Raw genomic sequence first — 71,905 nt, 5'->3', positions numbered from 1 at the left:
AAAAAAAAAAAAGGAAAGAAAAAGAAAAGGAATGGATTCTGTTAAATGAAGCAAGAACTGGATACAAGTGACGTGGATCCTTTTAGATGAAGTGGAAGCTGAAGAGAAGTGAATTATTCCACTTCACGGAGGGAGAAGATTTTCGAGTTTTCAAAGCAGCTCAGGAGGAAAGGAAATGATAGGAGGGTGCGGAAGGTGTGGGGCGGTAAGATGGAGGGGGTGGGGTGGAAAGGATGTCGGCAAGGACCTTGCTCTGTTCCAAGCAGAGCTCCCCATCGTGAATAAAGTCTCCTTTACCCATGAGATAGGTGCTGGTAAATGTTTATTAAATAAATGAATAGATGAACAAACCAACCAAATGATGAACACTTCACAAATGCACATCAAGAAAGATAACTTGAGGGTTAGGCAAATTTCCAGGTGATAAACCTTGAAGGTGTCATTTTCAATAAGTGAGCAAGGGTGGAAACCCATGCAAATGCTATTCCCAAATGTAGATAAATCTTCCTACAGCTGCACCCTAATCCCTTATGCCTCAATAATATGAAGATAGAATGAGAGCAATGGAACTGAAACTGACACCAGGTCCCTCTGCATAGACAGCCACCAGCCGCTGACTTTACTTTGCAGATGGGTTTCTACCTAGAGTGACTACTCTGGAAACTGCGAGTCCCCAGGCGGGAGCAGAGGGGAGGGGCTTGATGCTTAAGGGACGCACCACTGCAGAAGGATAGATGTGTTTCAGGACAGAAATTTATGAAATTCATTCATTCGTTCAACCACAGCAGTGTATAAGATGTTTGTAACCCACACACTCGTGGTGCGTGCAGGCGGTGGGGAAGATGACAAGCAATTATAAGAATAAATGTAAACATTTAAGAATTTACTTTGTAGAAAGAAATGATAAAGGTCTGAAGAAGAATGGAGACAATGTCTGCATTCAGGGGCACCAGCAAGTTTCCTTGAGGGAAACGGACAGGCCCACATTGTGGCTTTATGGGCCCTAGGCACTGCCACCTTCTGGGTCTCTTCCTCCATTAAAAAAAAAAAAATGCACACACACACACACACACACACACACACACACACACGTACATGCATAGAAATTTTTTATGACTATATTGGTATGTTGGTATAAAAATTGATATAATTCAGAACGGATTGATAATTACATATTCATTTATCATATCCATTTTGTTCTTATTTTAAAATACATTAAAATGAAATCTTTTTTCTCCACAAGTTTATGGTGGACTATTTGACAAATATAATTTTATATATTTGAAGTATACAACGTGATTATTTGATATAAATGGTGGAATGGCTACCAAGGTCAAGGTAACTGGCTCATGGGTCACCTCACATAGTTAACTCATTTTTTTTTTTTTTTTTGGTGGTGGTAAGAATGCTTAAGATCTAATCTCAGTAACTTTCAGGAAACAATCCTGTATGATTGACTACAGTCACCACGGTGTACATGAGATCCTTAGAGCTTAAGCTTCTTATAACTGAAAGTTTATACCCTTCGACCTACATCCATCCATTCCACGCCCCCCCACCCAGCCCCTGATAACCATTCTATTGTTTCTAGAAAATTGGTTCATTTTCTTTTGGTCTTTCTGCATCTGGCTTATTTCACTCAGGGTAACGCCATCCAGGTCCCTCAAGGAGGGGTTTGATTTGATGGAGCTGAATCCCACTCCATGATTTAGCCACTGTGTAACCCTGGCTGTGCTATAGGATCCCTGAGAGATCTGGTCTGAGTATTGACCGGCTCGCGGAGCACACGGGGAGAGGAAGGGCGAGAGCTGTAGCAGGAACCCTTCCCAGTTGCCCTCCCGGGCACCGCTCCTCCCCCAGCCCCTTTCCAGCCCCCTCAGAGAGGAGGGGCAGCTGGTCCCTGAGAATCAGGGCCCGCCCTGGAGCTGAGGGGGCCCTGTGCCTCCCAGGTCAGCCCACAGGACACGCGCATCCTGGCTTGAGCCCGTGAGTACCTGCTCCTCTTTCTGCCCACAGGAGGCAGCAAGGGTGCATGTACTTGGGGGCCGGGCTTTCATTTTCTCTGCGATTCAGCCCCAGCTCATGCTGGTCCAAGATTCAGATTTGCAAGTGGGAAATTCTCCAGTTTCTGATGGGGAAGAGGCTTATGAAGGCCTCCCACCTAAGCTGTGTGTTTCAGCCCAGGTTTTGCCAGAAAGCTCTGCTCTCGGGGAGGTGGGTCTTGGGAGCTGTTGGTATCAGACCGCTGCGCGGTTAATTAAGCGCTTCTTGCTTCCAGCTCAGTTCTTGCTGCATGCACACTGCTCTCTTGCTTTAGAACCCTGCGGCGGGGAAGGTGACAGCAGGGCTGGACTGAAGTGTTCCCGGACCTCTGCCCTGAAGCCACCTGGGGGCCAACAGATCATCTCTCACCTCGGGCAGGAACTGCTTCGCTATCGCTACCAGCCTCGTCTGCATCCTCCTCACCTGGACCTCCCTTTGTAGACTGATCTGTCTTAACCACCACCGTCTACACAGGGTCCAGAGCAGAGTAGGTTCTCCAGATGCTGGAGGATGGGCAAGACTCAGGTAGAACTACTCTAGTGAGGGGTGGGGACAAATAGGACCCTGTCCTGGAATGTGACCCCACTGGACTGTTGCAGGGGAGGGGATGGCCTTACACATCATTAAGGAAGGAGGACTCTGAGCTGTGACATCTGTGTATTGGATGGGATTGTGTCTCGGAGCCGGGGTGGACCTGGGCTTCCCTTTGTCTTCCAGGATGAAGTCAGACCCCTTTGTTTCATTATCAAACTGCAGCTCTTGGCGTCTTTTCTGTTCATTGTGAGTTTAATGGACTGAGGGACCCGGGGAGGTCCAGTGAGCCCCAGCGACTCCCGCACGTACTGTAGCTTTATGAAGGAGGACAAGGAGGAAATGGATAAAAGAAGGAAGGATTGGAGCATTTCTGGACTTTGGGCCCTCATTCTCGCTCCTTGGAGGATTCTGAGATCAGTGAGGCTTGATCCACGCTATTGTAACAGTTGTCATTCATTATGGAGACTTCCGTTTGGCTGGGATGGTTGTGACAAGCTCAGGAATGATGAGACTAGATTGGATGTGCTCCATTTTGCTCCTTGGGTGGGTGGCTCTCAGGGCTGAGAGCAGAGACCAGTAAGACTTGAACTTCTTTTGGAGACTCACAAAGTCTCACTCCTTGGCTCCGGTTGACCTTGAACTAAGAACCCGTATATCCAGTCCTACCCAAATATCCACCTGCTCTTTGAACTTACTATGTGCAGACCTGAATGTCCATCATCCCACCCCCATCATCTTCTCATGGGTTGATGGAATCACCATGTCTGTGGTTGCTCAATTTAGTAACTGGGGAATCTCTGATAGAGATTCTTCTTCCTCATCTTCTGAGGCAGTGGCGATGTTCTGCGTCCCTGCTCCTCCTGGGCACACAGCTTAGATACAGGCTCCCCTGCAACTGGGTATAGTCATGTGACTGACTTCTAGCCAATCGGATGTGATCAGAGTGATGTCATCACTTTCAAGCGTGTCCCAGGGGAACCCTTTCTCATTTTTCCCATTCACCTGCTGGAATAGAAGGACTCTGAGAGCCTTGGAGATGGTGGGAGGGTCTGGGTCCCTGCATGAATGTTATTTCTTAAATACTCTCCAAGTATAATCTGACCCCAAGGCTTTAATTAAGGTAGAGATAAACATTCTTGAATATGTTCTCTCCTTGGGATCCTTTCTAGCACGAGCTCACCTCAGGCGCCAACCCTGCTCACCAAAGTGTTTTACCAGCCACCTGTCTTCCGTCTCCATTCTCTCTCCAAGTCCACCCTGCACCCTGCCTCTGAATTTGATTCTCCTGTGCCCCTCCGCCCCAACTATTAAAACCCTTCGAGGACTCTCTGGCAGGCAGGACAAGGTCCAGACTCCAGGCTGGCTCCAAATGCTTTACACAGTGCAGACCCATCGACCTCTCCAGCATCGTCTCCAAGGACAGTCCTCGAGGCTCCGTCACACTCAATTACCTCCTGCCTCCGCGTCTAGAATGCCTTTTCCTTCTTGTCACCTAGACAAGTATGCATATTTTAAAAACCTGTTTAGAAATCGCTTTTCTCTGATGTCCCAAAATAGAAATAATCACTTACTTTTCCTGCCACTTGTCTCCTTGTCTTAGGACAAGTCCCCCATGCCATATCGTTTTCTGTGCAGGCTTCTCCTCCGTAGACAATGTGCTTCATTTGTATATCCCAGGTGCCCAGCTTGCTGCCTGACATTAGCAGCACTCAGTAGAAATTTGCAAGTGAATGAATAGATGCGTGGGAAACAGAGATTCCAGCCTGGGTTGCCTCCTCGGCTCAGTTTTGGCCAAGCCTGGACATCTCTGTGACACTCACAGGATGAGCGGAACAGACATTCAGTGGCTGGAGATAGCCGCCCAGTCATTTGAGCTAACAACGAAACAGGGTGGGATGCTGGTACGCTGCCGAGGAAGTGTGCCTTCCAAGGTGTGCTCTTGAGCTCCGTTGTCCTGTAGCTGCTCTTGGGTCTGAATTCTTCTCCCCTTCCCCGAAGTTCATCTAAAGAAAGAATTCGAGGTTCATCCTTTCTGCTGGGATCATATATGGATCATGGTTTCCCAATCAGACAACACTGAACCTATCTTTTCCGGGCTGACAGACTCAAATGTCCACAGAGGCCTCATAGTAACCAGAATGACTGAAGAGGGTCTAGTGTAAGGTAGTAGGGAATGGTGGGGACTGGGGCAAACTGGAGAGGGCAGTATACCCCATTCAAATAGGGGAAGCCACCTCTTAGCTCTCTAGCTAATGGCTGCTGTGAAGAAATACAGGCGCTGTATTATTAGACTTTCTGATTTCTTCCTTCATTTTGGGGGGGGGTAATTAGGTTTTTATTATTTATTAATTAATGTATTATTTATTATTATTTTTTTAACGGAGATACTGGGGATTGAACCCAGGACCTCGTGCATGCTAAGCATATGCTCGACCACTGAGCTATATCCTCCCCGCCAGACTTCCTGATTTTTTTGGCTGGAAGCTCAAGAGAGCAATTATTTGAGGGGGGTCAAATACCATACTTCGTCAAATTTAAAACATCATCTATTTTAAGTTGCACTGTCATTTTATATACCACTGAGAAAATGCAATTGGCTAGTTATGCTATGACCCAGGGCTTTCTTATCACTTCAAGATTAATTTTATGCATACAGAAAGAGCCATTTTAAACTTATTTAGATGCAAAACCTTTATGCCACATCAAGCTTGTGCATATCTGGAAAGGAAATCTCATGCAAAATTAATCAGTTTAAAGTTCCCCTGAAACATCTTCCCGCTTAAAATCTGACTGCTTTGCGTTGCTTCTCCAGCAGCGTGGTTGAAATCTGCGTCTTTCCCACACTGTATCATCCTCTGTGCCTGCTCTGCTGTTGCCTCCAGGATCTTTTGCAAGCTGCTAATACCCATTCTGCAAGCCTTGATAAGCAGACACAGACACTGACGAGTTATGGCTTATGCCTTGCCAGCGGCATCTTTAAGATGCATCTTGATTTCAGGGATGCTAAAATGAGAAAACAGGGAAAAAAAAAAAAAACCCAAAGAAATACAGTAACTCCAATTAAAAAACAAACAAGCAGAGGCAGTACTGACATTGCGTGGAAAGAAATAACACATCTCTGGGCCAAACTGGCCAGCAGCTGGTCCTTTGGATGCCCTGATTAGCCTTAGAAAGTCTGTGGGTTCTTAATAAAATGGTATCCTGCCTTCATCCAAGGGTTTCTCCAGCCATTATGATTCCCTCTTCAAGGGCAGGCCCCCTGGACTTTCAAGTAGCATCCAAAGATGGCTCGCTGGCAAGGGCAAAGAGCCTACTCTAGGTTGGGGCAAGACAGCCCATCGGGAAGATGGGAAGGTTTGGAATCAGAAACAGCTGCGTCTGTGACCTGGCCCTGCCGCTTACTGGCAAGGCGATCTTAGACCACTGCTTCCTCACGTAGGAAATAGGAGGAATAAGCGTACGTTCCTTTTAGGTTTATTGTGAGGATTAAATGAAGTCTTGCACGGCAAGCATCTGACATTTACCAGATGCTCAGTAAATGTTAGCCTTGCTCTTCAAACCCAGAAACTAACACAACGTTGTAAATCAACTACACTCCACTAATAAAGCTTTTTTTGTTTGTTTGTTTTTTAAAAAGAATATTTGGCTGAGTAGAGGAGATCCTGGGAGTCAGGATCACATGCGATGGGTCTCGTTTCTTGTCTTCGGCTGCCATGTGCCTCTCTGCCAGGCGTAGGAAACTGAACCCCGTCTCCCCTGATGGTCACGGAATACGCTTTCTCTTTACATCCAAGGGCAGTGTTTCCTTGATATGACAAACCTTGCTCCTGGGGTTACTTTGAGGTCCTTGTCCAGGACAGGGGGTGAAGAACCCATTGGAGACAAAGTATCAGGCAGTGCCAGGTAGCACTGGCTGACACAGGAGGACACCTTGACATCTAAGAAGATTCCTCTGTCCCTCTAGAGACCTGGCCTCACTCTGGGGATGCAGGGGGCTTTGTCCCTGTTCCTGAAGTCCCCTGGCAATCTTCACCCCAATTATAAACCAAGCACCCCATCAGGCGGTAGAATCCCAATGAATGAAACAGGAAGAAATCTGCTCTGTTCAGAGAGGAAGTGGCTCTGTTCTTGGACGAGACCGAACGGGAGTTTGTCTTCTTAACCACAGAAATCTAATTATCTTCTCCCCAGAAAGTGCACGTACAGAGAACACTTTCTCTAATTAATTGGTTCTCCTGCCTGTGCTGGGCCTTTCAAGGGGCCTGAGACGAGGGTTCTGCCTGGGAGGCAGATCAGGGATGTGAGGCTAAGGCCGACCAAGGCCTTGCATCAGCTGCGCTCAGCGAAGCAGTAATCCCAGGTCAGCTTTGCCGGGATGGCCTCCTGCTCTCTGCTCTAAAACATGAGTTGCCAGAAGAAACAACCAAACAACCCAATCTAAAAATGGGCAGAAGACCTAAACAAGCAAGTCTCCAAGGAAGACATACAAGTGATCAATAGGCACATGAAAAAATGCTCAGTATCACTAATTATCAGAGAAATGCAAATCAAAACTACAACGAGGTATCACCTCACACCAGTCAGAATGGCCATCATTCAAAAGTCCACAAATGACAAATGCTGGAGAGGCTGTGGAGAAAAGGGAAACCTCCTTCACTGCTGGTGGGAATGCAGTTTGGTGCAGCCGCTGTGGAAAACAGTATGGAGATTCCTCAAAAGACTAGGAATAGACTTACCATATGACCCAGGAATCCCGCTCCTGGGCATCTATCCAGAAGGAACCCAACTTCAGGATGACACCTGCACCCCAATGTTCATAGCAGCACTATTTACAACAGCCAAGACATGGAGACAGCCTAAACGTCCATCAACGGATGACTGGATAAAGAAGGTGTGGTATATTTATACAATGGAATACTACTCAGCCATAAAAACCGACAACATAACGCCATTTGCAGCAACATGGATGCTCCTGGAGAATGTCATTCTAAGTGAAGTAAGCCAGAAAGAGAAAGAAAAATACCATATGAGATCGCTCATATGTGGAATCTAAAACAAAACAACAAAACAAAACAAAACAAAACACACACACAAACAAAACATAAATATAGAACAGAAATAGACTCATAGACATAGAATACAAACTTGTGGTTGCCAAGGGGGTCGGGGGTAGGAAGGGACAGACTGGGATTTCAAAATTGTAGATACTGACAGGCATACATAGAATAGATAAACAAGATTATACTGTATAGCACAGGGAAATATACACAAGATCTTATGGTAGCTCACAGAGAAAGGAATGTATATATGATCATGTATAACTGCAAAATTGTGCCCTACACTGGAATTTGACACAACATTGTAAAATGGTTATAAATCAGTAAAAAATGTTAAAAAAAAAAACCCATAAAACACGAGTTGCCAGCCTTTGGGGGCAGAGGCCCTGTCTTCCCCTCTTCCCTGACTTTATCCTGAGACCTGGGAAAACGTCTCCACTCTGGAGGTCACAGGCTGGTGGTCAAGGTTAAGTTACTGGCTTGTTACCATTGCCCAGCTCGGAAGTACACTTATCTGTCCCTTCCGCTCCTGCAAGCCCCTCCCCTTAGCCCCTCACCTCTGATTTCAGCCCCTGGATTCCGGAGGTGGGAGATGCCTTGGCAACAATTTCTAGTTACCTCTGCTCCTGGAGGAAGCAGCGCATTCAGAACCTCCAAGCCTCATGTGAGCAGGGCCGGAAGGACTCTGGGGAGACAGGGCTGAGCCCTGTGTTGGCGGGCTTCCTGCTAAGAACCAGGAACCCAGCTGGTCCTGGTCCCCGAGGGCCACACTTAATGGCCAATGAATTGGCTTGATCTCCCATAACACACTTTGGGGACTTTTTCTGAGAACTCGCATGGGGACATCTTACGTTCTCCTGATGTCCCTTATGCCATTCCTGCTCCCAGCAGAAGTGACCTCCCCCCCATTAGCCTCTCTGCCCGAGGCTGCGGCCCCTCCTCCTCCCCCCAGCCCTCTAATCCTGACTGCGCTGTGTTCACAGGCTTGTTCTGAAGGCTTGGGCCAGGGCAGGCTGTCATAAAGGAGGACCTTGGAAGAAGACTAGGAACCAGCTCATCCAGTCACCACTCTTGGACCTTCCTCCTGACTGCCTACTTCGAATCTCTCCTGGGGCCATTTTCTCCCTAAAACCCAGCCTGCCCCCACGTGGCTGGAAACGTCTCTCTCTCTCTCTCTCTCTCTCTCTCTCTCTGGGTTCCTCTTCCCTACCTCCTGGCTGCCCAGGGCAGGCTCTGCGTTCTGATGCAGAAAAAAACGGACGTAGGAGATGAGGAGGGCCGTGTCCCAGGCTTCGGTTGCGCCCCTGGGATGTGCCCCCCCAAGTGTGGGTCCTTGGCTTCGCGCAGTAAAGAATTCAAGTGCGAGCCACCGTTGAGAAAAGGTAAATTTATTTAGAGAGATACACACTGCATAGAGTGTAAGGCAAGAGAAAGGCAAGGAAAGAGGTGTGGGGGTTGGGCGCTCAGGTTAAAGTAAAAGGAGGTACACACTCCATAGACAGAGTGCGGGCAATCTCCAAAGAGGAAGGAGCAGAAAAAAGGGGCCGCTAGGCTCGGTGTTGCCAGGTTTTATGGGCTCAGTAGCTTCACATGCCTACAAGTGGGACCATCCCAAGTGCCCTGGGGAAGGGGCTGGGATTCCCAGGAATTGGGGCCCCGCCCATTCTTTGGCCTTTTGAGGTTAGCCTTGGGGCTGCCATGGCGCCTGCGGGCATGTTATTTATCACGCTGCTACAATGAGCATAGAATGAAGCTCAAGGTCTACCAGAAGTCAGACCTCTTAATCCTCAAGACCAGCTGGGAGGTGAATCTTCCACCATTTTGCTGTTAAACTGCTGTCATTCCTTGAGTGGCTGTGCCCTGCCCCCTTCCCTCCTGTCTCAGTTCCTGTGACTCGATTATGCAGAGAAACACAGCCTTTCTCCACCTCAGACAAGGCTCTGGGCTGCTTTGACTTCAACTCCAAAATAAAAGTCATTGGCCCTGGGCCTTGGCCTGTAAATTGTGGGAACCGGAAGTCACTTGGAAAGCGTGTTTGCGTTTTATTTCTACCAGTTCAAATTCTTAGACAGGCTCCTCCTTCACCAATCAGACAGAATCCCCCCCAGGGAAGCTGATGGGGCACCACTCCCCCCCCTCCCCCGGAAGTGGGGCTGGGCCGGGTGTAGTGGCCTGAGGCCTGGGGCAGCCCCCCCCCGGGGGGGGGCAGGGTGCCAGGCAGAGGTAGGGGCTTGAGTACAAGCCACAGGGCAGAAGCTGGAGGAGAGAAAGAAGATACAAGGTCAAAGATGGCAGAGCCTAGAGAAAAACATCCCAGAACAGGAGCGAGCAGGTAGCTGGGTTTTGCCCCTGAGACAAGCAGAGCAGATCAGAACAGTGGATTACATTTGAACACGGGAGAGGTTCACCTGGGGGACAAGGTGAGGACAGACAAAGGATCAAAGACAAGCCATGTGAAGGCAGAGGGTCTGGAGAAATACGCTTCACAGGAAGGACTGTGTGTGGCTCCACACTGACTCAGCTGTTTGCTGGCCTGGAAAAAATGAATAAAGAGAAAATCCACAGCCGGGCTTTAAAAGCAGTATCAAAATTGAAATCCATTGAAGTCAGGGGCCTTCAGACGCCAGGCAGGTAGGCGGTGCACGACCTGACAGCCCCTGGGAAGGCAACACTGTATCTAACAACCTTCAAAGTCAAAATACTTAAAAACAGTGAGTCATGCAAATAAACACATGGGATTGCAAATTGGAGTCACCGGGCCACAAATACAACCCCAGTTTAAAAGTGCATTTAGTACACGGCGTAGATGACAGCTGTGAGCTGTTTGCTTCATAGGAAATCATCGCTCTGAGCCTCAGAGATTCCGGCTGCAAAGTCATTTTGCTGCAGGGGAGTGCCCGGCTCTGTATTAAACAGGCGGATCCATTCTGATACGCAATTTCTGATTTAAGAATTAATTGTTCAGGAGGATCTATCAGTGTGTGTGTTGATTTGTATTCAAGTAACAATCACCACCACCGAGTTTTCTGCATCCTCCCCTACCCACCTGTCGTTGCCCCGGCAGCCAGCAGCACATTTATGGATATCGACTCAAAGCTGGATCCTAGTGGGGTGGGGGAGGGAGATACTAACTCATCCCCACTTCTCAGAGTGGGCAGCTGCCGTGATGGGGACTAGTGGAATGAGGAGACGGGAGTTTGAATCCCGGATCTGGTACTTACCCTTGGTGTGATGGGCTGATGGGGCACCGGTTGCTTCACCTCTTTGAACCTGGTTTTCTCACCTGTACCGTGTGGGAGCAGTAATGCCAGCTCCCCAGGCTATATAGGCATCAAATATCAGATAAGATAAAGGACCGTCGGTGGCATGCGAAGGTCACAGCTTTGGCTTTCAACGTAAAGGCAAATGAAACATGCTTGAAACTGGTCTCAGACGCTAAGTTCCAACCAGAAGTAACATATTTAAAAGGGCTTCAGTTAAGTCACAGAATCCTGATGTTTAGTTGCTTGGGACAAAAGATGACATGTATCTAGTTGTCTGTATCTTGGAACTAGGCAGGTCATGGGACATGAGTGGCTGATAAACTGAGCAGGGCAGGGAGCCCGTTTGCCTCCCGATGCCCCCCACCCCTCATATCTGTTTCCTCCTATTGCCCACTCAGGATATCAAGCTGTAGCTACAGCATCCACCTAGGACCAGGGCGTAATGAGGAGAATAGATGCTACATGCAAGTTTTTAATGACATCACACCAGCTTTGCACACCCACCCCCCCCTTTTTTTATTTGTGAAAGGGGACTGTACGTCTCTCTTTAAAGCCATTTTTTGCTTTTCTGTTATAGCAGCTGATCATCATACTCACTGGTAGTCTGAAGGTGTGTGGTTTCTGCCCCCAACATCCATTCACTCTTCTTGTAACCACCCTGCAGTTTCCCTCTATGGGGTCACTTCCCACTCGACTTTCAGTCCATATGTTTCTGGTGGCATTGACTGGCACAGGACTAAGTAACCAAAATGCCGTTTCCGCTGGCAATGGTGACTGATTGATTGATTCAGGTGTGAGCATGGATCCTAAAGCTTGCAATCAGAATGGACTCTGGAATTTGCTGAGAAGACTGCTCACTGAGGCTCACGTATTTCGGCTGGCTTTGAACTGGAACACACGAGCCCTGGGAGCTCAAATTAATCCTTTGTGACCATAGCTGGAGAGCCTGCAGAGCAAGAAGCCACACTGCAGGAAACAGGGCTGATAAACGAAAAGAGAAGCCCATCCTAGTCACATGATTTTAGCCCTGGATCAAGCCTTGCCTGAAGGCCTCCAGACTGTTTAGTTACGTGAGCTGATAATTTTTAATTTTCACTTACATGCATCTGGGAAGAATTTTTCTGTCACTTGTACCCCCAAAAATCTCCAACTGATGATACTGTAGGGGTGGAAAAATTTTCACTTCTTACTTCTACCTTATTTGGATGGTTTAATGATTAAAACTGACATAACATATTAAGAGGAGAAAAAAGAAATTTAATTTCATACATACTGGAGCCCCATAAAAATTTAAGACTCAAGGAAGTGACCAAAGTAGGAAGCTTCTATACCTTTTAGACAAAGAAGCACTAAATACATTTATGAAGAACTGACAATACAAGGGGTTTGGGCTTGATAGTAAATTGGTAAAGAAGAGACAAGGTGTGTTTATATAGCTTTCTTGGCCCTAAATTCCCTATCTCTGATGATAGAGATGCCTTCTACTCCCCTGGTACAGGGAGGGCACCTCTCACCAGGGATATTTATCCCCTGCTTTCAGGACAATGAAGGAGCCTCAGAGCATCCTTCTTGCACTGGCTGTTTCTCAAATACCTTTAATTAAAAGTAATCAATCCGCAGAGAACGGGGTATAGCTCAGTGGTAGAGTGCATGCCTAGCATGCACAAGGTCCTGGGTTCAATCCCCAGTGCCTCCATTAAATAAACAAACAAACCTGATTACCTCCCACCATGAAAAAAAAATAATAATCAATACGCCAAAGGGGCTGGTGTTTCCTCTTCTCTTTCAATACACTAGTTCAAAAACAAAATAGTGTTCCAGTAAGCCAAATATAAGAATTCCAAAGGAAAAGTGCTGTGGTCCACATGGAACAGCACTGGGAAAAGCAGACCAGTGTGGCCTCCTGCGTCATGAGACAGCTGCAGATGTCTGAACTACAGCTGTGGTGTGGGTCCCAGGGCCTCCCATGATGCACTGTGACCTCGGCAGGAGGGGACAGGTCTCCCTCCAGTTCACCCTTTCAGTGTACACAAACCTCAGCTTACTAGGCAGTATGGGACTTTAAAGATGGTGAGGAGACCGCTCTGCCCAGAGACAACGGGGAGAGTCTGGGTGGGAGGCAGTAGGCTAAGGGAAGAGAATTACCAAGCTCTACAAAACTCCAACCATCGGTTTTCTGGGAGAATTCTCTCCTATGCAGATAACATCACAGTATTCCCCAAAGCTTGGCTTACATAGTACCTGGCTGGTTAATGGGGTGATTTGGGGTGGTACATGAAATCTTTTTAAATTAAGTTTTTGGTTGTGTAATTTAAAAACCGTTTTTTTCCTATTTACAGTAAGACGATAGTCTTTTCTCTTAAAATATATTGATTAAAAGGAAATATTAAGTAATTAATAGCAAAAGAGGTACAGCACTTCGGTAAGATTTGGGATAGCTACGGGCTGGTGATTAAAGTTTGCCAAGGACCTGACATCTTTCAGCCTTTCTGCCAACCTTGCTTTTCTGTCAATATCATGCCCATTTTACAGAAGAGGACAATGAAGCCCAGAGAGATGAGTGGCAGAGCTCATACCGGACTTCAAAACCCTTGATCTTTCCATTAGCACCCAGTTCTAGGACGCAGGACCTCTGTCTGCTACCCCCAGGAGAAGCCTGTCTGTGCAGAGCGCTCCCCTGGGAGCCAGGGATCTGGGCCGGCATCGGACCTCCGAGCCATGCCTGCGAGCGTGTGGGCCTGCACAGAGGTGATAACTTGAACTGCTGCAGAAAAGAATGAAAAAGCTCGACCTTCCTAGAGAAATGTGCAGTCCTTTGTTTGAACAGTTTCCAGGGAAGCCTAATTAATCCCATTGTTGATGCTAATGCGCTCCTTTTTTAAGACTCAGAGTTGATGCTGCAAGCAAATTTCTCTTTGATTTAAGGCTTTGGAAAGAAGACAGAAGTTTTATTAAACGTGCTTGGATTGTGCTCTGGGCTCCACACGCTGAAAAAGAAATGAAGGCCCATTTAGCTGTGACAGGGTAGCCAGCCCCCGTTAAAAACACCGCTTCCTATCCTGGCCACTCTCCAAAGACCTTTCTCTGGCTTTTCTTTGATGCATTTTCACTCTTGTTGACTGGCTGTACAAATATATGAACTAAGAGTCAGGCAACCACACAGATTTTGTACACATGACAGCAAAATCGTTGTTATAATAATAGTCGCCACAATGATAACAATAGCTACCATTTATTTAATTCTTACTGCATGCAAACATTTAAATATTTGGAAGTAGTTGAAACATAAGAATGTTCCCTGAATGTTGATTTTATGCTGGGCATAAAGAAATGATTAGATACAGCGTTTAGGGAAGAATAGATCAGAAAGGAAGGCGAATACATGGCCCCCTGACAAAGTCAAGGAAGGTTTCCCCAAAGCGGGGCTATTTGGATTGGGTACTGAGGCATGACTAGGAGTGTGTTCCATGAAAAATTAGGATAAGGGGCTTCTTCCAAGCTTGGAAGAAGCTTATGCAAAGGATCAGAGAGTAGAAGTGTAAGGTCACATGGCTATTAAGAAATAAAACAGGGATTCAGTTTCAGGTTGGTTTGACTCCAAAGCCCAGGCTGATGAGCAGCTAGTCTACTGAGGAGGTAAGATTGACACAACTTAAGGGGGAGCAGCTGAGAAGGACCGAGATTCCACTTTGGGTGACTGGATGGATGTATAGCAGAAGCTGTACATAATTATCCTAATACACATTCTTTTCCTTTTCTTTAGTAATAAAACCTCCAGTTTTGGGTTGGGCATCTGGAAGAGATGCTGTATTTCCTGTCATGCCAGAACGTAACTAAGTTCTGGACAGTGGGATGTAAGCAGAAGCATCGTGTGACAGCTTTTGGAAAATATCCGTAAAATACAGCTGGCCCATTTGTCTCCTTTCCCTCCTTTCACATCCTGCTGTTTGGAATGCAGTTGCGATGGCTGGAACTCCATCTCGGACCAGGAGGCTGAGCACAATTCCTGGGGGATGATGGAGGAGGAAGCTGGAAAACAATCCATGGGCAAGACCCAGGTGCAGCCACCCCACTAGCCCTGGATGGCTTATTCTCTACCCGAGAGAGAGACACAAGTTCTCGGTCAACTCCCAGCTCCCTCTGCTGAGCGGGCATGATAGAGAATCCATCTTTCTAAGTTGCTCTGGCTTTCTTTTTCTCTCACACCCCCTGTGCAAACTGCTGGCTCCACTTTCAAAATATATCCAGAATCCAGTCACTTCCGTCTACCTCCATTGCTATCACCCTGGTCTGCTATCCCCCTTATCATAGGAGACTCCTAAGCGGGTTTCCTGCCACCACTTCTGACCCCTGCGGTCTATTATCCTTGAAGCCAGTGTAGTCAGATCCTGTCTCTCCTCTGCTCAGATCTCTGCACGGCTCCGCATCCCATTCAGGGTAAAAGTCAAAATTCTTAAGATCTGGCAGCGCCCTACATAATCTCGTCCTGGTCCTCTAAACCCTCTGATTCCTCTTCTGAACTTCCCTTCTCCAAACTCACTCCACTCCAGCCAGAATGGCCTCCCTGATCTTGGTCAAACTTAGCGGACACACGCCTGCCTCGTGGTCTTCACCTTGGTTATTCCCTCTCCCAGGCATGCCCTTCTCCCAGGTATTCGTATGGCCAACTGGCTCATCTATGTCAAGTCTTTGCACAAATGTCTTTACCACCCAGTTTAAAATTAGAGCCTGCTTCCTCCCCAGCTCCCAGCTTCTCCTGTGGACCTGTGGTCCATTCACAGGTTTTTCTATAGCACTTTTAACATACTATACACGTTGCTTATTTATCATGTTTATTATTCAGATTCTGTCTCCTCCCCACCTGAATATGAGCCAGGAAGGTGGGAATCTGTCTGTTTTGTGGCTAATGTATTTCAGGCAGCTAGAATAGTGCACCGCATCTAGTAGCTGCTAAAAAAATATTTGTTAGTGAATCTTGTGGAAGACATTATTTTTCAAAGTTTTCAAAACTTATAGTATATTTAGAATTTATGCAAGTTAAGTCAACTCCAACATCTCCATCACCCAACTTTGACAGTTGTCAACTGTGAACCATCTTTGGTCATCTAGAACCTCCTCCGTCTTCACCCAAGATGATTTTGAAGTAAATCCCAAACAGCCCATCATTTCACCAGCAAGTATTTCAGTATGTATCTCTAAGAGCAAGAACTCCTGTTTTATTTTGTTATTTTTTTAACCGCTTCATTGAGATAGCATACAAAACTTGTAAATATGTTTAAGGCGAACAACTTGAGGTTTTTATACAGGCATCGTGAAGGATCGCCACAAAATAGCTATTTAGTATCTTTCAAGCACCTCTGCATAATCAACGTTTGTGGGTGAGATTTGATTTAATTTATGATCTATCTTCTTAGCAAATTTCAAGTATGCAACACAGTATTAACAACTGCAGTCCCCACGCTGCACATTTGATCCCTGGAAATTACTCATCTTGCAAAACTGAAACTTTGTACCCTTTGGCCAACATCACGCATTTCCCCCTGTCTCCAGCCTCTGGCAATCACCATCCTACTTTCTGTTTCTATAAGAAAAATTCCTCTTTAAAAATATAATCACAATACCATCATCACAGCTTAAAATAATCAATAACAATTTCTTCATATCATTAAATATCTAGTCAGTGTTTGCACTTCCAATTAGCTCTGTGCATCTATACTCCTCCTGAGTTCTCTGAACATCTTTGCCATCATTACTTTAAACTCCTTCTCAGATAAATTGCCTCTCTGCTCATCACTTATTTCTTCTGGGATTTTATCTTGTGCCTTGGCCTGGGAGATATTCCTCTGCCGCCTCATATTGTCTGTCTTTCTGTTTGTATTTTTAGGTAGGTTACTTACATTTCTTGACCTTGGAGAGGTGGCCCTCTTTGGGAGACGTCCTATGTGTCCCAGCAGTACACTCCTCTCTTGTCACCCAAGGGCCAGGGTCCAGACAACCCCAGTGTAGAGTCTGGCTTGTGTTTGTGGATTCCTTCCACAGGCTTTGGGATTGTTTTATTTTGTTTTGGGATTTCCTTATTTCTGGTATCTGCCCCCTGGTGGATGAGGCTGGACTAGAGGCTTCTGCAGGTTTCCTGGCAGGAGGAGCCAGTGCCTGCCCACTGCTGGGTGAAGCGTGGTCCTGGACCTTTTATGTGTAGGAGTCTTTGTGGCTCAGGAAGCCTGCCAATGGGTGGGGCTGTGTTCCCACCCAGTATGCTGTTTGGCCTGAGGCTTCCCTCATGCTGTTGGGTGGGGCCAGGTCTTGATGCTAATGATCCAATCAAGATGTCAGCCTCCAGGAAAGCTCAGGTAGATGAACACTCCCAGAATGTCCACCACCAGCTTTTGTGTCCCCTGAGTGAGCCGCAGCCGTCCCCTACCTCCCCAAGAGGCCCTCCAAAACCAGAAGGCAGGTCTGGCCCAGGTTCCTGTGAAATCACTGCCTCTGCCCTTGGACCTGGAGCATGTGAGATTCTGTGCGCTCTTCCCAAGAGAACGAAGTCTGCGTTTCCCCCAGTCCTGTGGGGCTCCTGGAGCTAAGCCCCATTGGCCTTCAAAACCAGATATCTTGGGGTCTCCTCCTCCTCCCAATGCCAGAACCCCAGGCTGGGGAGCCTGATGTGGGGCTCAGAACTCTCACTCCTGTGGGAGGGCCTCTGTGACTTAATTATTCTTCTGCTTGGGGTCCCATTATATCGGGAACATGCCCCTCCTACCATTCCTCTGTGGTTACCTCTTTATGTTTCCATTTGAAGACTTTATTTTTTTTTCCCTTCAAGATTCCAGTCTTTTTTCCCCTCGATGGCTGTTTGGCAGTCAGTAGTTGTTCTGTTGCGGCTGCGAGGAGAGAGGTGGGCTTGTGGTCCTACCACTCCGCCATCTTGATCTAAAATCTATACTTCTGATTGCCTAACAGATTATTTGTTTGAATTGAGACCTTGTGATCAGTGAATGCGTCTCCTAAGACTTTTTTTTTATCTCTAAATTCTTTCTTCATCATCTTGCAGTTTGTTGATGTTACTGAAGGAAATGAGTCATTGGTCCTCGAAGTTTTCCACAGTCTGGACTTCACTGATTGCATCCCCCTGGCAGCTCTGACTGCGCTCCTTTGTCCTCTGTATTTCCTGCAGGTGGGTTCTGGGCTCCGGAAGCTTCTCTGTCTGGCTTGGCGGCTGTGCCAGTCCCACTGCGCATGCAGTGCTGGGCGCAGGAAGCAGCTGAGACGGGACTGTCTCTTTTCTCCTGAGGTTAACGTCCTTCCATCGTCAATGCCAAAATTCAGTATTTCATTAGGGGTTGCAAAACGGCGACCACCGGAGATACCTTCCTTCTTCAACAAGATAGAAAGAGGGACTTCCTCTTATCAGCTGTGGGGCAGTATGTGCAGAACTTCTTAGGACTTTTGCTCCTGTCCCAGCCCGAGCTAATCATCCAGATGGCGCGACCACTACACACACTGTGAGAGGAGCGAAGTGAGGATGGGGGCCGCAAGGTGATGACTTCAGGGTTGTGTGTCACAGGTAAGTGTGGGCTCATTTCAATGTGGAGCTGGGTAAGGCCAGGGCGAGAGGCAGTGCAGCTATGTCCTCAGTTTCTGGTTGGCAGAAGCCAAGGAAGTGGCATTGTCCAGTCCAGAGCAGGTACCCTCTGTTGACAAGGGGTGGGACAGATGGGTGGATGGATGGATCGAGGGGTGGGTGGATATAATTGGGGATCACTGCCATGCACAATGTGGTTATAATCAAGAGATTGTCTGGGGAGAGAGTGATTAGATAAAGTTATCCACATTCAAACTCTAATGCTCTTTAAAACAACTTAGCAGAATAATAGCAATGACCTTTTGGTGTAGGATTTTTCCACTCAGAAACTCAATATTCTTTATCTTATTTTTTCACTTGGAGGAAAATCATCTGTAACATTTCCCTTTCAAGGGGCTGTTTAAATTCCCAAGGCCATGAATGCTGCCTTGACCGGCAGGGGGGCTCCCGGCTTGGCCGCAGCCCCCTCCCTCTTTGGAGCTCCTGATCCTGTGGTGATGGGAGAGCAGATGCTGGCCAGAAGCCTCTGCAGAGTCCCCGCTAAGTAGTAACAGCTTGCTCGCTTTGGGGAACACTTGGCAGATTTGCAGCCTGCCCGATCTGGAGGGAGGCAGAGAGAGAGAGAGAGAGAGATTTGGGCTCAAGTGATGAGCAGGAGGTCAAAGTATCCTAGTCATCTCTCTGCTGAGGGACAGCCCGGCCCACGCTGGGCCTGGAGGGAGTGTCTTTCCAGTACCTGCTCCTGGGGGTGGGAGCTGACTAGCACATGCCGAGAGGTGGTGACAGTGAGAAGTGCCTGCTGTGATCTGGCAGTGGGCCAGGTATATCGACGTGCATTGGGAAGCCACAAAGCCCGGTGGATAAAAAATCTGAACTCTGGATTCAGATTCTCCCTTGCAAGGACCTACTGTATAGCACAGGGAACTATATTCAATTTTTATAATAAGCTATAATGGAGAAGAATCTGAAAAAATATATATATATATGTATGTGTATGTATAACTGAATCACTTTGCTGTGCCCCTGAAACGAACATTGTAGATCAACTACACTTCAATAAAAAATAAAATAGGAAAAAAATTTTTCCTTGAACTTCCCCACGTTGTGTGAGTTTGGACCAAGCACTTAATCTCCCCGAGACTGGTATTCTCATCTGTAAAGCTGAGGAAGTAACTCCCACGTTACAGCGTTTTGGGGAAACTCAAATAAGAAAATGCAAGTTGAACGCCTAACATGTATTCAGTAAATAGAAGCTGTTTCTGTGCCTAAATTGTACATGTCAAACGGGGCTGCTCAGGTGCCCACAATGGGATTCTGATGGCGTTTTTTGAGGCTATCCACATTTGTAGGATAAAGCTCCTTCCTGGAGCTTTGGTTTCTGTTTAAAATTGTGTTTAGGGAAATTTTCAATGATTAAAACAAGTGTGATGTATTACGGAGGGGGACGCGGACGCAGCTCAGTGGTAGAGCACGTGCTTAGCATGCACGAGGTCCTGGGTTCAATCCCCAGTACCTCCATTAAAATAATTAATTAATTAAAATAAAACCTAATTACCCCCCCAAAAAAGAAAAAAAATGATGTGTTATGAACTGGAATGCACATTGTGCACATTTATGTTCATTTTTAATAATAGCTTGGGTTTCAAGGAGAGTTCGTATATATATGGCTGTAAACTGTGCCCCTGACTTTTCAGAATTGCACATGCATCCTTCCCTGCCTACTGCTCCCAGGAAAGCTTGAAAAATGGCCTCACCCCAATCCGATGCTTGCGGATACCACAATTGTCCCCATGCTGCAGGTGACGGAGGCGTCTCAGATTTGAGGAGGTAGGAGCCAGGATTCAAAACGGGATCTTTTTCACCACACAGTCTATGCTGTTTCCCCATCTACCATTGCATCCAAGCTGAGACAGAGGATAATTAAATGTGACGTGCATTGGCCAGGGTTCTCCAGACAGACAGAAGTAATAGGATATATAGAGAGGGATAGAAAGAGACTTATTTTGAGGGATTAGCTCATGCGATTACAGGGGCCAAGAAGACCCAAGTTCTGCTGCCTGCAAACTGGAGGCCAGGAACGCTCGTGGTGCAGTTCCAGTCCGAGTCTGAAGGTCTGAGAACCATAGTTACCAATAGTATAAAGTCCTCGTCTGAGTCCAAATGCCTGAGAACCAGGGGGCACTGATGGCCAAGGGCAGGAGAAGATGGATTCCCCAGCCCAAGCAGAGAGAAACTTGCCCTTCCTCCACCCTTTTGGTCTATTCAGCCCCTCTATGAGATCAGTGATGCCCACCCAAACAGGTGAGGGCAGTCTTTACTCAGCCTTCCAATTTAAATGCTAACCTCTTCCAGAAATACTCTCCCCGACACACCCAAAAATAATGCTTCACCAGCTCTCTGGGCATCCTTTAGTCCAGTGAAGCTGACACATTAAATTAACCATCACATGAAGCTGTCCTGATCGAGGCCCCCCCTGCCTCTGGGCTGATTCACTTGGCTTGTGTCTCAGCTGGCATGGCCCCAGCAACACCTAGCACTCTTTTCACTGGCCGATGGCTCAGCCTCTAAGCTGCTTATGGTCTCTGCCTCCCTCCATCACGCCCTCCATGGTGCCCATTGTGGGGGGAGCACCCAGGTGCTAGCGGTCCGGACTCACGCAGGCTGCCAAGGCCAGGTGGTACCACCTAGAAGAGGAGAGTTAGAGCCCAGTGAGGGATGGAGATGGACAGTTGAACTGGGTCTCTCTCCCAACACTGATGGAAGCTTCTGAGACACAGTGGTCCCACACTGCCTTTCTGGAATGCTCCAAGTGACCAAGCCACGGGCTTGCTCTCCTGCCAAGCCGTGGGCTGCTGGGTGGTCGTGAACCAAGTGAACCAACCAGCTTTGCCTCTCCCTCCTTCGCTGTTTCCCTTCCATTTACCCCTCATGGTACCTCTTTGATACTGCAGCCTCCCGCCTGATACAGGAAAAATGGGGCAAGAGGATGCTATGTCCCAGGTCTTGGATGAGTCCCCGGGATGTGCCCCGCCAAGTGAGGGTTGTTGGATTCACGCAGGAAGAATTCAAGAATGAGCTATAGTAGAGTGAAGGTAGATTTATTCAGAAAGATGCACACCCCACAGACAGAGTGGGGGCTGTCTCAGAAGGTCAGAGAAAGTCCAGGAGGTGCGGGGTGGTTAGCTTTTATGGGCTCGGTAACTTCACATGCTAACAAGTGGGAGGATTATGCAAACGACTTTGGGGAAGGGGCTGGGGTTCCCAGGAATTGGGCCATCACCTGCTTTTTGACCTTTTATGGTCAGCCTTGAAACTGTCCTGGCGCCTGTGGGAGGACCATTTAGCACACTCTTGTATTTCAGTGAGCGTATATTGAAGCTCAAGGTCTACTGGCACTTGCGTCTTCCCCATCTTGGTGTTAATTGCTGTGTCATTCTTTTAACGGCCGTGCCCTGCCCCCTCCCCTCCTGTCTCACCCCCACCGCACTCCCCGAATGTTAGCACAGAACTTTGCCTCCAGCTCCGTTTTCTAGGAGACCTTTTGTTCACTACTGAAAATTGAACCTTTCTTTTCTAACTCACATCCTCAGGCTGGTTGAAGTCACCTCTAGATTGTTGATGCTTTACATACTTTTTGTGATATTTGAACATAGTAAAATATGCATGATTACGGAAAGAACAGAGTGTTGTGGGAGCTGGGGATCGATCTTGTCCTTCTGCCGTTTACTAGCTGCACGACCTTGAGCAATTGTCTCTTTTGGTTTCCTCAACTATGGGGGGAGATAGATGCAGGTTAGAATCCTGGTTTCTTCACCTTCTAGCTGTGGCAGTTGAGCAGGTTACTTAATGACTCTGATCCTCAGTTTCCCCTTTTATTAAAAAAAAAAAAGATAACCAACCAGCCTCTGAGGTTGCTGAGAGGATTCTATGAGACTGTGCATGTAAAAGCCTGAACAAACACTGGAGAAATAAAGGGGTTGGGTGGCATGAGTGGTTTTGAACGCTCCATCAAGAACCCCTTCCATTTTGTTTTTCCAACTTATTTTGAAAGATTCTGCCTGCAAAAGATATCTACTAAACAGGAGTAATCATTACCGCATTTATTCATTTTTAAACACGGATGCTCTTTGGAGCTTCTGGTTGGCATGAGATTATCAATGTGACATCACAGAGAACATAGGCTATTTCTAAGCCACAGCAGGAGTATCTCCCTCCCTCTGTCTCCCAGATATCGTTGAGCAGCTGCTCTGTGCTGGCCCTGTGCTGGACGCTCAAGATGCAGGGATGAACGGAAGCAGACGTGGTCCATGTTATCATGGAGTTTACCATCTAGAGCAGAGTTAGATTTTCATCAAATGATTCAGAAACCAGACTGTCACAAGTCCTGCAGAGAAGGGGGCATAGGGGCCAAGAGGGACTGGAATCCTGAGACCTGATTAAGAATGCCACACGTAACAGAGCATGAGCTGGGCTCCCAAGGATGAGTAGGAGTTGACTAGACAAAGAAAGGAAGGAAGAGCATTCCGGGCAGAAGGAACAACATTGGCAAAGGTGGAAGGGATCCTGATGCTTATGGGGAATTGATGAAAAGCCAGAATGGCTGGGACACAGGGAGCAGGGGGTGAGAAGCGAGGCTGGAGCCTGGTCTTGTAAAGCTTTGCACCCTGGTGAGCTTTGGGTTCCTTATTGTGAGATATGAAAACAGTAATGTGATTTTAGGGGAGGTGAGGTGTGGTCAGAATTGTCTTGCCAAAAGTCTACTTCAGCTGCAGCGTGGGGAGGAGATCGGAGCAGACGAGGGGGAACAGAAGCAGAGACTAGGTAGGAAATTTTACAGTTGCCTCTTCAAGTGATTCTTGGCGTGGAGTGGTCATCAGAGGAGCTGGAGAGAGCGAACGGCTTATGAAGACGTTAAGAAGGGAGAATTGACAGGACCTGGTGATGGTCTAGACACACAAAGAAAGGGAGAGAGCATTGTCGAGGGTGATTTGTAAGGCTCTGTTATATGCAGCTCAATAGAGAAAATTGCCTTGTGTTGCTTGAGATGGGAATGCCAAAAAGGAATTCATTTGTGGGGCCAGGGAGGAGATTATATTTTTGGGTTTGTACCTGCTAAGGCTGAGATGCCTTGAGAATCGCAAGAGGGGATGTGGTTTGCACAAGTGTTGATTCAGATCTGGATTCTGGAAAAGGGGTCTGTGCTGGAGGGACAAGCTGGTGAGTCACCTCTGTGGAGGTGGCAGATGAAGCTGGGGTGGGGGTGGATGAGATCACTGCCTGACCTTTCGGGGAGCATTCAGTACGTGGAGATGCTCTACTAAGCTTTGTGAAATATTTAAAAATAGCTTCTGTTTCACCACCTCCTTTACCTGCATCACTTCAAGAACTTAGAAAGATCTCGGAAGGTCAGATCTGAAACCAACAACATATTTGGTTTTCCAACTTACTTTGGCTGTGTGATCTTTTATTCATATGAATACGCCAAATAAATAATAAAGCCCACAAGGTAAAAATGAAACAGGTCTGGTTAAAGCACAGCTTTAAGGGCAGGATCCCTGCCAATCAGACTTTTCCTGCCCTTAGGTACCTCTGTGGACCCCCAGGGTTCCAAAGAAGTCAGCTTAAAATCCACTGGCTTATACAATTTCCCGATCGCTTTCATCTCTAAAGCTTTCCAAGTCTCTGATGGTCTGATGGGGGTGCCGAACATTATCAATACATCCATGATGGTGCACAAGGGAGCCAGCATCTCATCCAAACTCTGGGTCAACTTAGCAACCTTCAATTATCCCTGAATTTCAGACACTTCGAAGACTTCCTGCTGACAGAACTCCAAACAAGCCAGCTTTTTACGAAGGATGCAATTTAAAAACCCAGTTTTTGTCAGTTGAGAGTTTCCTTGACAATGAAGCCTGTTGGGTTTCCCCAGTGGCACTCTCGTTAAGGAAATGCAATTTGACTGTCAGCGGAACTAAGGGCATGAGTTGGATCCCGCTGAGCGGCATTTATTCCGCAATGACAAAGACATGGAGGATGCCAAGAGAGGCTTGTGGGTCTGGGAAGAGGAGGGGAAGGGTGGCATTTGGGGAGTGTGCGAGTGCTAAATGGCTCCATCTGTTGCATTAATAACCAATCAGTCCGGGGGTGGGGAGGAGTGCTGGGAAAATGGGTAATTGAAGCATACGGTACCTATTAGGACCTATCTGCACATATGTAACTGCTCATTTCATCTGTACAAACGACTGCTTACTTATGCAAATGGCAGGTCTGAATGCCCACACTGGGAAATTCTGCTGCACAGGCATTTCCTTCAGAAAGGCTTTATTCAAACCCTCAAGATGCTGAAAACTCTAGGAGCAATAATGTCATGGTGACGTAAGAGAAGGAGCTATAAGCAAGGTAGGAAGGGAAGAGTTCTGTTGGAAGGCTGAGAACTGGAAGGCTATGATTTTCCAAAAGGGGCTGGTGAATGTGGTTTGCACTGGCCACAGAGTGACGAAGACTAACTTAAAGTAACAGTGCTCAAAACAAGAATCACTGATGGAATGGGGGTCCAAATTTTGGAAGAGTTTAAGTCAGATAGCCCAGCTTAATTTGTGGCACAGAAACAGATGTTAGAAATAGTACTGTAACTAGACATGCAACCCAGATATAACCTGGGGCTCCCTACTGCTCAGGCACCAAAATTAAGTCTAATGAGAATCAAATGTCTCTGTTTGATTTGAGGGTAAACTCATGGGGAATTACTTGTTGTGGGTCTTTCTGTTGTCATACGCTTGCTTTTTCGTTTGCTGTAATTGCACCCTCTAACCTCCTAGAGACCAAAATCAGCTCTGTCCCTGGTTACTACAAGTGGTCCGCTTTCATTAGCATTTTGTGATTTTTGTGCACTGAACTAGACTGGGGAGACGTGGGGGGCTGCGGGGGGGGGTGTCCAGCAGAAGCCGTGACACCATGTGGCTCCTAGCTCTCTGCCACCTCCTGGCTCCCTTCCCTCTTTTCCCCTCTTACGCCACCACTTCACACATCCCAAGCAACAAATGATGTCCTCGCCTCCGTTCTGCTCAAGTTCAAATGCTCTGCATTCTCTCTGACCTCAAACACATATCAAACTATTTTCCCCACGAAGACAGCTATCACTTTCTAAGAGGAGATTGGGTGAATTCAATTTTCTCCAACTTGTTATGTAAAAATGGACTCTGATCCAAACTCTAAATAAGCTTCTACGTACAATATGAGTGTTTTGTTTTTTGGTTTTTTTTTTTACTGTTGCTGGAAGGAAAAGTGGTTTTGGCTAAGCATTATCAGGTCTCAGACAGGAGGTGAATTAGGATAATTTTGGCTCTAGTTCAAGCAATAAGGAAATGTATTATTTCACATCCTAAGAACTCTGGAAGTGAGGCAGCTTTCTTTGGGTTGGCTAATTCAGTAGGTCAGGTATCTAATTAAAGACCCGTATTTTTCCACCCTCCCCTCTTCAGTAATGAACTTTGTTCTTTTGTCGGCTCCCTCCCGGGAGAAGGTCTCACTCTCATCTCCTGCACAGCTGTCACATTTGTTAACTGAATTCTCACAGCAATCTTCCTAGGATGGATATGCCCATTTTACAGCTGGGGACACTGAGGTACAGAGAACTAAATAGCTTGTGCAAATCCATGCAACAACTCAGTCCGTGTCCAGGGCAAGCCTGAAACCCAGAACCCAGTCTTCTTCTGGTCTGGGGCCTTTTCTGGAGTCGACGCTGCTTTTCTCTGAGGAACCATGTGGCTGGAGGAGAGGAGGCCATCGGAACAGAAACACGGTGGCACAAGGCAGGTGCCAGAGATGGAGAAGCTGACACCATGTCTGCTCCTGGATTTCCCAACTGAGTTAACGCTCTCCAGATCAAGACCAGTTAGAAATGAGGGAAGATGCTGAGATAACAATCTGCGGTTTGTCCTGCCTTCGTATCACTTTCTGCCACTGAAGAGCTAGAGGTTTCTGATTACATGATGTGTAAGTTACTTGACTAATTAGCTTTTCCATTTCCCTCCCATCTCCCAGCCATCAGGAAACTCCCAGCTAAATGAGTGCGTGGGGGCCCATGAAATGCACCTTCCTGCTTCCTCCCTATTCTTGACTTTCTCACGTGATGTATATTTTCTTTGGCCCTGATTTTTTTATTTATAGCCGCGGCTTTACTGAAAGCATTCTTGTAAGCTGCGTCTATTCCACTGTGGATTAAAACAAGGTAGCAAGAAATCAAATATTATCTTTTTCCAGAAAAAGGACCTTTTGGAAAATGAAAGTCCTTTTTTTTTTCTTTTTTTTTTTTGATGATAGAAACGGAAGATAACGACAGAAAGATTATCCAATGTCACAGGCTTTGTGCTCTGGGGTATACAGGACTATGATGCTTGATAATAAATGCATGGGCTACAATATAAATTTCTACAATTGAAGTAATTGTACTGATGGCTTTCTCATCTCTATGACCACTTCTATATATTATGATGGGGGGGGGGGAGAAGAGCAGGATCTGAATGCTTCCAGTCCTTTTGTTCAAAGTTACGTTTACTGAGATATAATTTACAAACAGTAAAATATATCCTTCTTAGGTGTACAATTCAATGCACTTTGATAAAGTTTAGAACTATGTAATCATGACCATAGTCCAGATACAGAACATTTCCATCACCCTAGAAAGTTTTCCCACGTTGTCAGTGCCCTCCCCTCCCCTCCTCCCAGCCCATTCAGCTGATTTCTGTCCCTCGGGTTTCGGTTTTTCTCTCCAGATTATCATACAAATAAAATTGTACTGTGTGTAGCCTTTTGTGTCTGGCTTCTTTCTTTTTCTAAAAATAAACTTTATTCTTTTAGAGCAGTTTCAGGTTCACAGCAGAACTGAGCAGAAAATACAGAGTTTGCATATAACCCTCCCCACCAACACATATATACTCCCCTCCCTCAACACCCCTCATCAGTGTGGCGTATTTGGTACAATCGATGAACCCACATGGGCACATTATTATCAACCAAAGTCCATAGTTTACATTAGGGTTCACTCTTGATGTTGTATGTTCTATGGGTTTTGACAAATGCATAATGACATGTAGCCACCACTACAGTATCCTACGGAATAATTTCATTGCCCTAAAAATCCCTTGTGCTCCATCTGTTCATTCCTGCCTCCCTCCCTCTCTCCAAACCCCTGAAAACCACTATCTTTCTACTGTTTCTGTAGCTGTGCCTTTTTCACAATGTCATTTGGTTGGAATCATACAGTTAGTAGCCTTTTCAGACTGGCTGCTTTCACTTAGTAATATGTCTTTTAAGTTTCTTCTATATCTTTCATGGTTTCACAGATCTTTTTTTTTTTTTTTACTGCACATGTATTTTTAAATTTACATGTATGTACTGTTCATTGTTTTTAAGAACGTTTAGAGCTTTAGCTTTTTAAACTTATACAGTTAGCCAAGGCATAAAGAGTGTCTGGCTTCTTTCAATTAACTTAATGTCTTTGAGAATCATCCATGTTGTTGTATATATCAGTAGCTGATCTGTTTTTAGTAGTGTTGCATTGTATAGATGTACAATTTATACAACAGTTGAAGAATATTTAGGTTGTTTCTAGTTTCTGATGAATAAAGCTGCTATGAACATTTGCAGATCGGTCTTTTGTTGACACGTGTATCTTTATTTCCTTTGGCTAAATATCTAGAGTAAGATTGCTGGGTCACATAGTAGACATGTAACTATATAAAAAAAAATCACCAAACTGTTCTTCCAACGTGGCTGGATGTAGCACTTTGCATTTCTGCCAACGCTGTCTGAGAGTTCCCGTGGTTCTGCATCCTTTTCAGCGCTTGGTATTTGTCTCGTCTGTTCAGGCTGTTATAACAAAGTATCGCAAACTTGGTGGCTCGTAGACAACAAAAATTTATGGCTCACAGTTCTGGAGGCTGGAAGGTGGTCAGGTGAGGACCTTCTCCCAGTTAGCAGACTTCTCATTGTGCCTTGAATGGCAGAAAGGATGAGGAAGCTCTTTTTTGTGGGGGAGGGGGGGTTCTAATTTTAAGGGCACTAATCCTGTTCAAGAGGGCTCCACCCTCATGACCTAATTACCTCCCACAGGCACCACCTCCTGAGACCACCACCTTTGGAAGTTAAGGTTTCAACATAGCGGTGTTGATGGTTTCTGTTTGTTTGCTTTTACCATTGCAGTGGGCGTGCAGAAGTATCTCATTGTGGTTTAAATTTGGATTGACCAAATCGCTGGTGATAGTGAGCATTTTTTCATGTGCTTATTTTCCATCTGTATCTTTACTTTGAGTAAATTTCTGTTTACTAGGGATTGAATCCAGGACCTTGTGTGTGCTAAGCGTGCACTCTACTGCTTGAACTATCCCCTCCCCCTCAAGAAGATGTTTACTTTGAATGAAGTCCATTTTATCTATTTTTCTCTTTTGTGGCTTTGGCTTTTTGTGTGCTGTCTGTAAAAATTTTTGCCTAAATCAAGGGCACAGATATTTTCTTCAGTTTTCTTCTAGGTGTTTTATAGTTTTGGATTTTACACTGAAATCTATGACCTGTTTTGAGTTGATTTTTGTATATAATGCAAAATGAGTGTTGAAATTAATTTTTTGCATGTGGACATCCAGCTGTTCCAGCACCGTTTTTTTGGAACCGTCTCCTCTTTCTCCTTTGAATTTCCCTGGTGCCTTTGTGAATTCTCTCATTCTCGACTTGGAATGAGATGCTACCATTTCCATTCCCCCTCGCTTTCCAAGTCTCAGCCTGGCATTAAGCCTAGATGGAGATTTTTATTGCAATAGGTAACCATCTGTAAAGGGGAAAATGTTTGCTGTAAGTGACTAATAAAAAAAGCCTCCTAAAGCCTGATGGATTGGCCTCAGCGTCTAAGTGCTTCCCCCAGGTTTTAAAAGAGAAAGCTGAAAGACATCCAGTCTCACCTGCTCAAACGAAATTCAACTTCCTCTGATTGGATGGCCATAAAATCTGCTTTTATCTGCCGCCCCAGCCTTTTCTGAAAGCAATCCAATTTAGCAAGTGGAATATAAAGCCATTCCAGCTGATAAATACAGCTGGTGGCAAGGTGTGGAGAGCCCCTCTGCTTTGGCACCTGCAGACCGACTGAGATGAAGGCAGAGTACCTGAGGAACCTGAGCCCACTGTGGGCCATTCCTGAAACCAGTGTGGCCACCATGAGCCATGGCCATGGGACCCTCAGTGTCCAGGGAAAAGGCAGGGGGGCTTGAGAGTCGTCCCGTTCTGTTATGAATGCATTCTCTGATCTCGGTAAATCACTTCCCCTTTGCAGACCTCAGTTTCCTCACCTCTAAACTGCAAGGGAAGTGCCCATGTGTCAGGGTGAAGAGAGGCGGTGATACCAACGAGGTAACATGAGCACCAGTCCAGCCCTCAGCCCTGGGGAAATTCCCCATGGTGATAACCTGGCAAAAGGAAAAATCAGGTGGACTTGAGAGAGAGGGACCAAGGTTCAAATCCTTGAGATATGACTTACTAAGTGTATGACAACGGGGGACTCTCTTCTCTAAAGTCTCCTCTGTAGGGTGGCTGAGCGGATGAGAAACAATCCCAGCCTGTGTTTTCTCAGCAGTGGGAGGGTTTGATTAAGGGAAATACTGTTTTGTTATTATCATTTGTCATGGGCTGAATAATGCTCCCCTCAAGTGTCCGCATCCTAATTCCCGGAACCTCTGAATATGTTGGCTTACATGGCAAGTGGGACTTTGCAGATATGATCTGTTAAGGATCTTGGTGAGGAGATTGTCCTGGATTAGCTGGGTGGGGTCTAAATGTAACCAAAGGGTTCTTATAAGAAGGAGGCAAGAAGGTCATGGCCAGAAAAGGTGATGTGATGATGAAAGCAGAGAGAGAGAGACTGGAAGGTAAAACATTGTGAGTTTTAAAGATGGAGGATGGGACCACGAGCCAAGGAATACAGACAGCTTCTAGATGCTGAAAAAGGCAAGGAAATGGGTGCTTTCCCCAAACCTTCAGGAAGAACACACCTCTACTGACAGCTTGATTTTTAGGACTTCTGACCTTCAGAACTGTATGAGAATAACTTTGCCTTGTTTTAAGTCCCTCAGTTTGTGCTAATTTGTTACAACAGCAATAGAAAACTATTATTATTACTAACTATCCAACTAGTTACAAACCTACTTCTGTATGTGACATTTCTACAGCATTCTCTCTGCCTTGGAATATTGTATGGTCATATGTCTTCAAAGGCCACTTTTTTGTTGTTGTTTGTTTTAAATCCCTCATACTCCGGGCTTCACACTTTGAACTTGTGGGTCATTGTACAAATGTACTGGTAGCTTGGTACAGACGGGCTGTGAGTGGAACTTGGAAATGGCCCTTTAGTGCTAGAAATGATTCCAAGGTGGACTGCATTGTAGTGGATGCCTTGACTAACCTCACCCAAGCAGTGTTTCTCCAACCAACATCCCCAGGGGGCGGGGGTGGCATGGAAGAGGGAGGGCATGTTGCAGAATAAAAAGAGCTTGGATGTTGGAGTCAGACTTGGGTCTGATTCTTCCTGCACCAGCATAGCCTGCATGAGATAGTTTCTCTGAGCCTCAGGTTCTTCCTCTGTCCTTTGGGGGAGTGAGTCTGACTTCTCAGGGGAGTGTGATGGTTACCCCAAGACAGCATCTCTGGCTGCTGGTGCAGAGGGGCGTCGGGGTAGGTCAGCATGCAGACTCGTCCTCCAGCATCCCCATGCACTGCAGCGTCTGCCCTGTACGGTCAGGTCTTCCAGACCCTGCTCTGGGGGATTTCACCACTTGTTTGCTGTGACCGTGCCTTCTGCTCGCTCATAGCTTGAGATCAGTGCTCACACTCGGGACTATTGGTCTAGGTCTTCCACTGGGAAAGCTCCCTCAATGAGCGAAATGCCCAAAACTCTAGCACAGACAGAGCCGTGAAGGCAGGGATCTCTCAGAGCATGGCGAGCGCAACTGAGAAACTGAATTCTTACTTTTGTTTCATTTTCATCAATTTAAATTTAAATGGTGGCATCTCAAGGCAGGTCAAGAATGGGAAAAAAATCATAAAGGTGTGCTTGGGTAAATCACTGAGGAAAGGAGAGGATTTTCGTTGTGGTTTTGTTTTGTTTTGTTTTGTTTTTTAACCAAATCAGCTGGACAGCTGCATGTAAAAAAAAAAAAAAAACGGTTAACAAAATTTAACTTTTCATCAATTAAAATGAAACCCAACCGAACATTCAGTTGCTCACGTCCACTGGCTGCATTTCAAGGGCCCAGTGGCCACCGAGTTGGACAGCGCTCATCAGGACTGTCCCATCGTCACGAGGGTTCTGTTGGATGGCGCTGTGCAATGGAAGCCCTGTCCCAGGTTTTACAGGTTTGTGGTTTTCCTACGTGCTGACTTGGATTTTTGGGTCTTGGCTGCTGGTGGACCCTACTGAGAAGGGTTGGAGTTGAGTTTTGAGTTAGAGTCTGGGCTGGGCAGGAAGGAGGACCTGGACAGACTAGGAAAACCCACCCTGGGCATGGAGAGAAGAGTGACGGCCAGAGCATCTGGTGTTTGTGCAGCCTGCTGCAGGATCCAGGGCTCTCTGAGTGCTCAGCTCATTCCTTTCTCCCTGGCTGAGTCGCTGAGTGTTCCGAGTCCCAGCTCTCGGTGTCAACCAGAGCCACCGGGCTCCCCACCAGGGACTCTCCTCACGCTGGTCTCTGCCTCCAGCACTTGCTAGTCGGTCCACTTCTGAAACCCACCTCGCACCCAGGATTGCCAATCCACCCCACCCTGGAAAATCTTCTCCAGGCAAATATTTCTGCTTAGGAAGGTCTGAGTGTCTTCTCGGTTACTCATCAGAGTGGAAGATGCTCCCTGCACCCTCTGGGACCACAAAGCTTAGAGCGCTTGGATGTTTCCAAATCACACAGCTGCTCTGGGCTCTGCTTGTAAAATTCCACTCGGGCTTTGCTTAATGCTGAAGGCCCCCATGAAATGCTTCCTGCACACTGAGCTCGCAGCCCAGGATGCCAGAACTTCAGCTGACTTCTCTTCCTCCCTTCCCTCCTTCCTTCCTTCCTTTCATTAGCATCCATCGACCACATATTATGCAATAGGGAGCCCCTTATGATACATTTTCTCCTTAGATGAAGAAATGCTTCCGTGATACTGAGTGGGGGAGACAAGACGCCATCTGGGACCCTTTCAGGACACACTGCACCATGCTGGCTGGTTCTCTCACTCGATGATTGAATGGGCACAGCCGTTCCTGAGGAACTCAGGGTCCCGTCGCAGAGGCAGAATGGGAAAACTGCTCCTGGCCATGTGATGTGGCTGCTGTCTCTGTGTTACAAATGGCTTTCCAAAGTGATCACCCCAGACCAGCAGCCTCAGGGTTAGTTCGGAAACTGTTAGAAATGGGGATACCTGCCCTCATCCCAGGGCAGAACTCCTGAAGCTGAAACCCTGGGGTGGGCCAGGCAGCCTGTGTTTTAACAAGCCCTCCAGGCGACTCTGATGCTCATTAATATTTGAGAACCGCTTTGATGGTCTGTGGGATGATGTGGTGGGGAGCAACTTACCCTTCCAGAAGAAGGGGGAGGCTTTTCAAATGTTCCAGCAGGGTCTGAATGGCAGGACAGGGGCAAAAAGCATTTTCTGGGCAAGGGGAGGCATAGGCTGGGCTGCTCTGCTGGGCTGTAGAGGACATGCAGGATTCTGGGTGGCTCATTACCCGGTGTAAGGTGGGAAATGGGTCGGGAGAGGAGGGAGCAAATGAATTTGAAAAAGTAAACAAGCGCCTGACCTTGGAGGACATTGTATGTGGAGCCAGGAAAGTGGGGACTTGACTGGATAAACAACAGGGCGCCCCTGGTGATTTTTAAGCAGGCATCCGGCAGCTTAAGTTTAATGTTTGAATTTAAGAAGCATCACTTACGAGGGCTGGCTTGAAGGAAGAGACAGGAGGCAAATAAGCCTAGGAATCAAACCATAAGTCAGTGGCAAAAAAGGGCGAGAGAGAAACAGAGAATAGAAATATGAGTCTAATTAGCTAATTGGGAGCATCTTCCTCTTGAATTGGGATTTTGTTCCCAAGAAACAGGCCGCTATCTGTAAGGAGACGTAGAGATGGACGCGTGGGTACCATGCCTAGACCTACCGGCTGCGTCCATATGTAAGTAAAGAGCCCGTGGTGAACGGAAAAAAATCAATAAATTTAATGCATTTCTGATGTCTTGTGGAGATCTTAAGAATTGGTGTACATACAAACCACTCTTGCTAAACTCTTGTTTAACCCTTGTTAAGCTGTAGTTGGTGTGTGGATGGGCCCAAGAATTTACATTTCTAATGAGCTCTCAGGCGAAGTGAAAGCTTCTGGTCTGGAAGCCACGTTGTGACTAGGGAAAGCCGTCAGCGTATGAACATACACCCATGGGTACCGTTATCTCCCCACTCCATTCCCCCTACATGGGCAGAAACAGAGGTAGCATTTGCTATGTGAATGTGTGTCTTAAAACAAGACAGGGTCCAACAGACCAAGGTTTAAATCTCAGTTCTGCCAGTTAAGGGCTGTGTGACCTTGAGTAAGTCATGCACACTCCCTGCGTCTTCCATCTTTATTGGATGGAAGATGAAATAATAACTAAAGATGAAATGGGAGTCAGAGGTGGAAATCCTGTCCATGCTCATCAGGTGACATGTGGGGGGGCCGTGTGAAATGTGGGGTAACCTGGGTTTGGGTGTAGCCCTAAGTTCCTCTCCCACAGAACAGACCAGACTTCTGGCTGCTTCTCCGAGCTGGGAGGTATGAATTAGAAAGAATTCTGTGTCATGCAGGCCCCCAGGGAAGGGCACACTCTGCACAGCAGAAACTTTTTTCCCAAAGCCCTAAAGCTGCAAGATAAGCATTCTGCTTGGTTGGCCAAAGCATCCTGAAGAGATAAGAGCGACAGACAACAGACCCCCAAAGCAAGATTCTCTGAGGCGACTAACCGGTATGTAATTTAGGGCAGCCTGAACGTGGGATGTGCTTTTCGTAGCAGAGAAGCGAATTGCCTGCCTATCCATCAATTCTCGTTCCACTCTTCAATTGCTGAGCACGTGGACAGAATGGGAGAGGAAAAAAAAATAAAATAAAATCTTGTAATCTTTTCCAAGGAGGCGGCACAGTGCAGTGCCCGACGCACTGATAGGACTTTGGATTTTGGCTCAAATACTGGCCGGGCAAACTTGGGTGAGCTAGTTCATTTCTCCAAGTCTTGTTTCATTATCTGTGAAGCGGAGATAACACCAGCTCCCAGAGTTGCTGAGAAGTGAGACTGCCCAGGCGAAGCGGTGCCAGGCTCAAGGAATACCCCTGCCAAATGGGCTTTTGGAGTCAAAGACTTCACGTTACGAGGTCGACAGTAAACTCGTCGGGGGCAGCAATGGTCTTATTTATTTTTCCAGCCCAATGCCTTAAACATAGTAAGTGCTCAATAAATGCCTTTTAAACTAAATTGGATGCATCTGTGTCCTTTGTGATTGAAAATAAAATGTTTTAGGACTGGGGAAAGCTGGTATTTTGTTTTTTTTACTGTCTCGAGATCAGAGTAATTTTCCTTAAGCACGAATGTGAGCCTGGCAGCAGGGTATGAATGTCTCCCCAGCCTGCGGCAGGGGTGTCCAACAGTTCCCATCTTGATGGTTCATCTCTGATTGATTGGCTGTGGCTGCCTGGAGTGCTGTGTCAGGAAGGGCTCTGGGTTTCCTGGGGATGATTCTGGGGTCGCTCCCTGATGTCAGGCGTCGTCGGTGTGGCTGGGGAAATTGACGGTGCCTGTACTGGACTCTGACGTCCTTGGTCTGCAAAATAAAAGCCATGAACATTTAGAACTGAAAAATAAACTTCTTAATAACTCATGACTTAAAAGACAAATTCATGAAGAAAATTTTTAAAATACTTAGCACCGAGTGATAATAAAAATGCTGTTACAAGATGTGGGATGCAATTAAATTGCTTTTCAGAACGAATTTTATAGCCTTAAATGATTGTATTAGAAAAGAAAGGAAAATGAGATGGGGAAAAATGAGCTAAGCATCCAATTTAAGCATCCAAATAAATGCAAAGCAATTAGAAAAAAATAGAATATAAAAATAAAAGCTAAAATAAGATAAAATAAGAGAGGAAACAAAGATAGATATAATAAAACCTAAAGCTGGTTTTTTGAAGCTCTAAAAAAATTAACAGACTTCTAGCAATATTGACTTGTCTCAAATAAGACAGAAGACTCACATTTAAAAAAATCTTTTTAAATAGGAAAATAGACATAGATTCAGTAGAGATTTTAAAAATAAAAGAGATTCTATGAATAATTTTATTTTAGTAAATTTAAAAGCAGGCATAATGGACAAATACTAGAAAAATATAAATTATTAAGACTCAAGGAAATTAGAAAATCTGAATGTCCCATTATCTATTTTGAGGGTAAAATTAAATTTAAAAAAAATAATCGATTAATTAAAATGTTCTGTCATAAATAAAACACAAAATTCTCCTTAATACTGAAGAAACAGATCATTTCATACTTTGCACAAATTCAGAGAAAAGAAGAGGAAACACACCCCAATTCACTTTCTGAAGTCATTACTAACTTGGCATCTAACCAGGCAAGGACAGTATTAAAAAGCAAATGCAGACCAATCTTATTCAAGAATATAATTACAAAATTCTTAAACCAAATGTAGATGCTTTACCTATCAAAGTGCCAACATGTGACAATGAATATATATATATATATACGTTCATGTATAATTGAAAAATTGTGCTCTACACTGGAATTTGACACAACATTGTAAAATGATTATAAATCAATAAAAATTGTTAGAAAACAAAACAAAACAGAACAAAACAAACAAACAAACAAAAAACCAAAGTGCCAACATAATTTTTCGTGGTTGTTGACAGGATGGTTCTAAAATGAAACCGCAAAGGGCCCAATGAGCTACATAACTTCTGAAGGAGAAGACCGAGATGGAGGGACCGCCAATCAGATGGCAAGACAGTCTGCTGTGAGGAAAGGATAGAAAATAGACCAGTGGAAACGAACAGAGGGACCCGGATACCCACAGGCAACCTACACACACGACAACCTGACACCTGACAGAGACACCATCGGAGAAGAATTCAGTAACTAGCGATGGGACAATTTGTTATCTGTACAAGAAGAATAAAATCAGGTACCTTCCTCATGGAAAAATCAGTTTGGGATGGATTAAAGATTTAAATATGAAAGGAAAAGTGTAAAACTTCTAGAATAAATTTGTAACTAAGAGGAGGGAAACTGTTCTTTTTTTTGGCGGGGTGGGGGGGAAGCCAGAATGCTATAAATTTAACTTGATTAAATGAAGAAGCCATAATGAGTGGAGACAAATCACAAACAGGACAAATTTATTTGAAGCCTAAAACAATTTAGTGTGCAGCGTTTATGAAGCACTTGTAGGCACGAAGCAGAAAAACCACCACCACCGCCTGCAAGCAGTTTAGTAGAACAAGAAACAAAAAAATCTGAAAGTGCAATTTAGAAATGAGAAAGACACAAAAATGGTCGAAAAGCATGTGAAAAGGTGAATAATCCTTTAAGCAGTCAGTGAAATGCAAAATAAAACCATAATGAGATACCATTCAATACCCAAACATTTGCAAAAACTAAAAAAAAATGTTATTAAATACTGGACAGCACATAGCACAACAGAGAAACTTATATTGGTATAATAGTAAGAGTATTAAGCACTGCTCCGTAATTCTTAAAGTTGATTACCTTTCTCAGCCTCAGTTTCCTCATCTGTAAAATGGCACTTCACCTCCCTGAGTCTATTTCCTTACCATTATCTCTGTCTCACAGTGTCATGAGAGTAAATGAGAAAATATGCCCATGTCATACAGCATAGCGGTTGTCAAAAACTTAAACATAGAATTACCATGTGGTCCAGCATTTCCACTTCTGGGCATATACCACCCCCCAAATTGAAAGCAGAGTCTGGAAGAGATGCTTATCCACCCATGGTCATAGTAGCATTGCTCCCAATAACCCATAGGCAGAAGCCACCCGAGCATCCACTGGTAGATGATAGATAAACAAAAATGTGTATTTACATCCAGCGGAGTATTCGTCAGCCTTGAAGCGGAAAGAAAGTCTGACACGCGCTACAACACGGAGGAATCTTGGGAATATGACGCTAAATGAAATAAGCCAGTCTCAAGAAGACAAGCATTTATGATTTCACTTATATGAGGTACCTAGAGTGGTCAAATTCCTAGAGACAGAAAACAGAATGGTAGTTGCCAGGGGCTGGGGGACGGAGAATGGGAGTTGCTGCTTAATGGGTTCACTTTTCAGTTTCGAAAGATGAAAAGAATTCTAGAGATTGGTTGCACACCGATGTGAATGCAAATGCATTTAACCCTACTGAGCTGCACACACAAAACATGGGAAGAGGGTAAGTTTTATGTTATGTGGATTTTACTGCAATTAAGAAATGCATATATTTCTATGTGCATGTTGTCACAGTGCTTAGTGCATAGTAAGAATGCATTACGATCTATAATTCTATTTTTCTTGTTGCCGTCCTTAGCCACTTACTTCCTTTTCATGTTATAAACTGGAACCCACTCTATTGGGAAGACCAGATGGTCAGTCTTACTTTAGAAGTGCCATTCGCAGATGACCTAACTCCTCCACTGGTGATTTCAACGTAAACAGAGGCATTTATATAAAGTGATGCTGAAACATTTCTCCCCAAACCGGCTGCCCCATCACTGGCTGAGCCTGGGAAACTGTTCGTACCTCTTCTGAAGTCTGTTTCAGGGCTTGCCACCCGCCAGCTCTCAGGCTGGTGCCGGTATCTCTTCATAATTGACCAGGCTGAGAGTGAAATTCAGAATTAATTCAAAATGCTTTCAAGGGAAATGGAGCTCATGTTTTCATCTCTTACCGCTGTTCAGCATGTTCCAGGCGCCTGTTGATTCCTGGCTTCAGAACCTCTCAGAGGTCATGTTCACTTGACCCCTCCTCCTCCTCCCCGGTTTGCTCTCACACTTAGAGGAAGATAGGGAGAGAATTTTCACAAAGCACATCTGATTACACTTAGGAACGGCTTCCCTTCAGAGTGCCTTTTAAAAAATGGATCGGAAGCCAAGCATGATTCTTTAATACATGCTGAGATGCCCAAATAGCCATGCTGTTCCCCAACAGTTCATGCCCTCTGTGTGATGCTGAATGCAAATGTTCCAGGACAAGTAGGAGGCCCCAATCCTTTTCCCCACCTCCTTCTTTGCTCCCATCCAAGAAGGATAGCTAGTGGGATTACCCAGCGCTGGAGTGCCCCAACCGGAGGGCAGGAGAGGCCGTGCAAACTCTCCCTCACTCACGCTTCCCAGCTCTGCTGGTCCAGCCTCTTGCTGTTTCCCCACTTCGCGTGGTCAGTTACCCCGCTCGCGCACTCTCTATATCTACACCTGAGCACGATGGCCATCGCCACGGTCTTGTACCAAGTGATTCACGTGATAACAACAATATTGTAAAATTTATTTAGGGCTTAGGGAGAAATACAAGTCCCTTATTAGGCCTTGTGGCTGAAGCCATGAGTCCCTGACAGCTTTACCAGGGGGGCAAGCCATGATGAAGTGGAACTTTGGTTCTCCGCTGGTTCTCACGGGATAACCACACCTGCAGCCCTGCGGGAGGTGGAGAGGTGGTCCAGGACCCCTCTGGGCACCCCTGGATAATTCAGTCAGTTACCATCAACCTCGACCTGAACCTCTCATCAAAAATACAGACTATTCCAAATTATCCCCGAAGAGAAAGCGCTCCACGTTCGGTTTACTGTTTAGTTCAAGGATCGAGGAGGTGGCGGGGCAGAGTGGGAAAAGCAGTGCTGAACTCGGACAGCTGAGTGCAAACCTGGACTCTGCTTCCACCTGACGAACCTTAGTTAAATCACTTCATCTTTCTGACCTGAGTTTTATTAGGTGGCAAGTAGGAGAAATAATAAAATGTACCTCCAAAGTTGCTGGGTATATTAAATGAAATAAAGCATGGGGGAAGTTTATCAGGAGCTCATTCTTGCCTGCGACTAACGTCACCATTGTAATTGGGATCCAGGGTGGAAAGACTGAATCGATGCTCTTGCCAGTGGCACACATTGGTTTGTCTGATGACCAATGAGGGAGAGTGTCCCTGCTTCCAAGATGAGTTCCAAGTGGGAGGGCTTCTTGCTGACCAACCTGCTTGTTTTTCTCTTCCAAGAAGAACTGGTTTACGGAGACCTTGTGCTTCCATTGATCAGAGAGTCCCCTGAGCCATTTCATCTCCATTTGTCTAAAACAAATGACTTTGCGGAAAGGGAGATGGCTGACCTCATTCTGCTCAAACCCTCACATTATTCCTGCATCTGTCTCCTCTTAGCGAAGTGCTGCTTTAGTGTGTGTCTCTGCTTTTCGGGGGAGAAAGGGAATTTTGGTATTATTTGCTTTGTTAAAATGAGGCTTCTGGTTAAAGTGAAAAATAAACCACAGGCTCAAACTCTGGAAGAGGATGTTTTTCTTTGGAAGTTTTTTTCTTTCTTTTAGTATTATCCATATCCAGGTACAAATATTCATTAAGGAAAAATAAATTAAAAATGGAGAAAGATGAAAAAATTAAAACATATGCATTCCTACCACTCAGAAACACCAGTGGTTAATATTTTGGTACAATCCTCCCAGGTATTTTTGCTATCCATCCATCCCTCCCTCCATCCACCCATCCATCCATCCATCCCTCCATCCATCCATCTACCCACCCATCCATCCACCCATTCATCCATCCATCCATCCATCCATCCATCCATCCATCCCTCCCTCCATCCATCTACCCACCCATCCATCCTCCCATCCATCCATCCATCCATCCATCCACCCATTCATCCATCTATCCATCCATCCTTTGAGGAAAAAATAAAAAAAAACCAGTTGCTTCTATGTAAGCCATTGTGTCTCTTTTTATTTTTTACTTAAAATGATCATTTCCCCCACAGAAATAGATCTAGATAACAATGATTTACTGTGACTGCAAGACATTCCATTTGGGGGATGCATCATACTTTATTTAAGTGGCCTAAAATTGTTGCATATTGTAATGGACACTTGTTGGTTATTTACTCAAAATTCACAAATAATCACTGAAATGGAGGTGATGAAAAAAAAATTGGGATTCTAAGGCAAGTCGAGGGAAATTTAAACATGAGCATTTTTCTCTGCCTTTTGGCCTCCTCTCTCCCCTCTGCTGTGGTTTGTGGATCTACATTACACAGTGACCAAAGCTCCCCATTGGCAGAAATATCTGCCTCACCTTGAAGAGCAACAATCTTCTAGCATCAGTAAGACAACTCCTTAGGAGATAACCCCTCTTCTTGGTCTTGTAAGGGGCCAGGATGCTTCATTACCCATTGCTCGCCTCATATGTGTACATCTGGATTGGATAAACTGTCCATAATTCATCATTTAAAGTACAGTCCTTTGTTTCAAAAACTTCCACGACTGTGCTTTGACTTCTAATGGGCAGAACAGTTCTCAGAGCTATTCGAGGGGCTGTTCCCAGGGTATAATCCTCAATTTGGCTTGAATAAAATATTCCATTTCTTTCTTTGATCAACTGATTAACTTTTTGATCGCTGGGGGAAAAATGAAAACAAAACAAAACAACAAAAGGACGAGGGCAGAGAGAACAGGTGTGTGCAGTGGACCACATTTCTTTCTGACTCTCTGGGCTCATGAGAAAGAGGGGACCTGCAGCAGTGTCTCCCTTGGATGCTCTGACACTCCAGTGAGACTATTTGGATGAACCAACAAACATCTGGCTGCTGGAGAAACTTCTGGAGATGCCAAGACAATCGCCAGATAATTTGAAAGAAACCAGAGCCTCTGATAAAATTCCCGAGGCAAAGGCTCTCTTGGCTGTTTGCCGGTAGGACTTGAAACCTGCCCAGACTCCACAGAAAGGCTCATTATCGTCAAGGTGGCACTCGGTAGTTAAGAAGGTATGACGGAATGGTCCACGGCTGGTCTGCAGATAATGCTGGACCTGGGGGCTGGCTCTGATGGCTGCTCTAGGAAGTTTTGCTTATCAGATTAGAAGCACAAGGGCTTCTGAGAGGGGGAACTGAAATGGCCGGGAAACCTGAAACTGTCAAAGTCCCTGACACAAGACAGCCTTCTCACCACTGTATCTTTAAGAGGAAGGCTGTCAATGAATCCATATTCTGACTTCCCCCTGAAAAAGGAGAACTGTCACAAACTGCTACTTAATAGTTACCCAAAACTCTTATTCTCAAGGCCACTTTTTGTAGCCTTAATGCTGTAGCCATTACCTTGGAGGCTGGAGCCATCTACTATGCAAAGAAGCAAATGACGGTTCAAACAAATCAGCCACAGTCCATCCATCTATCTGCCCACCCACCCATCCTGCTTAATCACCCCTCATTCAAAAAGTGTATCCATCCATCTCTCATCCATCAGTCATTTTATTCACCTATAAATGTATAATGCACTCACTGATTGAAAAATTCATTCATTCATCCATCCAATCATCTATTCACCCGCCATCCACCCACTTACTCATTCACCAGCTACTCATCTATTCACTTGACTAAACATTCATCCACCCTTTTATTCAACTAGCATTTACTCAGATTAATAACCCTGATAAATATTTGTTTAGCTCTTAGCAGTGTGCTAAGTACTTTACACAGACTGCTTCATTTAATTTTTAAAACAAGACCCTAAAGTAGATGTTACCATCTGCATTTTAAAGATAAGGAAACCGAGTCTCAGAGAGATGGAGTTATTTTCCCAAGGGCACACAGCTGGTTAGTGGCCGGGCCCAGCTCCCTTCTCCCCACTTGCTATCCAGTTAGTGGCAGGTCCTGGGCTGTGCCTGGGGAGACGTGGGTGTGGCACAAACCAGAATACAATTCTTGAGATGCTCACAGCCCAGGGAGCTGGCAAACACAATAGCATCAATATATACAGTAGCCAAGACATGAAAACAACCTAAATGTTCATCGACAGATAACTGGATAAAGAAGCTGTGGTATATTTATACAGTGAAATACTATTCAGCCATAAAAAAGAACAAAATAATGCCATTTGCAGCAACATGGACAGACCTGGATATTGTCATTCTAAGTGAAATAAGCCAGAAAGAGAAAGAAAAATACCATATGGTGTCACTCATATGTGGAATCTATGAAAGAAAGAAAGAGAGAAAGAGAGAAAGAGAGAAAGAACGAAAGAACGAAAGAACGAAAAAGAAAGAAAGAAAGAAAAAGAAAGAATGAAAAAAAAGGAAGAAAGAAAAAGAAAGAAAGAAAGAAAGAAAGAAAGAAAGAAAGAAAGAAAGAAAGAAAGAAAGAAAGAAAGAACACTAATAAACTCACCTACAAAACAGAAACAGACTCGTGAACATAGTAAACAATCATCACTGGGGGAAGGGAGTGGGAAGGGATAAATTTGAGAGTTTGAGATTTGGGCATGTTAACCACTATACATAAAAACAGATAACAAAACAAATTTCTTTTGTAGCACAGGGGACTATATTCAATATCTTGTAATAACCTTTAATGAAAATGAATATATATATATATATGTATATATGCATGACTGGGACATTATGCAGTACACCAGAAATGGATACATTGTAACTGATTATACGTCATTTAAAAAAAAATAAAAAGTAAAAAAAAAGAGAAAATTAAAACACAAAGGTCTGTTGCCTGTTTTTGACCAAGGGGGACCTGACTTCAGGTTGACTTTCCCCGACTCACAAGGAAGGGGCAAAGCTGGAATTCATACTCAGGGCTGCATTATCCCAAAGCCACCTTTCAACTCAGCCAGGGTTACCTAGTCTTCATTTAGTTGGACCTTGCCGACGTTTTGCTGTTTCTTATACCTTCACGTTCTATTATTTGTTTAACATTTTTCTTCAGCTCAAAACCTGAAGCCGCCCCCTGAGCAGCAGCCTCCATGAGCTTGCATGTTGATGTGCCAATTACCCAGCTTCTCCTGGTACACACTGCGCTCTCCTAGGGCTGCTGTGAAAAATACCGCAGGCTGGGGGAGCTTAAACAACAGAGATTGATTTGCTCAGCGTTCTGGAGGCAGTAAGTCCAAGATCAAGGTGCCACCAGGGTTGGTTTCTGGTGAGACCTCTTTTCCTGGCTTGTAGACAGCCCCCTTCTGGCCACGTGCACCTCTGTATCTCTTCTTCTTACAAGGACACCAGTCCTATCGGATGAGAACCCCATAATTATGACTTCATTTAACCTTAATTACTTCCTTAAAGGCTTCATCTCTAAATACAGTCGCCGTGAAGGTTGGGGCTTTGACGTATGAATTGTGGTGGTGGCGGTGGGTAGGTGGGAGGCACAATTCAGTCTTTAACACACGTTAAAATAAGTTCGAGTCTGAAAATGTTCAACCAGGCGCCCTCTAAAATAATCCTGCGTGTCGTCAACAGAATGCTAAGGGGAACACTGCACTACCCAACGCTGACATTCACAAAACAGCAGTTGGAAGGGCTTGGTGGCTAGAGACGTAAACCCAGGTGCAGGGAGAGGGTCGGGGTAAGGAGCCAGAAGAGTCCCCGGTGTGGTTGCAAAGTCCTAACTCCAAGTTGCCCCCCAGGGGCACTGATTAGCCGGAGATGATGGAGCAAAACAGGTGTCTGGGTAGATGGGACCCAAGGAAGGAACCATATTCGGTTCTCCTAGAAATGGACTCACTGTCTACGAATTAGATGCCAGCCAGGCTGGAGCCGTGTCCCATCTGCTGCAAAATGAGGGGTGGCCTTTGCTGCGACCCTGTTGTGTCTGCGGTGGTTGACTCCCTGCTGTGACCCGCTGGCCGGGGGTCTGGGTGGGACAAGCACTGGCTGCCCCACAGTGAAGTCATTGCCGTAGTCCCTCCCTTTGTGGCCACTTGTCACTGCAGGAGGCTTCTTGGCTGTTTCACCTGCGTCCGTGATGCTGGAATGAAAACCCGAGAGATCATCACGTCCTCAGGAGCATAAGAAAGGATTCACATCCTAAGGAAAGTCTAACCCAGATCAGAGAAGCAAACTGGGGGATAATAATAAAGGCCGTTGTTATTGTTACCCTGAGTCCTTGTGGGTGGAGGGCTTATGATGTGTCAAGCACTGGGCTGGTGCTCATATGAGTCAGGGGTCTCACGTGCAGGTGACTGCAGGGACCACCCTGCTAACGGGATTGAATGAAGACAGCCAGGTGATGTGAACGGGTGAGAATGCGCCCCATCCGAATGGGACTCCCGCTGCGCAGCTCCGGGCCAACGCGTGGACCATGTTGGGATGTGGGCCCCTGTGGCTAGAACTTTTTGATTTTTCGAAAGAGATCTGAAATCTGCATTTTTCTTCGAGAGCAACTTTTTAAAAAAAAAAATATTGGCGATATGACATTTTTTAAACATGAAAACAGGGTCCAAATAAAATACAGCCGTGGGTTGTGTCTGCTCCTTGGGGGCTCTCCAGAATCCTAAGGCTGACTGATGCCTGACTCCCGCCCCAGATCGGCACCTCCTGCTCCACCTGGCACTGACTCGTTTATTTCTTTGTCCTTCCTTGTAGGCTGGGAGCAGCCCGAGGGCTAAGACCGCACCTTTGTCCCCTGCGCGTTCTCTGTGCCGCTTGGACCTGGCACAGAAGGCACGCCGAGGGACTGCTGGGCATTTAGCTGAATTAAAGCCCAGAGCTCAGCTGCAGAAGGGCTGAGTCACCCAGGCTCTCTTTGGCTCTGGGAGATTTCTAGAAATGGTCATCCTTCCTTTAAGCCAATCTTTATCTTGCCTGGGGCTGGGTCGGCCAGGTGGGGGGTTACACGGGGTCTCTATGCTTCCCTGCCCACTCACTGCCAGCTTAGATCGCCTTGTTGCCTCAGACTCTGAGCCTTTGCAACAAATGCTAGTCCTTTGGCTGGAATCACCCTTCCTACACATTTCTTTGCTTGGCCAACTCCTAGTCTCTCTTCAGACCTCAGCTTAGGCAGACCTCCTTTCAGAAGCTTTATCTCCCATCTGACAAAACGAATCCAAATCTCTGCTACAGGGAAGGCTACCGTGTGTTATTATTGTCACCCTTCAAGTCTCTATCTATCCAGTCAACGGTAAGTTCCTCCAGGGCAATGACTCCAGCATCCTCCTCACATCTAGTGTGATCTCTGTCATCGACCTGTTTTTAAAGGCAAATCTGTGAGTTTTCTGCCTCCAAAGGTGTCAGACCCAAGTTGGAGAGCTCTGGGGGGCCAGGATTGGAGGGCAACTTGACCTGCCCATCGAGGACTTGGGGATGGACAGCTCCCACTGTAGAGGGTGGTCCTTGCGTCTGTCCAGCGCGTGTCTGTGACTGACTCCAGCCTCATTGCCCATGGCGACCACTCTCTCTCCTTCTCTAATGTCATCTTCCCCTGACAGCGGTCTCAGAGGTCCCCGGCCAGGCCGGGCTGTGTCAGATGGAGGGAAGTGGTGCTCTGCTGCCTCGGGTTACTGCCCGAGCCCCTTGGGACGGAGACCACACTTCATCACCTCGATTCCTCCAGTGCCAAAGGGAGATCTTGGCTTAGCTTCTTTGGCTTAATTTACCAAATTCAATCAAATGGCTTCTAAAATCCAATAATCTCATTTCCCCTCACCCCCACCCCCGTTTGGCCAAACAAGTGAAAACAAAGGCTGACACTTCTGTCTTAGATTTTCTTCTTACCCCTCTTACCAGTTTTCCCCGAGACTGTGCACAAGTGACATATGGGATGCAAAACAGAGCATGAGAAAATTTTGAAAAAATCCAGTTGGGCTAATTTTGACCCTGCCTTTTATAGCTCATTATCTTGCACAGCCTGCAAATTAACTGTAGTTAAGCTTTATGCACAACATAAAGTTACCGGGTATATTTCTGCCAATAATATCATTGCGTGTCCAGATGTCCCTCCTCGACCATGTTCTGTGAAGAGCCCGAGACCTGCAGGGACGTCACCATCTAGACAGGTTTAAGACACTCTGCCCCAAAAGCTTTTTCCATTCATTCTTTTATCTGTGTGAACATCTGTGTCGAGAAATATGATTGGCTTTTCTGATAAGATCAGAAGCTTCTGTAGACGTTGGGAAGCTTGCAGGCCTGAGAGATGCAGCTCTGCTGAGGGACACTGGGACTCTGGCCAAGTCAGTGCATAACATGATCAGATCCATAAAATATGTGGTTGCCCTGAACGATCTTTACATTTTCCTGCAGGAGCCTGGGATTCACTGAAACATGACATCACCTCACGTACTTTTGCTCAGTAAGCGTTCAGTGTTCATACATCCCAGGCCCCAACACAGACGCGTAAGAGGCAAACCTCTTCTATTTGGCCTGAAACTCACCTTAATGCCTATTTCCAGCCTCCATTCTCCAGTCCATTCTGGATGATCTCAGCTGATTCCAGGTGATCTTGATCAACTTAGGGTCTCTTCAACCAAGTCAGGGGCTGCCTCACTCCCCCTTCTCCCCTACTGTATCTACATTCTCAGAGGCTTATGCAGGGCCATGGCATGCTGGGGATGGGTCCTCTGTTCCTGGGTGGCCCTGTGTCCAAGCCGGTGTGATCTGAGCGTCCACCACTCGATGCCATCCTAGGTTGTGCTTCCCCACACATGTCTGGCGTCCTCACTCACTCCTGACTCTTCACTCTCTCCAGGTCCTGTCCCAGTGTCTACCTCTGTCCCTCTCATGGGAATAGGGACAGTTCTGGCCACAGGAGATGCTGAGTGCCGGTTTCCATCCTTCATATCTCTTTATCTAGATATGACATGTCACCATTTTTACTCCACTGAGCCTGAGGGACGAAAAGCTAAACATGCTTGCCACCTCCCTTGTCCTCATCTAGAAAGCAAGAAACAGATCCTGTCCACTCCCAGATCACCCCCAAATTTACCCGGGATTTCCACACCCTGTGGTCTGTTCACTCCCCCAGGGCTCAGCTTTGAGGGAAGGGCAGGTGCTGGGTGCCTTCCTCAAGCATCACCCACATTTTTGTCTGTGATCCTTCCTCTACCCATCCTAGTCCTTGTTTCACATTCTTATCGAGAATCCCATTTCGGACTCCAGAAGAAGGCATGAAGTCCTGGTTTGGCCTGAGCACGTGTTCAACGATCACCAGGACTTCTTTAGAAAAATCTAAAGATTTGACTCCTTTGTTCATGGTTCCATTGTGTCAGCCTTCTCTTGAGGCCCTAGGGGCCCACAGCCTGAATGAGGAAATCTTTGGAAAAATACGTATCTGCAAATCTATCAAAATATCACCCCACTGGGGTTTTATCTGAGGGACAGTGGCTGGAGTAAAAAGAGTCTGGATCTGATGGTTTCCTCTTGTCTCACTCACCTTTCCAGGTTCCTAAGCGGCTGTGAAATCTGCAGAAGGTTTGCAAGAGGGTACTGCGCGATTCAAACCTGGCACGGTTGAGCCGGAGCTGAAACCATGGGAGGAGGAGGGGAAAGAGAGTGCGTTTTCTCCCTTCCACACCCGAGGCTGTGTTGCCACGCCATCTGGAGCCAGAAGGGGAGAATGGGGCTGAATAAATATAAGGTGGAAACGCACAGAGCGTAAATGCATGAAATTGGCAATGACTAATTCATCATCCCACAAATCTGTCTTTACAAAGTGAAATAAAAATCAAGCCGGTTTGAGCAATATGGAAGGAGTGCAGCTCTTCCAAGAATAGCGAATGAAAGGGGGGAGGGGGATGAGGAACTGATTGGAAAATATGCAGATTGATGGAATTGGCAGAGTCAGAGGACACTTCAGAGTGACTAGTGTGCTGATTGGGGTGCTTTGGGAAGCACTAAGGCAGAGTCAGGTTGTTTTCTTTTTAAAAAATAATCATGAAGCCGACTCAAAGAGCCCAGCGCTTCCTAACTGGAGGCCCGGGTCTGCAGTGTCAGCTGCGCCTTTGTGAATGGTGACAAGTGCCTTGTGCCAGTACGCCCTACGCTGTCTTAGATGCGAGCCTGGCATCAGCTATTTTAGTTACTTACTCATGCATTCTACAAAGATTTGGGATCAGCTACTCTGTACCAAGCACAGTGGTGGGTGTTTGGGACACAAAGAGGAATCAGGTACATTCCCTGACCTTGAAGACCTGGGGGGTCTAATAAGAGTGAGAATGTATGTTGGGTTCCATGGAATAATCACTACAATATGGGGGCATTCAGCCGAGTGATGCTGCAACACAGCAGAAGGACAGATGCATTATCACAACAGAACAAATCGGTGGGCATGGGGCTTCATAAAGAAGGCTGACATTTGAGCTGAATTTGAAAGATGCAGAGAATTTTTCCAGATGGAGAACTAGGCAAAGGGTATTTGAGGCAGAAGTAACAGCATAAGCAAAGGCGTGGAGGCGCGAAAGTATTTAACACAGTTTCTGGGAAGGACAGGATGCCTGGTAAATAGCTCTTCCTGAGCCTGCCCACCTGAGAGTAATTGCTGGGTGGGCTTGGGAGGCAGGAAGCTTGGGTTTCCAAAGCTCAGTAGCAGTGGTGGCGGGAATGTTCATGATGGTGGTAGAGTGTGGGACGCATCGGTACTGATCACATTTCTCAGCTTTTTGGATATCCGGGTTCCTGGGGAATGATGACAACTGCCCTAGATTTTAACCTCCCCACATCTTCTAAGCTACAGACCAAAACAAAACACCCCAGTCTGTAATGACAGCTAGAAAGAAGACCTCACATTCCATCTTGCATGTGAGTCAAGAAACAGACACTTTACTTTGTCAAAGCTGGAGCCAAACCCAGACCCATGCAGGGAGAACCACGGGGGCTGCGTAGAAGGACAGAGTGTGAAGAAGGGACCTCGCAGTGACAGAACCCAGATCACACTGACAAGGTTCAGCCAGGAGAGAGACCCCCCCACCGTCAGTGTGGAATTACTGACAGCAGGTTTGAAATGTGATGGGAGAGCAAATAGGAGGGGCTTGGAAGGAAAGAGGACCAGAGGGACGGTCATGGGAATGCACAGGATTTGTAGACACTAATATATACATAAAATAGATAAACAACACAATTATCTTGTAGAGCACAGGGGACTATATGCAATATCTTGCAGTAACTGAAAAAGAATATGAAAATGAATATATGTATGTTCGTGTGTGACTGAAGCATTGTGCTGTACACCAGAAATTGACACAACATTGTAAACTGACTATATTCTTCAATTATATATATATATATATATACATAAAAAAGAAGAAAAAGAAAAAAAAATCCCAGATGGAGGAAGTGCCAAAAGTTGTGCCCCATCCTCCTTTCCGTGCCCTTGATGAGTAACTTCCCGGATAAACGGAGGCCTCCAGCTGGGAAGAGGACCCCCTCCGGGGAAGTCTGTCCGTCTGACAGCTGTTGTCACTCGTCAGTCATCCATGCCGTGCACAAGGCTGAGGAGAGGGGAATGAAGGAAGCCGCCTTTGCTGGGACACTAAACAGGGACATGATATCAAAGTCCCAGCAAGGAGACCCTCTGGAACAGAAATGCAGTCAAGAAGAAGAGGTCTAAAGAAACCTCAGTTTGTATCAAGATAATAAGAAAAAAAGACAACAGCCCAAAATGAGTCTTCATGTTAAGACTGGGAGCCTCTGGGATGTAGCCTCATGGTACCATTTTCTTCCAGCTCCTAATGGTCGTGGAGGTGTAGGCACAGCCAGGTCCCTTCTCAAACATGCCCACAGCACTGCAGAAGCCCTGTGCGCCTCCTTCACAGTCAAGGTGACCAAGGTGAGGAAACTGACCCAGAGCCACGGAGATACAGGGACCGAGGGTGAGGAATGGCATTTCAGTCTTGGGTGCCCAATACTGGCTTCCTTACACGACCTTTCTACCAGCCAGGTGTTGGATTTGTTCTCCAGGGCTTCTGTATTAACAGAGTGCCACATACGGGGTGACCTAAAATAACAGGAATTCATTCTTTCTCAGTTCCGAAAGCTGGAAGTCTGAAATGAAGGTGTCAGCAGGGCCATGTTCCACGTGAGACTCTGGGTGGAATCCTTCCTTGCCTCTTCCTGGCTTCCCATGGAGGCTGGCAATCTTCGGCATGCCTTGACATCCAGCTGCATCACTTGAATCTCTGTGCCCTCTCCTGCATCTTAACATCATCTCAGAAGGGCACCAGCTGTCTGGGATTAGGGGCCCACCCTACTCCACTACAACTTCATCCTGACCAATGGTCTCAGCAATGACCCCATTTCCAAATAAGATCATGGTCTAAGATACTAGGGGTTAGGATTTCAACATGTCTTTGGTGGGGGTGGGGGGCACAATTCAATATCTAGCAGGTCTCTTTCCTTTGCAAAGAACAGAAACCGACCCAGATCCACCTCAGTAAAAATGGAATTGGTTGGCTTCAGTGACCAACAAGTCTAAGGTTGAAATCTGGCCAGAAATGCATGCATCTGAATGTTTGGGTGGTATTATGGGAACTCTGCCTGCCTCTCCTTCTCCCTTTCTCTCTTTCTAGTCTGTTTCTCTCTGTGTCCCTCCACCCCTTTCCTTTAGGGAGGCTATCTTGATATGGTGGCCCTAAGCAATCTCACACTTACATTCTATTAGTACTACTTTTTTTTTTCTCTTTCCTAGTAGGTCCAGTAGGATCCCAGGACAAAACATCACTCGATGGCTTGGGTGCCCATCTGGAGGCAAACACTGGTACAGCCTAGGGAGGAATTAGGTGTCCTCAAAGAAAAATTATCATTAGACCTTAAAAAAAAAAAAAAGAAGACCTCATTAGATACCTTGGGAGCATGATTTGTCTTATGAGTTCATGTATAACATTGCTGGGAAGCCAGTGGAGCCAGCTTTCTTGGAACTCTTTATCTGTAGAACTCTCCACAGTGTTTTATATGTGAGCAAACTCTCAGGCACCATGGCTGGGTCTGTTTACTGAGATCCAGGCAAAGCTTTTCTATTAGTCACCTTTTCCCTTATTTCTATGGCAACTGTGAGAACGGGGGCCTTGTTTCTACGTGGGTTGTGCTGTTTTTAATCTGGAACCACGTTAGAGCTATTCAGCTGGGGTTGAATTTGGGTGGCAACTAAATTCATGGGATGAGGAGGAAATTCAGGACCAGCAAAATCACAGTAGAAGAAAAAACCCTGTTCACTTCATTTTCAGTCTCTCAGTGCCTCCCAAACTAAAGAGAAGAAGAACATTTCTCCACCCTCTTTTCCTTAATTTTCTGAGATTTGGAGACAGGAATGAGCTATAGGAAGTAAGATATTTAGAAATCACTTCCGATCTTAGAGGTGTCTCTCAGTTGCTCTTGAGAGATACCTGGAGAAGTGGTTTTGGAGTCAAATAAAAAATAATGTCCATTTTATAAGCATTTAGTGCAAGCACTGTGCTAAGGAATTATGTATTAGTTAGCTACTGCTGCATAACAAGTCATTTCAAAACATAATGAGTTAACAAGCACAATTTATTATGTCAGTTTTTGTGTTCAGGAATCTGGTCATGGCTTAGCTTAGTCTCTGTATCAGGGTCTCTCACCTGGGTGATCAAGGTGTCACCCAGGGCTGTAGACATCGCCAGGCTCAACTGGAGAAGGCTTTACTTCTGAGATCACTCCTGTATTATTGACAGGATTCAGGACCTCATGAGTTATTGGACTGAGAAACTCAGTTCTTCACTAGCTGTTGACTGGAGATCACCCTTAGTTCCTTGACACATAACACTTGTATAATCAAGATAAGCATGAGAAAAGAGCTAGCAGAAGAGAGAGAGAAAAGTCCCAGTCTTGTGTAATCTTACCTAAGAGGTGACATTCCATCACTTTTGATGGGATGAGATTACACCAAGGTGTAACCACCAGGAAGTGGAGATCATGGAGGCTGTGCCAGAAATGCCTCCCACACCCAGGCTTATGTTACTAGCATCTTCTACTACCCATGGTCCCATAGTCCATACCCATCCCCCTCCTCAGACAGATCTGGATGTAGACATGAACCTCTCTGGGCCGTGAAAACTAACCCCCCATCCCGAAATGTCAGTAGGAATTAAAAAGGAACACTGATTCCCCACCTGTATCACTTCCCTGTGGAGAGACATCAGCAGGGCACCCTTGGCCTTCTCCCCAGTTTTACCCTCTCCTCCAGGTGGGAGGTTGGGGAGGTGATGCTGGCTCAGACCCAGCCCCTCTCTCTCCTTCACATCTGCCTTCAGGAAGAGATTATTTTGGTCTCCTTGCTTGGCCATCTTAGCAGAGCTCTGCCTGAAGTTTGGGTGAGTAAATTCAACTCAGGGGTGTTGTAACAGATCCTTTGTTACACCTAAGCCATGCCCTCAGTGGAGATTTTTCAGTAATAAAGCAACCCTTTGATCTCCACGTCTCTGATTCCCGTTTCTGTGACGTGCAGAAGGTGGATGGTGCTACCTACCAAGAGTGACACAGTCTGACCTAGGTTTTCAAAGGGCCCCTCATCTTCCCTGTTGGGAACAGTGTGCAGGGGCAAGGGCAGAGTCAGGGAAGCCTGAGGGAGGCTTTTGCAATCATCCAGGTGAGCGAGGATGGTGGCTGGTCCAGGCTGGTGAGGCGTGAGGAGACTGTGAGTCGATGCTAAGAGTAGAGCCGACAGGAGGAGCTGATAGATTAGGGATGGGGAGGGTGAGAAAGAGGGAAGCCAGGTCCCTGTGACTCACACAACTGAAGGATGGATTTGCCACCAGCTCAGATGGGGGTGGTTGCAGATGGAGCCAATTTGTAGGGGGGTAGGTGGGGAGAGAAGGAGTTCAGATATGAACTAGTCAAGCTTGAGATGCCTGTTAGACAATGTGGCAGGCAGAATAATGGCCCCTAAAGATGTCCACAACCTAATTCCAGAACCTGTGAGTAGGTTACCTTACATGGCAAAGTGGAATTAAGGCTGCAGTTGGAAATAAGTTGACAAATCAGCTGAGCTGACCTAAAAATAGGAGATAGTCCTGGCTCATCCAGATGAGCCCTATGTCACCACATGGACCCTTAAAAGTGGAAGGAGGAAGAAGAGTCAGTGTCAGAGCGATGCCGTGTGAGACTCAACTGACCATCGCTGGCTTTCATGATGGAGGAAGGACCACAAGCCAAACAGAGCAGGAGGCTCCTAGAAGCTGGAAAAGGCAAGGACAAGGATTCTCCTCTAGAGCCTCCAGAGGAAGGAAGCCCTGCCAACATCTTGACTGTAGCCCAGTAAGACCCATTCTGGACCTCTGGCCTCCAGGACTGTAAGAATAGATCTGTATTGTTTTCAGTGAACAAGTTTGGGGCAATTTGTTACAGCATCAATTGGAAACTGATACAGACATCTCAGTGGCTGCCTCGTGCTGGTGGATAAATACATAAATAATAGAAAGTAATCAGGCAGTGAGAACCAGAAGGAGAGATGAAAGATAGAGAGGCAGAGAGAGAAACAGAGAGACAGAGAGACAGAGACAGAGAGCTGGAGAGTTGGAGGTAGGACATTGGCTCCTGTACCCCCTCCTTCAAAAGCTAACCCATTATTATTCTCCAACTATGTTTGTAATAAATTCTTTTTCTGCTTAATCTAGTTTGGGTCAGTTTTCCTTAAGTCACCACCAAATTAGTCCTGACGCACACCACGACTGTGGCGAGGTTTGGATGAGACACCATCTGTGAAGTGCTCCGCTGATGCTCAGAGCTTTCTGGAGGCTGTAGGTCATTAGAAGTCGTTTATACTGTTCAGAGCCGACACCACTTTTCTCCTCTCTCCTCTGCTTTCCTTGTCACCAGCCAGGCTGGAGGCCTGGGGGACTTGGGATTGGGGAGAGGATGTAAGTCTGCTCTTTGATTCCTTCTCCCTGCCCTGATCTGGTTGGACAGTGAGCTCTTGCCATCTGTCTCTGAGACACTTCCTGTCTGCTCCCTCTTCTGGGGACAAGAAAAAGGAGAGAGAGAGAGAAGAGGACAGATATCTCAAGGCACTGTCTTCTCTTGTTCTCCTTGATCTTTTGATTGTCACTGCTTCTCTGGCCAACATTGATGGGGCTTTGATGGCCTCTGTGTGGAAGGTGCTGGAACATGGAAGGTGCTCACATGGGCATGCATTTGGGTCCTGGAGGAGGAGAGGGATGAAGCCCCTGCACTCTGCATTCAGATGATGGCTCAGAATTCCAAAGAGCGCCTCTTCTTTGCCCTCTTATCTTCTGCTTATGCAGACCTGGAGGCATGGGATAAGCTTGGGGTGGTTTTACGGTGCCCTGGCTTCCTTTATTATGATCCCTCAAGGGCAGTCTAACCTTGTCATCTGAGGGCCCTGGTAGATCGGCCTTTTGTGACCCTCCCGGACCCTGAGCTCTGAGATGACAGGGAACTCGCCCACTTCATTTCCATGCCACATGGCATGAAACAGATGCCAGTGTGCACCTGTTGAATGAATAAATGAGGGCACTCGGTGATTTTACAAAGGAGAGAAGTCAGAATAAAATGAGCTGGGTTGGATCCAGGGAAAGGGAATACAGAAGAATCCATCACCTGCTCGAGTTGTTGACAAAGGATGGAAAAGCAAGTTTCAGTGATGCACAGCTGAAAGCAGGGATGGGAGAGAAGCTACAGCTTCCTGTTTCTACCCGCACTGAGTTAGGAATATACAAGAAAACATCACAGGGCATTCCTTATTTCCTGTAATCCTTGCAACCACCCTCTGGGAGCAGGCATCGTTGACTTGTTGTGCCAATATGAAAATGGACTTGAGGGGAGAAGTGCCTGCCCCAGGACACGCAGATGGTGGGTCTGGTGTGCAGACTCACAGCTGCCCCTGGACCTTCCATGGCCCCACCGACGGCAAGAATCACCAGAGTCACTTAACTTAGAAAGAAGACTCAAGCTGGCAGCTCTTCTCAGCTATTCTAGGAAGTGAGACGAGGCCAGGGCAGCTGCGTCAGAAAATATCTCTGCCTCGAGGTTTGAAGATCCAGGAGTTCTCTGACCTCAAACCTTCAGAGCCTCTGAAATGACTTAAAGAGACAGCTACAAGCTTCTCCAGCAGAGAGAAGATGTTTCTTAGAAGCTCCTTTTTTCTTGTTAATCTTGAATCCTGGTTGGCTGTTTCCCTAGTCCCCCTCCACCGCCACTCAATTTTTTTCTTACAAGTTGGTCTTAAGAATGACAGGAAAGTGGTGGTGAACCAGATGATGGGCACATGGGAAATCACTGTAAATGTGTCTACTTTTGCCAGTGTGGGAACATTTTCACGGATTGAAGTTCTCTAACCAGATGGATTTGTGTCCTGTGATGGAGGACAGCTTGGCTGTCAGATTCTCATGCACTCAGGGAAATATTATTTCTCAAGTCTGTTTAGATCAGGAGTCAGCAATCTACAGCCTGCCTATTTTTGTAAATAAAATTTCATGGGAGCACGGCCAACTCATTCATTACATACCGTCTGAATACCAAGCAAGGCTTCAACGACAGAGTTGAGTAGTTGAGATAGAGACCAAATGGCAAACCAGTCCTAAGATATTTACAATCTGGTCCTTTTAGAATATGATGGTGGTGGTGGTGATGATGATAATGATGATGATGGCAATGGTGATGGCAATGGTGATGGCAATGGCGATGATGATGATGGTGACAATGATGATGGTGATGGTGATGATGACGATGATGGTGATGATGACGATGATGATGATGATGATGATGATGATGATGATGATGATGGCAATGATGATGGTGATGGTGACAATGATGGTGATAGTGGTGATGATGATGATGGTGGTGGTGTTGATAATGATGATGGCAATGATGATGGTGATGGTGATGGTGATGATGTGATGATGGTGATGGTGATGATCTGATGATGGTGATGATGATGATGATGGTGATAGTGATGATGATGATGATGTAACTGACTTATCTCAAGGTGAGCCAAGGAGACACGAGTGCTTCCTTGGACCAGATGTGGCCCCAGGAGCAGAGAAGGCTAGCTAAGAGTGGCTTTACATTCTGCTGAGAGGATCCCCTGGGAAGGGCAGCTGGCACTGAATAGAAGGGAGGCCAAGGAAACAGGGCCTGAGGAGAGAGAAGTCATCTAAATCAGAGGCAGTGCCATCATCGCACTTACAGCCAGAGGGTTCCCTTAGGACCAGCCCCTCCTTCTGCCTCGTGTCTTCCTCTCCTCCCCCCTGGCTACCTCCTCCTCCACTTTGAAGCCTCCTTGACCACCCAACGTACTGTCGCCACTTCCCTCGTCTCAACGACCCCTTGCATGGCCCAGATCACCAGCCAGTGTCGTTGCCAGGACTTCATATGTGTTCCCCACCCATCTCCCTGGGCCTCTGTCCTTTTCCCACTGTACTCCCAGCACTTAACTCAGGTCTTGGCATGATGCTGTCTCTTTCCACAAAAGCTTGTAGTTTCAGTGTTTTCACCATATAGGTTCACAATTTTTGAAAGCAGTGCAGCCAAACAAAACTCATCTCTAAACTGAATTCATTGTACAGCTGCTTGTCTTGGGTAGATGTTCTAGGAAACTTTCTGGATTCCTAAATGGAGGGCAAAGACCCACAGCATCCAGAGCTCGAGAAGCCACAGGGAAAGGCCCAGAGGAGGAGAGAAGGCGGCAGACGGAGAGAAACGGAGTTTCTGTGGAATGAGGAGGGCTGCACGTCCAAGGCTCTTTGCTGGATGGCCCCTGTCTCAACAGCCTCTGTCCAAGGGCACAAACTCCGCCGTCACCAAGGGCAACGGATTCCCAGACTCCGCTGTACCTGAGGCCCAGAAAGAATTCTGCCTGTGAACGCAGAACATGAGCCCACCAGGTTAGGGATGCATGGCCAGGGCCCAAAATAGCACCCACGCGCCCTCCCTTGCCCCACTGGGAGGCTCCAAGGCTGAGTTCCAATATTTTGGTGTCACTGCCTGCAGGCTGCTCTGACTTCAACTTTCCTTCTCCGTCGTGTCCCTCCCCCGGCTCACTCTCAGTGGGAAAGCTGTGAACTCAATTCTTAATTAAGTTCCATGGTGCCAAAAATAACTACACACACACATACACACACGCATGCACACAGACACACACACACAGGCTCCGCTGGTCTTTTTCTCTGTGTATCTGACAAGGCTGACAGTGAAGGAGAGAGAATTGGTCCAGATGCCACAATCTGCCCACTTTCCATCCCGCATCTTAACTCAGCCACAGTCCAGGGCCACGGAATGGAAGAGTTTTGGATGGTGACAAACTATGCAGGTTCATACCAGCCTCTGCCACATTCCTGCTGTGTGTCCCTGGGCAAGTCACTTCACCTCTCTGAGCTTTAGTTTCCTCATCTATAGTAAGGAGGATTTTACCCACATGACATTAAGTAGTCACCCAGTTAAATGGTTAATGTCCTGTTGACTCCCACTTTACAGAGGAGATTGAATTGGCGTAATGCAATGACTTGACCACAGACACATGGTGTGTTAGGGGTTCCAGCCAGGATTGCATGTACCCAGTTGGGTTAAAACCTGATCATGTCACTCAGCTGTTTAAACATCTTCATTGTTTCCTGTTGTTTTAGGGCCAGAGACCAAAATCATCGCCCATCCTCTCAGGCCCTGTGTGGCTTGATTCTTCCTCCCTGACCATCTTCCCTGGACCCCCATCTCCCACCTCCCTCTTTTATCACTTTCTCCGCTCCAGATACATTGCTTTTCTCTTCTGGAATGCACCATGTTCGTTCCTGCCTCAGGGCCTTTGCACATGCCGTTCTTGCTACCCAGCTCGTATTCCTCCATAGCCACTGCCCTTCCTCCACTCTTCACCCAATGCCTTCTCATCTCTCAGCTCTTGGTCCAAACTCCCCTTTGAAGCTGGCCTTACAGGGCCCCAGAGGTTCTTCTCATGTCTCCTACTTCCTGACCTTTGTAATGAAATATTTTTTGTGGGCTAATAATGACTGTCACTCACATCAGCCTGTGAGCTCCTCGGGAGCAGAAGTCTCACAGATCTTGTCCACCATATGATGCCTGGGCCTAGAACTGCATTGGTTGGAGGGGGATGGGCTTCACATATAGCTGTCACTATATAGAGATGGATGATGGAGTGGAACCATGGATGTATCCTCATGCTCTCTGAAAGGAATCGGCATGGCTTTGAAGACCCCATCCTCTTTGGTGTCAGCAGCTCCCCACTCCATGCGATGGCTCAGAGCCCTTGTCACGTGCTCCAGCGCCTTGCAGGTGAGCTCACCTGGCAAGTCCAAGGAATAACGAATTAATAAGCAACAGGCACTCTGGAAAAATACAGCTTGTTGTGCAAATGCAGCACCTCCACGGTGGAGCCCGGCGCGACTTCTGCTCTGTCACCCATCCCGTCCCCAGTCCCCATGCCAGTGTGTCTCCAGCCCCCACCCCTCCTGAACAGGGTCCCGGGCTCCAGCGGTGGTGGGGGTGGGGGGGCTCTGACGTCAGCACACAAGATAAAGATGTTTCCTTTTGTCCTTTGGCTGACAAGCCAGCCCCAGCAGGTTCTGCTGGCCCCGGAGGTGTCTCCAGCAGGGCTGCGGCTCCAGCAGTGCGGACTCCGGGAAGGGAAGGGGGTCTGGGCAGCAGAAGCCACAGCGCAGGTGGAGGGGTGGAGCGAGCTGTGTGCTGGGGCTTCGGGTTTCCTGGCTTTCCAGTCTTTGCGACTTTTAGGAGCAGGGAGGGAGGGTCTCTCTGCGTCTTTTCCCCATCAAACAAAACAAAACCAAACCAGAAAAACAAACAGAACGTCAAGGAAATTTTGGAAAACAGATGGAAAAAAAAAATCTCCACCAATCTCGCAGCTGGAGGGTGCAACCTGGCACATTGTGTCGGCTTTGTCCACAGGCAGCTCTGTTTTTGCACAGCTCGGGCAGAATCGGTTTTGCTTCCACATTGTTCCTTCATCTGAGGTTGTGTGGAAGCATTTCCCAGGTGGCTCCATGCTGCTTCTAATCAGCAGTGTCAACGCCAGCAGGAGGCAGCTTCCCCCTTGCTGGCAGTGCCCTGGCTCAACTTCCAGCCCTCCTCCCCATCCCCCGCACCCCCGCCACGCCCCAAGTCCCTGCATGCCAGGCCCGTTATGGCCAGAATCAGGGGGACTGGGTAACCTTTCTCAGCCTCCCTGTCCTCATGTCTAAACTGGAGGACAAGCGCGTCCCTCCTGGGTGGGGCTGCCATGAGGCGGGACAGAGGATGTTCCTGCTCTAAGGCTGCCGGAACAAATTCCTGCAAACTGGGTGGCTTCACACCACAGAAATGTTGTTCTCGCCCAGATCAGGAGCCCAGATGTTCTTCAGGTGTTGGCTCCTTCTGGAACCACGCCTCTCTCCTGGATCCTGGTGGCTGCCGGGTGGGTGCAGCTGGCGATCCTCGGCATTCTTTACAGACGCATCATTCCAGTTTCTACCTCCATCCTCAAGTCACCTTCTTCTCTGTGTCTCTCTGTGCCCGCTTCTCTTCTCCTAAGGACACTAATCACTAAGCCTGAATTGAACCTGGATGATTTCATCTTGACGTCTTTAGCTAATTACATCTGCAAGGACCCCATTTCCAAGTAAGACCACATTCTGAGGTTCTGAGAGGATCTCAGGTTTTGGAGGACACCATGGAACCCACTGTACCATGACAACACAAGAGACATTGTTAGCACCAACTAATCCATCGCTACCAGCGATGGTAGATGCTCCATAAACACCAAATGAGTTAACAGGCTGACTCACACACTGGGCACAGTTGGAGTGGCTGAAACCTCATCCCCTGGGCTGACATCAGAGCCCAGGACCCTGTGCAGGTGGGGGTCGGGGTGGGAGATGACATGCAGTGTGGGGAGATGGGGAGTAAGTAGTCTTAAGGGTCCACAAAAACATTTCAATTTATTTTAAAACAAGAAGCAAAAAATGAACATCATCGAGCCTGAATTATCTTTATACCAATTGCATAAAGTTTTAATCTTTTTTTAAGAGGAAGGGGTCATGCAGGCATGAATGCTTGGGATCCATGGATGTCCTGGTGGAGTCTTAACTCCTACGGGCAGGGCCCTGCGAGGGGCTTTCCGCTGTTGTCTCGTTTTATCCTAACAGCTTGGCAGGTATCACCATACCCATCTTGGAGGCGCGAGGGAACTAGGGTTATGTGAAGTTGATCTGCACTAACCACAAGCCGGGGGCGGCTTTGGAGACCTCTGACTGATCTGGCCCCCAGGAAATGGCCCGATGAAAGCAGGGCACCTTAGGCTGCACTGAGCTGGGTCAGAGCTGAGTCTCCAGCCTGGCTCTCCTGACTCCAGATCTCCCACTCCCTGCACTCATGCCTCTCTCACCTGGAAGGCACGTGTTTCCAGAAACACAAAACGGCATGGGGACTGGTTTCTCTGTCAACCCGCTACCTGATCTATAGACAGGCAATGTCCTGGCTGAGCCCCAGGAACCTTCCCGGGGGGAAGGCAACCTTCACAAGGCCAGTGACGCTCATAGCTGTTCAGCGGGAGCCCGAGGAGGGCTGTCCGAGGGCCCGCACCATCAGAGGAGCTGGCCCGTCCTGCGGGGCCCAGTGGGTCTGACCCTACACACAGACTCAGCCTCACCCTGCCCCCAGCCTGGATGGGTGCCGTGTGATCCCTGCCTCCGGGAGCACCCAGTCACGTGGCGACCCCAGGGGCTGATGGTCTGGGTGAGTCCTGAGCAATGGGCAGGTGAAGACAGTACATGTGTGTGTGGACAGGGTAGGTGGGAGCACACGTGTGGAAGGCGGGTAGGCACAGAACATCCCAGAGAAGGACCAGCAACTGTAGACTCTGGGGCAGGAAGACGAGGCCAATGAGATGAGGGAGCGAGGACAAGAAAAAAGCCAGGAAGGTGGGGGAGACAAGATGACATCAGGCCTTGGGGGCCTTTAGAGGAGCTTGGAGTTTATTCTGTGTACAGTGGAAGCTGCTGTAAGATATAAGCAGGGGAGTGACATACTTTGACTGTGGTTTTTCTGCAGTAACTCTGGCTGCTGCCGTGGAGATGAGATTGGAGGAGGTGAGAGAGGTGGAGGGAAAGCGGGGAGACCAGGTTTGGGGCTGCTGTCATCAGCTGGGTGGTGGGTACTATAGGCTCAGGCCACAATACCTGCAAAGGAAACGCCAAGAAGGATTTGGGACGTCTGGTAGAGGAGAAAGAGTAAGCGACTCTTCTGGGGAGACGGAGCTCAGAGGGCACGTCAGGGACAAACCACCCAAGGAGAGATGATGAGTAGGGTTTTGAAGACTGAATAGAAGTTTGCTCAGAAAGTGAAGGCTAAGGGGTTTCTCCCAACTATGAGACCCACGTGGGCCAAATCACAGAAGGGAAACCCTCAATGGCTGGATGAGGCTGGAATACAGAGAGTACAGGGGGGCCCGGCAGGAGGGGAAAGTGTTGGCAAGTCAGGGCCTCAAAGAGCCTCGAATGCCGTGTTGAATTTGGACTTGGTCCTAGAGAAGTAGGGAGCTGCAGGAGCCACATGCTTAGTTCACAGCTTGGATTCCAATGAAAGGACTAGGAACCGTTTTCCCAGGCAGAAGCCATGAATGAATTACTCAAATGCGCAGGAAAATCCATTTTAAAAAATCAAGAGTTGATAAAGACGCCTGGAGGAGCAATCCCGGCTTCTCCTGACTCCTCTCCTCACCGTCTGCAGATCCCCAGGGCAGAGGGACTAAAGCGGGGAGAAACGTCCGGGGGAGAAGCAGCGAGGATGGGCGGTCTCGCTGCCCTCTAGCCTCAGCCCAGCCGGAAGCGGGGATCCCACCCAACGCGAGAGCTGGTGGGATGATTTCCCATCCTCACCCTGATAAGCTTTTAAATTTTTCAGAGACACTTTTTTCTTAACCTGTGGGGGGGGAAAAAAAAAAAAGAATTAGCTCATGAGAGCCACTGTTTTACATCTAATGTTCCTAAGATGGAGCTAGATATATAAGAAAATGAGTCAGGGGAGGGTATAGCTCAGTGGTAGAGTGCATGCCTGGCACCCATGAGGTCCTGGGTTCAATCCCCAGTACCTCCATTAAAAATAAATAGGTAAACCTAATTACCCCCTCAAAATAAATAATTAAAAAGATATAACTTTTTAAAAACAGAAAACAAGTCAATTTAAAGACAAACCTTATGCAAATGGTAGTAGAAGATACCGATTGTAGTGTCAGGACTTGGATGTTGCGGGACACCGAGTTCTTTAAATTTTGGCGGGGGGTGGGGTGCCGGGGATGTGGTGGCTGTAAGTCTGGCGTGTGGGGCTTGGCGATCTGAGGTTTGCAAATACAGCTTTATAAAGGGACAGGGTGGGACCCCGGCAGAGTAAGGTGGTGATGGGGATGCAGGGTACGCGGACTTGCTCTCTGTGGAAGCTCCCTAGCTGTGTTCCTGCACGAGGCTCTGCGCTCACTGCCCTTCAAACACGCCCCGAGACAGCAGACTGCGGGGCTCAGGCCCTAAGTCCCATCACTGGTTGACACAGAAGCCCTTTCTACAGAAAGGACCGGCACGGGGCGCAGAGGGATGGAGAAACACCTTCCCTCTCACACAGTGAGACAGTGGTGATGCCAAGAACAAGGAGCATGAAATAACCAGCTTATTCCGTGCCAGGTCCTGCTGTGGGCACTTTACATGAAATTCATTGCCTGCTCCTCCCCCCAGCCCGTGAGCTTGGCATTCGTATCTCTTTTCCAGGTGAAGAAACTGATGCTCAGAGTGATCGGGCGAGTTGCCGAGGTGATCTGGCTGCGGCCGAGCCGGGATTCCAGCCCAAATCTGGCTGATTGACACCAAAGCCTGGAGTTGAAGTGAACGAGCCGAAGGCAGCGACGCCGCAGTCCGGAGGCCAGGCTGGGCTGCAGATGTGTTTGGTTTGGCTTGCTCCGAGCTTAATTCTTTTCTAATTGGTTGGCAACATGGAAGGACTGAGAGACTTCATATGAATACCCATCGTCCTGACTGCTCTAAGCAGAGCCGCTGATCTGGCCAAGCTGGGCCCACTTCTGCACCTGGCAGCACAGTGCCTTGACCTTGGACTTCCAGCCTCCAGAACCACAGGGCTGCCCCTGTGGCCAAAGTCTCTGCTCTGGGCTTTTCCACAGACCCCACCGGTCCCTATCACCCCCTCACCTGCCCACCTCACTCCTTTCTGGGGTCCGAGAGGCAGGAATCTGAGATCAGAATGTCCAATTTGCCTTGTCCCCAGTGGACACACGGAGAGCCCAGGCCGCCCTGAGAAGACCTGCTCCGTCTCCACTCAGCCTTGGCCCCCACTCACTGCCTGGAGCTTCTTTGTGTCCACAGTCACCCAGAGTGGGGAAGGCATGCATTCATTTCCTCCCACTGCTGCAACAATTTATCATGAATTCACTGCCTCAAAACAATACGTATTTATTCTCCTACAGATCTGGAGGTCAGGAGCCCAAAATACATTCCGCTGGTTAAAACCAAGGTATCAGCAGGGCTGTGTTCCTTCTTGAGTTCCCAAGAGGCTGTCTGGGTTTGTTCAGGCTGCAGATGGGGTGGCTCCTAAAGCACAGAAATTTATTTCTCACGGTTCTGGAGGCTGGAAGTCCAAGGTCAAGGCACCAGCCTAGCAGGGCGAGCCCCTCTTCCAGGTGACAGGCTTCTCACTGTGTCCTCACAAGGGGGGAGGGGCAAGGGAGCTCGGTGGGGCCTCTTTTATAAGAGTGCAAATCCCACTCATAAGAGTGGAGTGACCCTTTCTCCTCCCACCTCCTAATCCCACTGCATTGGGGGCTAGGATTTCAACAGATGAATTTGGGATGCACACTTTCAGACCATAGCAGAAGCTGTTTCACGGCCTTTCCCAGCGTTTAGAGGCTGCCCACCCACATCCCTTGGCTTGTGGCTCCCTCTTGACCTTCAAAGCCAGCAGCGCAGCGTTTTCAGATCTCTCTCCCTGTTATAAAGACCCTTGTGGTTACACGGGGCCACCTGGGTCCTCAAGGGTCATCTCCCCAGCTCAACACCCGTCACTCACTCACACGTGCAAAGTCCCTTTACCAGGTCAAGTGCATATTCATAGCTTCTGGGGGTGAGGATGCTGACATCTTTGGGATGGTGACTCAGGCTCCCCCAGGGGACGGGTTCAAGGTTCGATATGAGCGCTCGGAAAAGCAGAGAGTGAAACTCATGGCTGTGTCGTTCTCAGCGCCCTTTTCCGACACCGTGCAGCCTCCTTGACAAGAAAACGTTTAAATCCTGATGTTTCATTGGCAGTGGGCAGAGAAGGGCAGGGTGAGGATTTGGGTAAAAGCTGAGTGAGGAAGCCCCCAAGCGCAGGGATCCTGGGGCTGCGGGGCTTCACTGGAGAAACACGGTGGGGTCCGTAACAGGAACACAAATGGGAGCGGGGCAGCTCTTGGGTCCTTGGCTGGGCCCCTCCCTGTGTTCACCAGCCCCACCCATCGCCATGGGGGGCTTCTGGCCCTCTCCCCGAAGGCCTCTCCAGTCTCTCCCCGCTCATCCACACTCCACAGAACTTTCCTAAAATGCAAGTCTGAGTGCTTCCCTCCACACCTGCCATGGCTCCCAGGAGAAAATCCAAGCTCAGTGTCCAGCATCCCGAGGCCCATGATTTGGTCCCACTACCGTCTCATCCCTTTTGATCTGGAGAGAGCGCTGGGCAGGGGGCTGGGAGCTCAGAGCCTCCTGTGCCCTGATTGCATCAGACACATTCACATTCTGCATGTGAGTGGTTGCCCCTGCTTTATAAATGAGAAAAAAGTGCCCAGAGAGGTTGAGTGGTTTTCCCAAGATCACACAGCTAGGAAGAGGCAGACCTGAGGTTTGAATCCCGCTCCTTCAACTTCCCTGAGGCCTGACTCTGGGCCTGACAAAAGTGTGCAGGAGTGAGGACCACTGTGGGCTCTCGTCAGCATCTTCCAGCTCTGACTGTAGCTGGTGACGTGGGGAGATGTACATCCAGCAGAGGGTAAGGTTTGCAGCCTCGGAGACAGCCTGCCTGGGCCGGGATGCTGGCTCTGTTGACTGCCAAGTAATCTTCCCCAGGTGGGGCTCACTTTGGGTTCGTAAGACCCTGTCTGTCAGGAAGCATCGTAAATGGAAAGCCAGTGAGGTCGTCAGCCCCAGACGGGGTCCCTGATGCTGGAGGGATGATTCGTGGCACATGACTGGGACTTAAGACAAAAGCCTGCTGGGATGAGGCTCCACGGGGCACCCTGTCCCGCCCTGCCCTGCCCTGGGATGCAGTTCACAACCCTGGTGGCAGCAGTGACAGTCCTCTCTCTGCCAGCACCACAGCAAAGCCGAGGCACGCTGCCCTTTCTCTGGGCTGACCCCTCCTCTGCAGCTTCCTCTCACTCAAAAATGGGGGCAAGCCAGACAGGAGGGGTAACCCAGGCTCACCGCGACATGACAGCACCCTAGGGCTCCAAACCCATCAGTCAGTGCGGTCATTTCGTTAGCGGACCATGAGCAACCGCAAGTTCCCTGCATACCCCACACCGGGTGCAGCTGGCAGGACCACAGCTGGCCCGGCCCCACTGTTCACTTTATCCTGCCTGTGACTAGTATTACTATTTTCATCACCTCATCGGCAGGAGGAGCGGGGCCGGTGACCAGGGCGCGGTGCCTGGACGCTGCGGCCTCAGCCCGGGCCTCTGCTCCACTTGGTCAGGCCGAAGCTGCGCTCTCCGCTCTCCCCACTGACGGGCACACAGCAGCATCACGGTGACTCCAAAGCCCCCTTTCTCCATCACTTAAGTCTCCACGCAGTTCAACTTTCTACTAAGTCAACTGTCTTAGTCCATCCTATTTCTGTTGTTAAAACATGCAAAGGATTTTCAAAACACAGACATGTCATTTCATGTGTATCAACTCCTTAACCAAATGCACTTTAATTGAAGTCTTGATGCGCGTAGATCAGACACGTTCCTTCTTTTCTGAGCCTGGGATTCCGTGGCATGGGGGTGATGGGGATGGTGGGGGTGATGCCACATACTCCCTAAGGTTGTTTTGAATTTTCATTCATTCATTCAACATGTTGATTGAACACCGGCTATGTGTCAAGCAGATTGCTCTGTGTGCGGAATAGCTTGGTGAACAAAATTCACACAGTCCCTGCTCGTCAGAGCTCAGCACTGAGAAAGGGAGACAGGAAGTAACAGTCACCTGAGAAAGTAGAGAATGACACGTGTGTCGGACCAGTGGAAGACAGAGGATGGGGAGCCAAAAGAGAGAGCAGTGATATACTTGAGAACTGAACACCAAGGCAGGAGGAATGCGGTGGGCAGGTCCCAGGAGGAACAGCTCTGCAAGGGCTTCCAGGTGGAGGCAGAGCTTGCAGGTCCCTCCCCTGGTCACAGCCTCAGTTTCCTCATCTGTGGAATGGGTGAGGCATTTCTATCCTGCAAGGCTGACTGAGGGCGACATGGGGAGATGCACATCCCACAGAGGGTGAATGTTCAGTGCAGAGCGAGTCAGAGAGATTGCGGTGTCTGTGTGTGGGGAGGGGAGGGGTGGGGGTGCTCCGATCCAGAGCATCTTTGGAGACAGCCTGCCAGGGTTGGGACGCTAGCTTTGTTAATTACCAAGTAATCTTCCCCAGGGTGGGGCTCACTTGGAGTCTGTAAATGACTCCCTGCAGAGGCACCCCCACACCAGGAGAACTGCCAGCTGCAGGAGGGTGAGCACGCCTGTGGGGGTGGGGGCTCCAGGCACCAGGAAACCCCAGGACCCCACACAGGGTTTGCCCAGCAGGCACCAAGCTGGGCCTGGGGACACTGGAGTGACTCAGAGGTGGTCCTGGCCCAAGGTCTCTGTCCCTAAACAGACACGCCCTGTGTGATCAGCAGGGACAGGGACACAGACCCTGGTTACCCTCACAGCCCAGGAGGCGCCGGCGGCCTCCAGATTTCCTCAGGGTTCGCTTTGGACCGAAGGGGCATGCTGGGATCCCCATTTGCACCACACGGCTCCGAGGAAGGTGCAGACTGGGGCTCATGTCGGAGAGCCGGGCGGCTGCTGCGGAGCATCAGTAGATGCGGGCAGGAGATGAAGGAAGTCTCCCTGGAAAGGAGAAAGAATGAAAAGATCTTTGAGCCAGGCCCTGACGATGAAAAGGAATCCAGCTCGCCTGTAAGAGAGGAAGGCGGGCAGGGCGATGCGGAGGATGGTCTGGGGGAGCGCAGGGCGGGCTGTGGCGGGCGTAAGGGCCCTGCCTGGTGCGCGGGGTCCGCCCGCAGGCATGGGGGGGGGGGGGTGCCGAGGGCTGGCGACGGCGCGCGCGGGAACGGGCCTCCCCCGGACAAAGGCAGCCCCGGGAGGCGTCCGCGAGCGCGTGCTGTCCCCTGGCGGCGAGCCGCTCCCCGCGCCGCGAGCCCGGAGCTGCCTTTGTTTTCCGGTTCCAGCTCCCGCCGGGGCGGGCTGGGAAGTCTGGAAGCCCGGGATCCAGGCCCCCTGCGCGGCCGACCGCGATGCCAGGGCCGTGCGCCGGAGCCAGTTCGATCCCTGGCACTGAAGCTCGCGGCCTGCCCGCCCTCTCAGAGCCTCAGTCTCCCCCAGTGTAAAATGGGGAGAAGGAGGACTCGGACCCACGGGATTGTGGGGGGATTGGCGGTGCTTCTGCTCCAAGTAGCAAGAGATGCTGGTTGAGGCTTTCGGCCCCCCAGCCCCACTCCCCGTGAGAATTTGGGTACCGAGAGGAGGCCGGTGCGTATGAGCGTCTGACACATCCTTTGATTCTGAACTGACCCCGTAGAGCTACCGACTGGGGCTGAGCAGAGAATGAAACCAAGTCTCTGCCTTGGCCGAGCTCGCACACGAGAGAGGGACCCAGTCAGTACATGAACACAAAGTTCGACCTAGAAGAATCCAATTGACCGCGCAGCATCCCGGACTCGCTCTGTCTGTCCCCTCCAGAGGCAGCCTGGTTGAGAGAAAATTAAAGACTCTAAAGGAACAATCCTGGGCTCAAATCCAAATCTTCTTTCTCCCATCTGTATGACTCGGGCATAACCAATCACTTGTCTGTGCCTCAGTTTCCCCCTATATATAATGGGCACAACCCCAACCACCACGGGGCAGTGAGAACTATAAGGAATAAGACCGTAGGATAAAGGGAGGGTAGGCCTACAGGAGGTGGGGAGGATAGCACCCCTGTGATGCGGAAGGAAGGGGCAGCTCTGTCACGGGGTCCACAGAGCCCGGAAGTGGCTATCTGGGGAAGGGCATGCTAAGCAGAGGGAACAGAAGGTGCAAAGTGTTTGGGGAGTGGATAAGACGCGGATACCTGGGGGTGGGGGAGGGGGATATTGGAGAGAATAATACTGGGGGGCAGATGGTGAGTCCCTTGTAGGTCTAGGTAAGTGCTTTGGGTTTTATTCCGAGTGAGATGGAAGCCACTGGAAAGTCCTTGCCAGAGGAAGGCAGGATCTGACTTTAATTTTAAAAGGACCACTTCGGCCCCTAGGAAGCCGGAAGTAGCTGAAATGTCCCAGGCTTTCACAGGGAGGTTGTGGTGTGGGGTGAGCAGGGATCAGGCTGGAGTCTGAGCCATTGCATTGCTGACTGACGGGATGGGGAGCAGGGGAGAGAGAGTCAAGGGTTGAGCCCCAGCACCCGACAGGATGGAGATGGGGGGAGGGATGTGGGAGACACAGTCTGGTCCAGTCTTTGCGCTGCCAGTCTTGGTCTCTCATCAGTCGCCAGGACAGCACCACGGCGGGGCGGGGGGGGGGGTCCCTAACACCCGTTAAGGATGCAACACTGCAGAGGAGAGGCAATCCCCAGCTTGGAGTGGGAGCTGTGAGCTGAGGCGTGAAGATCAGCCGTGGGGACGTCAGCATCGGCTCTCCCCGCAGCGTTCCCTCCCGCGGGCTCAGTGCTCTGCCTGCCGAGCCTCCGCCAGGCTTCCCCCGCGCCGGGGTGCAGGGACTGGCGCTGCAGGTGAGAAAGCCAAGATGGGAACCTGGACGCGGCCGCCTGACTGTGAACCTCTGAGCTGGGTGGCCTTTCTGGGCAGGCAGAATGGGCCGCCCAGGGCTTGGGTCGCGCACGCCAACCTCCTAAGTCTGAGTGCGGCTCCGGCGAGCCTTCCTCTCAGTGGTCCTGCGGGTGCTGGCTGTGGGGATGTGCTTGTCACGCTGAACTGCTCCAGGTTGACGGGCACCCTCCTCTGTTGCTCAGTAACAGGAAAGGCATTGCCCCACAAATGAGGACCTGACACTTTCTGTGTGGGTGTGCGTGTGCACACATGTGCGCATATGTGTGCACCTGTGCATGTGTACATGTGTGTACGTATGTGCACTAGCGTGCATGTGTGTGCATGTGTGTACGCATGTGGGTCTGCGCATTCATGTGTGGGTGTGAGCATGGGATGGGGAGCACGGAAGGAGAGGGATGTTGCCAGGTGCCTTGCCCACCCCTCAGTACCTGACCCTGCCTGATAGCCACGCTTGTGCCCAGAGGAGGAACTGAGATCAATCCACCCTCCCTCCCCAGATCACGAGCACTTTAGGGCAAAGCCAAGGGGTTCACTCCACACTACTGGGGGGCCTTGCGTGCCTTTGGAGCACAGGTGAGTTGAATGAAGAGATAAAGGGATGGCTTCTTTGTTACGCAGCGCCCTGCGCTCATGTCCCTGAATCTCACACTGACTCTGTGACTGTGACTGCAAGTCTCATTTCACAAGGGAGGAGTCATGCTCAGAGAGGACAATGCTGGGTCTCAGGAAGCAGGGACAGGGGCAGGGGATGGAGGGGGCTGGCTCAGGCCAGAGCAGCCTGCAGACCCTCTTCTCCCTCCATCACCTCTGCTGTGCTGAGTCGGGGAGGAAAGCCTTGTTGGTGTCATCCAGACCAGATCAAGTCCTGGCTAATCTCCGCTCCCTGGGCAGCCTTGCGTCAGTCGCTGCCCTTCTATGTCACGCAGTGTTTTACTCTGCAAAATGGAAGATTATAGTACGTACCCCGGAGGATGGGCTGGAGAACAGGATGAGACCATCAATGCACGGCGTGCCCTGGAATAATGATTGAAACTGATGTCACTGAAGGCTTGCCATGTGCCAAACACCATTCTGAGCTCTTTAGATTTCATATCAAATAGCATCGCAGAGCCCTCTGAAGTCAATACTGTTATCCTCCTCGTTTTACGGATGGGGAAACTGAGGCTCACAGTAGAGCAGGGGCTGTCACATCCTGGTAAGTGAAACCACATGGCTTAGATGGTGACACCTTGAGTGGCTGTTACTATTATTCCCCACTCTTGAAATTAGCATTCTTTGGGTTGAAGGACGCTAAAGTTTGAGTCCTCTCCCCTCTCCCCTCCTCCACCCCCAGGGAAGGGTCCCAGGGCCCTAAGGGGCTGAGGAGCTGCGGGCTTCATGCAGAGGTCGGGAGCCCCCTCCAGGCTCCGCCAGGCTGCGCAGGTGACCTGGCTGTGGCTACACTGCCCTCCAGTGGCGGGGACGCAGCATCGCCCCTGGTGCAGTGCCTCGGGCTGCCCAGACCACAGCCTCCTCCGGGAACAACGCTGTTCCTTGGATGGAGCCCAGCTGGGTCTCCCGCGTGCTCTAAAATCAATCCGTTTTCATGCATTTTCCGGCGCGGGAACTAAGCAAGTCTTCGAGTAGGAGCTTCTGGAGACAGCACCTGTCCCCCTTTTCTGCGCCTTGTGTCAGTGACATGCTGGTAAAAGTTTAACAAGTGTCTTCCAGGGCATAAAACCGGAATGTGCAGCATTTGCCAGTTTCCCTAGTGCAAATGTTACCAGCACGGCCGTCCCTGAGCGGGAAGCGCTCAGAGGAGACGCATACACTCACGTCCGTCTTTGGCGGCTTTTTGTTTGACCAAAAATGAAATAATGCCTCATACGTTTCTCTTTGACTTGCTGTTTTCACTGAAGGATGGTGGCCATCTCCCCAGGTCATCTGCTCTGTAGTGGGTGCATGGCGATCCCCTGGAGGGATTACCTCAGTTTATTCATCTCCCTGAAACCCCCTCAGGAGCCCTCCTCAACCCTGATCATTCATTGACACACACATCTGGCCTTCTGCAGTTTGCTGGGTCCGTGAGTCGGAGTCCTTGGGGCATGTTCAGAGCCCCCTGTATTGGGAAGGAAGATGCTCTCCCTCGCTCTGTGCCCACCCTGGACCTCTGGATGGAACTGGAGGCGCGTGCCCTGGACTCCGCAGAGTCACAAGCAAGTGGAGACCCTGGTCTGGCTTCCCCAGCAGCCCTGGGGACCAGCAGCCTCCTCTGCCTCCCAGCACCTGTCTGCCTCAGATGCCCCTTACATATGACCCCCATGGGACTTACCGAAACCTCACGCTTTTGGTTTAAATGGACCAACCCGGCCTTTACCCTGGAACCCCACTCGCAGACCCTCATAAAGG

General features: G+C 48.1%; 1 long non-coding RNA gene and 1 other non-coding gene across 2 annotated transcripts; both read left to right on the top strand.

The window, feature by feature from the left end:
• The first annotated feature begins 18,039 nt into the window (after positions 1-18,039).
• LOC123614387 (uncharacterized) lies at positions 18,040-48,161 on the top strand. The gene is made up of 3 exons (XR_006721743.2): positions 18,040-18,458; positions 20,171-20,303; positions 47,936-48,161. It is a non-coding gene; the product is annotated as an uncharacterized LOC123614387 (long non-coding RNA).
• A 14,326-nt stretch (positions 48,162-62,487) lies between these two features.
• Positions 62,488-62,560, top strand: TRNAA-GGC (transfer RNA alanine (anticodon GGC)). The gene has a single exon. It is a non-coding gene; the product is annotated as a tRNA-Ala (tRNA).
• Positions 62,561-71,905: the final 9,345 nt, after the last annotated feature.

Source organism: Camelus bactrianus, chromosome 22 (genome assembly GCF_048773025.1).
Source record: "Camelus bactrianus isolate YW-2024 breed Bactrian camel chromosome 22, ASM4877302v1, whole genome shotgun sequence".
Classification (NCBI taxonomy): Eukaryota; Metazoa; Chordata; class Mammalia; order Artiodactyla; family Camelidae; genus Camelus; species Camelus bactrianus.
This window is presented reverse-complemented; position numbering and strand designations above follow the sequence as displayed.